We start from the raw sequence: 59,501 nt of genomic DNA on the forward strand, positions 1-59,501 counted from the left end.
GTGTAATGAAAAAAATGATAAATTTATGGATGTATGGACATTACAATGTAAGGTTGAGTGCTACAAAAATAAATGAGTTATCGCGTGACTTAATTGCATTAAGAGAATGGATTCCAGCAGAATTTCAAAGAAAAGAAGTGTAGATGAGGTGGATCGATGGAAAGTGACAGAATTCCTCTTATTTTTATTGTATTTAGGCATAACCTTAGTTGATAAATATTTACCACAATCATATGCGGTTCATTTTATGCTTTGAATTGTGCGCTTCGTATTTTAAGTCATCCTGAAGATTATATTTGCAATAATGTATTTGCTAAGAAGTTATTGATTTATTTCGTAAATAGATGCAAAGATTTATATGGGGAAGAAACTGTAATTTTTAATATTCATAATTTAATACATCTGCCTTCTGATGTGCTTCAATTTGGACCTATTGATTCGTTTAGCGCATTTTCTTTCGAAAATTTTTTAAAAAAGTAAAAAAGCAGATAAGAAAAGATGATAAACCATTACCTCAACTCCTTCGAAGAATTGTGGAGGAAAATTCTAGTAAATTATCAGTAATAAACACCACATTAATAAAAAAGCCTACTTTATTACGAAAAAGTAATAAACAATTAATAATGGAATGCTCTTCTTCTTAGGATAAATTAATCTAAAAACTCACCTTTAAAAAAAGGTAAAAAAAGGCGACCAGTTAAGGGCACGCCATTAACAAAAATTATTTATTGCAAACCCATGTAGAATCCTATCCTATTGCAAACCCATGTAGAATCCTATGAAAAATTAATCATTGCAAACCCATGTAGAATCCTAGGCAAAATTAACCATTGCAAACCCATGTAGAATCGTACCCAATGCAAACCTATGTGGAATCCTATGAAAAATTAACCATTGCAAACCCATGTAGAATCCTATGAAAAATTAATCATTGCAAACCCATGTAGAATTGTATTAAAAATTATCCATTGCAAACTTATGTAGAATCCTACATTGCAAACCCATGTACAATAGAATTGTATGAAAAATTATCGATTATAAACCCATGTACAATCGTAACAAAAGTAATGAAATAAAAAAAAAATTGCGACAAGTGAAAGTAGAAACTTGTACCAGTGGAAAATTAAAGTTGCAGACATATATATAGTCGTATAATGAATCAGTAAAAATTTAAATTTGCAAATGTAGAATCGTACCATAAAAAAACTTATCTTTTAAAAAAAAAAGATAAACAAGATGCCAAGTCCATTAATATAAAATAAAAAGAAATAAAAAAATTGTAGTTAAAAAAACTGGGCGCGCTGCTAAATAATATTCTAATAATATTAAAATTAAATTGTTATTTTTAAACTCATTGCAGTTAAAATATGTTTTGTGTTTAAATTAATTAATGTTACTTTAAGGTGCTAAATAATATTCTAATGATATTAAAATTAAATTGTTATTTTTAAACTCATTGCAGTTAAAATATGTTTTGTGTTTAAATTAATTAATGTTACTTTAAGGTGCATTGTAATTTTGAAACTTAGCAGCGCGCCCAGTTTTTTTAACTACAATTTTTTAATTTCTTTTTATTTTATATTAATGGACTTGGCATCTTGTTTATCTTTTTTTTTTAAAAGATAAGTTTTTTTATGGTACGATTCTACATTTGCAAATTTAAATTTTTACTGATTCATTATACGACTATATATATGTCTGCAACTTTAATTTTCCACTGGTACAAGTTTCTACTTTCACTTGTCGCAATTTTTTTTTATTTCATTACTTTTGTTACGATTGTACATGGGTTTATAATCGATAATTTTTCATACAATTCTATTGTACATGGGTTTGCAATGTAGGATTCTACATAAGTTTGCAATGGATAATTTTTAATACAATTCTACATGGGTTTGCAATGGTTAATTTTTCATAGGATTCTACATAGGTTTGCAATGGTTAATTTTTCATAGGATTCCACATAGGTTTGCAATGGGTATGATTCTACATGGGTTTGCAATGGTTAATTTTGCCTAGGATTCTACATGGGTTTGCAATGATTAATTTTTTATAGGATTCTACATGGGTTTGCAATAGGATAGGATTCTACATGGGTTTGCAATAAATAATTTTTGTTAATGGCGTGCCCTTAACTGGTCGCCTTTTTTTACCTTTTTTTAAAGGTGAGTTTTTAGAGATTATATCATTCATTTTTGTATATGATATAACATTACCGCAATGCCATGACTCTGTGTATGTTTTACTGTTTAGACGTTTTGATGCTTTAATCAAAGATACTTGATTCTATATATATGTTTATACATAATTTAAGAAATATTTTCAATATCTTAAATCATTTCTTTCCTTATTTGCAAACATGTTTTAAATAATATTTGATATCATAGCTTTAAAAGATATGTATTAGAACACGTATTATCATATTAGCATAAATGCGTAATATCATATACGATAAATATAAAATATATTTTATTACTGCATATATTACTTTAATGCAGTTTACTTTATAAAGTATCTCGTTCGAGTACTCGTTATTTGGGATCATATTATTGCTTTATATGATAATATAATTGTGTAAATGATATTTTATTGTACCGTATGATCATATAGTTTTAATTGATCAAGTAAAATATAAAAAATATTTTTCTTATTAAATATATATATATATATATTATTACCGTATCGCGCGGAAGTCGCAGCGAATATCCATTCGTCGCGGAAGGAGAAGTCTCCTGCGGAATATCGGTTACCTTCGGCGCGATCTCTCCGTTCGATCACAAAAAAAATTTGCAACAAAAAAAAAATAATAAAGAGAAAACTAAAATCTCAATTTAGTTGGGCGCCAGGTGCGGCAGCCGCACCGTCTCTCAATTAATAAATTCGCGGGACGCTAAGTCTTAATTTCCTCGGACTTCTTGTCCAAGCCCTTTCGCGGGCGTCAATCACGGGAGAGAGAGAGATCGCGACGGCAACTTTCCCGCTCGGCTAGCCTCTGTGCGGGTAAGGGTTCGGGTGCGTGGCGGCGAGAAATCACCCTAGGAATTAAAGTTAATAAAACATATATTTAAATCTTGTTTATAAGACACCTGAGTATATAATATACAGAAATAAGCGACGTGCACAGACGCACGATTGAGAGTTCGGTGAGGCACTACGCCCGGTGGTTCACCGTGCCGAGTTATGAATAATCTTTAACAAATTCGCGGCAACGGGGTAGTGTCCCCAATAACAAAAAAAAAGGATTAATTAAATCGGCGACGCGCCACCGGGTATATTGCTCCACGCCGCGGGCGCGTGATCCGCGCGGTATGCGCGACAACAAAGGGGCCGGCGTAAGGGCGCACCGCGTGCGCCGTACATAAATTCCACACACAAAATCAAACGTAATCACGCCTTTTCGTTTAAGCCTTTACAACCTCAATACTTTACAACATTAATACTTTACATTATCAATACTTTAAGGAGCCCGAAAGCGTTTATGAGCTCTTTGATTTTTCGCTTCGAACAATAATCGGCAACGCGTAAATCGCGGTAATTTTCGCGCGACAATGTTACGCGCGAAGACTGTCCACGCGGGAGAGAGAATATGCGGAAACGCGAGAGAGTGGATGGGTCGTAATTTCTCCCAATAGGGTCTCGTTACGTTACTAACGCGACTCGACAATAAACGAATCTCTCGCAAATTTTAAAACGGCCGGCAACTAAGTCCAGCGTAATCTATTAACGATAAATGATTCGGAACCCATCCACCCTGCTACCTTAATTCGGCGACAGCAGGATGACCACGTCGTCTCACCAGTCCTATGACGCTCCTTAGCGTCCTCTCCTCTCTCGCTCTCTCTGAGTTGCGCTCCCGTTCGGGACTTCTGCTCTCCTCGGGCGCTCGCTAGACAGTGCCGAACCGGGGGCCCTCAGGAGACACGTCGGTGACCCAATTACTTAGATAGGCCACTCGCGGCGCTATCAGGTCGGCCACGCGCGCGGCCTCGGTGATCCTTGCGGCCGCGCGCGTAATTATCCTTACCCGCGGAGTCCTGATCCGCGGGTTGCCCCTCGTAGGCGGTCGTCGCGGCAGCGCACGGCAGGGCCGCTCCTTGCTCTCCTTCGGGATTCCGGATGTCCCGGGGGCGGCAGCTCTCCTGCCGGCGCTCCGTATGCGGGGACTCGGGTGCTTGTTGCACCCGAGTGGCCATCCCCTGCTCGCTCCTGGAAGGTACAAATTTTGAGGCAGTGGCACCTACTCCGTTGTCGGATATTCGGTGAAGAAATTTTTGATCTTGGGCTTACCGAGCGTGTCCCTGACGAAGGGGGTCCCCGTCGTCCTGCTTCCCATGCTTTCCTATCTTTCCTCCAGGGTTTCTCTCTCGGCTGAGACTCGTCGCACATCCTGTCTGCCGCCGAAATAATCCTAACTCTCAAAACAAACTCCTAACAACAAAAAAATATACGAAAACGCGTAGCAGCGGGATTGCGTCCGGTCCCGCGCTTTTCGCACGCACGCTCTCTCTCTCTCTCGCTATCTCGGGAGAGCAGAGGTCCCGTGCCCTCCCCCGATCGGGCCATTCAGCCCTTGTGACGGACAATTTCAATTTGTCACGTCACAATATATATATATATATATATATAATTAGACTTAAAAGCTTGATTTGATTTACTAATATTTATCACGAACATCTGTTTAAAAGAGTTATGCCGGAATATAATTCTGTGATATGATCTATATTAATTTGATCAATTTATTTAAAATAATATAGTAATAAATATTAATAAATATAATAAATATTAATTAATAAATATTAATAGATATTAATAAATTTATAATTTTATAGTATATAAAACTGAAGATATAAAGAAAATGGAATACAAATAAATATTTTTTTCCGTCAAGCTATCACTACATTTTGCACATGTCTAGTGGATTTTAGTAATTATCTTAATTATTTTATATCATATTAATATAATCATTTTTGTTATTATATTGACTTTTAATTTAATCATTCCTTTTATGAATCAAAATTTTGCAATGTAAAAAGACGAACATAACGTTGAATAGTAAATCGTAAAAAAATTAAATGTGAACTTGTGTGCATGTATGTGTATTGCTATTTTTCATAAATATTAAAGTGATCACAAATTTTGTTTGCAACAGCTCTTTTCTCAAAACTCGACACATAAGCCTGAATAATACCTTTTTTCAACAATAGAAACTATAGTGAATAAAGGAATACGCAAAAATTTTGTATAATGATATGTATTATGTATTATACATAATTATTCAAAAACGTTTGTTACAACATTTTATACTTTTCCGTCTTAAGAGAATATATATATTGATTAAACAAAGTTGTATATTGTACGTCCTGTTTCCCTTAAAATATCATAGAGATTAATTTAATAATCTTGTCACATTCTGTTGTAATTAAATATTCGTTATTATTAAGTCAATTACAATCGTGGTCATTTTAATATAATTAATTTTCAATTCTCACTCCTTTACAATTGATGCTGATTTTCGTTGGCCTACTGAAATTCTTCATTTCTAAGTGCAGCCAAAAATTTGCCACATATATGCTAGCATGGTTCGGTGATAGCAGAGTGTATACATATTTACTAGTAAAACCTGTAAGTTTTCCCGCGTATTTATATTTTGTAGCAATCAAGCAAATATGATCAAATTTCTCAGCAGACAAATTATATTCCTTCAACAATCGTTGATTATTTGCAATGCATGACGTGACCTGATCACGCTGAAAAATATTAGTTATAAAACAGATGTAGTTCCTATTAGTTAATTATGTATTGCAGAATCATGCAAACGCAGCAAGACTAAAGAATATAATATAATAAATTGAATAATATAATTGTTCAATAAAAAAAAGATACCACTGAATTAATGTCAGCAGAAGGCTCTTGATGTAATTGGACTTGTCTGATGATATTACTTAGTGAATAAAGTTTATTATACATGTCTACTGTCGCGAGTTCTAATCTATTTAATATAGAATTAAAATCGAGAGCATTATCGTTTAGCTTTTGCATTTGCTTTATTTGCTTATATACATCTTGGCAAAAATTTGAGTCGATTAGTAGAATATCCATTTCTTCCATACGCGTGGATTCTATATAATTACAACTAATATGTAACATGACATTGTAAGGAATGTAACCTACATACATGTTACATGCAAAGAGGTTACATGTCATCAAATCTGACATCTGATCTGACACATATACCTAACATCATGGATCATGGAGCGACATACTATCGCCGTCTGTTGTAAAACGTGCGAGATGGACATTTCCAATACATGCATCTATTCATGTGTTGTGTACGTGTGATATATGTGTGCGCATGTGTTGTATACGTGTGAATACGTGTAGCACGATACTACTATGTTTGCGTGGTCGATGATGACGGGGACGTTTCTTAAAAGAAATTTTTCATATTTCGACTTTGCAATTATATATCTCTGCTTACAAATCACGTAGAGCAGAAATAAAGACACTTTTATTATATAATTCAAACTCAATCTATCGATTAAGTCTAGTATAAACTCGATTGCTTCAGCCGTTATTGAGAATTCGAAATATTATAAAGACTCAAATGTCCGACTCGCGTTAAGATACACAGTGTCTCGGCTACGCCCTTAACTGGTCGCGAGACACTACCGTGTCTCTTAATACTTCAAAATTTTATTATATCAATTTTAAAAAAGGCTGATTCATATTGTTATTTTAAAAATAATAACGTAATGTGGGTTAATTTTATAGGAGAAAAAAATAATAAACCAATTCTAGTTGGTAAAATATTGCTTAATCCAACAAACTTTCCGAATTATCTTTGCCAGTCCAGTAATATACAAATTGTAATAGGCAACGAATGCACAATCTAATCCACAATCAGTCGAACTAGAAAACGTTGTAGGAAAAGCAATAAGTCTTCCATTTCATGGATCCATGTGCTTTATCTTACTACTTCATTCAATGTAATGTTTTTGTAAGTTGATGATTATACGTATAAATACAGTTTGAAAAACTGGAATAATTGAATGGAATCGTCGATTCCTGTATAATTACGTCAATATTTTTCTTTTACAGATGTATCGTGTTGTCTTAATCGACGATTGGACGTCAGTTGTACCTAGTAGTTGGATAGAGCCTGATAACATGTGTCGATGGCCACCAAAATATATTAAAACGGCAACTGCTATTATGAAACGTATTCAACCTAGTGATGATTGATTGGCCTTACGTTTCAAACAAGCACTTGGACCATTTGGTAAGTGAGAAAACGTAAGCCTATATGTATATTTACAAAAAATGTGCTATGATATATTTTTAATTAAACTTTATTAACAGATTCTTATGCAACAGCCAAGGCAGCTGAAATTACTTCAGTGAATATTTCTTCAAACGATGACGATGGTTTTCAACAAATCTCAATTCCTTCGAATACAACGCAATTACCAAAGAAAAGACCAATCAAACGACATATATTTTACGATGAATTATTATCTGATATCAACAGATGTTGAAGAACCAAAACCAAAACGTTAATTAAATATATATCTCGTTATACATATGTCTGATATATTCCCTAAAATGATTTTAGTTTTGTTATAATTTAAAATTGTAATTATTTTTTAGAAATTCCTGTAAAGACAAAAAGAGCCATGCCCAGTTCCACCCTGTATCAAACGAGTAACAAGAATTTATCGACAGTATCAAACTCTGATAAAAGTAAAAATTTTTTTATTTTTTAAATATCCAAACAATTTTTGTTGCATTATAATTAGGTATTTGTTATTTGTAATCTGTAACTATACATGCAATTGTATTTGTTATTTGAAAAATTTTCAATAATTATATAAATTATTAATAAATTAGTAATAAATAACATGCAGGTATAGTCTACGTAAAAAAAGAAATAACATTGCTGAATCTATTTTATCTACTTTACTTTGAATAATTTTGTACATTTTTTTATTTTTAAAATTAAAAATAACATCAAAATAAATTTACTTTATTGAATAAACATTTTATATTAAGGTATATTTTAATATTCGTGAATAATGAAAAAATTGTGAATAAAATCAATATTTTCTATGATAATAAATAATTGTGCATCTAAATTTAAATGAACAATTGATGTTTTATAGTATTTTATATGAAAGTTTATTTTATATCACAATCTACACTTCATTCCTCTTGACTAAAGAGCCAAACGCGATGTTATTGCGACAATTAAGAAAGAAAGAAAATTTGGAAACTAAGGAATTTGAATCCTATGGTTGGGATCTCAGAAATTCCCCTTGTTCCTTCTCTTAACATCCCCTGTAAAGAAATAAGCGAGAAAAATATTGGTCCGAAAGTCGGCTGAATCGGGAAACGAACCCGAGACTTTCCGCTTGCCGGGCGACTGCTCTTCCAACTGAGCTATTCAGACACTTACAAATCGATATTTTTCTTAATGTTTATACCCCCCACCCCCCACCAAGGCGTCGTAATTTTTGGTCCAAACGCGACGAAACAATAATAAGAATACGACTTTCGGACCAATATTTTTTTCGCTTATTTCTTTACAGTGGAAGTTAAGAGAAGGAACAAGGGGAATTTCTGAGATCCCAACCATAGGATTCAAATTCCTTAGTTTCCAAATTTTCTTTCTTTCTTAATTGTCGCAATAACATCGCGTTTGGCTCTTTAGTCAAGAGGAATGAAGTGTAGATTGTGGTTAAAAATTAAAGAGCTGACTTAAAAATATTCTTATTATTTATTTTATATGTTTGTAACAAGTAAATCTTTATAGTATAATTTTGTTTCTATATTATATAGCAGACAACAATTTTTTCACTAATACTGGATTAACGAATACTGACTGTTCGTCGAGCTGTGCAATCAATCATGCGACTAAACTTTTTAATAGAACAGAGGACAATTTTAATATTCCCAGTGAAAGTAATGACAATAGAAAAAACAAAGAGATACAAGATACAACAAACAATTTTAGAGAAATTACTGGGGTTCAAAGAAAGAATGTCATCAACAATGGTGAGAGTTACAAATAATATTACAATTATAATGCTTTATTTTGAATAAAAATTACCAGCAAGTGGCTAATATAAAAAATAATTTCAAAATAAAATACAAATAATAAATATTTAAACTAATTATGTTATTGATATCTGAGAGAGAAATGTCTTCGATTATTTGCAATTAATCATTGAAATTTATTATAGTTGAACTTAAATTATTTGTAAATTTAACATATATAAGATAGGCAATAAGAGCCAAATCGCGGATGACAGTGCGTTATTCTAAACGAAACTAAATTTTTTTTGTTAGAATTAAATACTTGTGCACAAGGCACCCAATTTTACTTGGACACGGCCAAGATATAAATACATACATTAATATATATAACAGAGAAAAGTATAGAATCGAAAGGATCTGAATAGCTCAGTTGGAAGAGCAGTCGCCCGGCAAGCGAAAGGTCTCGGGTTCGATTCCCGATTCTGCGACTTTCGGATCTATATTTTTCTCTCGCATTTATTTCTTTAGGGGGAATAGGGGATACATGGAATTAAAAATCTCTTGTAGAGATTATTCCAATTTTATATCTTGGCCGTGTCCAAGTAAAATTGGGTGCCTTGTGCACAGGTATTTAATTCTAACGAAAAAAATTTAGTTTCGTTTAGAATAACGCACTGTCATCCGCGATTTGGCTCTTATTGCCTATCTTATATATGTTAAATTTATATTTATATTACAGAGCCTAGTTAAACTCTTAATTTAAATTATTTGTTTTTTAAGATTCAACGAATGAAGAAAGGACTGAGGCTGCACAAATTCCCAAATAATGTGGTTGCCGTAAGTTTTCAAATCTTATTTACAAATAAATAAAGTAATCAAATGAATGAAAAATTTAATCTTTTTATTATACAGTTAGGATCTCGGAATTCCGGTTACTTTTGGACAGTTATTCCGATCACAAGAATGTAATAACAAGTTGCTTATGAAAATGATATTAATTATTAATAAACGTTACTTTTTATTGTTATTTATAAATCATGTTTTAGGAGGATGTCACGAAAAAATAGAACAAATATATAAAATGATATACGAAATGTATGCTCAGAATATGAACTGATGCGGGATATCAAAGCAGAAAAATTACTGAAAACGACGATACCTCATTGCTGCCACCAATGCCATTGCAAACTATAAAAGATTTTGATGAATTGGAGGCGTTGCTAAGCAAAGAGCTGCAAGCTCGACGTCAATTGGTATATGATCTTTTCGTATTTATTTATAATTATTATAGGTATTATGTGGTATACTTCCGGTGCGATAGCAAATTTGAAATTGTATAGTATTATTTTATAATAAACAATTTCCATTTGAAATTACCGTAAACGTAAGAAAAATACTAACATTTCGAACTTGGTACCAGAAAGTGTACTATTTTGATATCACATCAGAAGTATATACTATTTTGACATCCCTGATAAAAATTTCTGAAATTTCTCTTATTTTTATAGTTGTACAAAATTCTACATATATAATTCTATAATCTATAGAAATTTTATTATATAAAACTTTTCTCTGACATTTCTCTAAAAGGTTCTAACAAATAAAAAATTTTTGCCGGGATACTCTTACAATTTATACCATACAAATTAATTTTGTTTAATGTTGTGTTTCAATTTCTCAGCGCATAAAATTTCTTTGAATTGGAGGGAATACGTCAGCAAAATATATGCGAAACATTTTATATGGTTCGCTTAGCAATCAGCTGGCCTATCAATTATCTTGGTAAGGACAAAAAAGAACAAAAAGAATAAGCAGCATCAAATTTGCTGATACTATTATAGGTAATGTAGATATTATATACTCTCTTGTAAACACTTTCATACATTATTTTAATTGATTATATTGTAAATTATATAAACATTTGTTTCATTGAAATTAGTAATAATATTTTTATTATATTTACGGATAGCGTAACCCAGCTGATTCCAACAGCAACCATAAATGAGGTCTAAAGTGTAATTAAATTCTGGCTTCAGCATGCGGGTAATCGCATTAAATATAACGAAAAAGATAAATTTACGTTAACGTGCAATTGTTATTACTTTCATTTTTATGTTTTTGTTTCTTAAGTTTCCTTTTATATAGTATATACGTTCTATAGTATATTATATATTCTTTTAATATATATTATACATTTAATAATATATATATTATTCTAAAAAACCTATTATATATGTCAAAACCTATTTGTCAAAATATATTTTATTAAATATTTGAATATATAACAATTTTCAGTGTTTTAAATTTTATAATTTATCATGAGAATAAAAAAAATGAAGGTATTGCAAATTGTAAATATTTCGGTAATTACAGAAATATTTACAATATGCAATAATGTGCACATTTTTTTTACGATTATGTCCTCAAAAAAAGCTTGTAATATTATTCTTAAAGAACTCATTATGACCAGCTCACAAAGTACTCATTTAGGTGGCGCATAAGATCACAATACGAGCACCTTAACACCTCTTTTTGAGGAACATTGACGAACTTATAAAAATTTATGTAATTCATAAAGAGCTATTATAAGATGTCTCCTTGCTGTCTGGGTATATATATATATATGTACTGTAACCGTTGATTTATATTGTCCGTCGGATCGAAAAGGATCCGGGAAATAGGGCCGATGTAAGTGGCCGACGGCACACCTTCGGCGCGGAAAGCGGGAAATTCGCGTAAACACAAAAAAGAGGTTTGTTTGGGCGCCAGGCGCGAGATTCGCGCCACTCTGAAATTTCCAAATCGACAAATGACCTTTATAATCAGTAAAGTATCCCGAAAATTTCCGCGACGGCGATAATCGACTCGCTCAGATCGTCAGGGAGTAGAGGGGGGAGTTCGGACGGGAGAGAGGACGGAATTCGAGAGAGGCTATTTGAAATCGCTCAAATATAACAAACATTAAATATATTTAGACAATGATGAACGAAGATAGACAGAAAAATAATTGTATGAGATCTTGAGTACAATGTTAGGTCAAGAAAGAAAAGTAATATTCGTTCGATAGATTACGGAGAGATCTCCGCTTTAATAACGCCGAAATACAGATAAACGAGGCCGAAATGTGATTAAAAAAAAATACAATACGGCGTATGTACGGCCGAGACGCGGCGCGTTGTTATTGTTCCACGCCTTTGAGACGACCCGACGCGGTGATATCGGCCGACACGCGGCACCCGGAAGTAAATTCGCACGCCTACGTGTCGAATAATTATTAACGCACGAGACTTAATAAGGTCCGTGCGGCGTAATTAATTCCGATGGGTTTAGGCAATGCAAAATTTCCGTAAACTCGAGTAGGTCCCGCGCGACTTCCTTTGAGATCGCTTACGCCGGTCGTTCCTCGCAATATTTCACAAAGGATCCGAAGACGGCACGGATAAGGATATGCGCGAGAGAGAATACGCTATTTCGGATGCGTGACTCTAAATAATCTTCTATTCTCCGATCTAGAAACTCTAACAGACGAGAACGGTACAGTAATTACAAGACCTTAATTTTTACATTAACGTGATAAAAATCGCGGCGACTGTCGGCGTATCTGCGGGAGAGAGAGCCTCTCTTAATATACGCGCGGGAGAGAGCACGCGGTCGGCCGGGCGCCGGGATAAACTCTACGCGGAACGAAACTCTAAATCAAACTCTCAAAATCACGAAATTACCGGTGAATCCATTAACCGGCCGCGGCCGTGACACGCTTCTCTCCCGAATACGGTACTCACAAAAAGAAGAAGTTAGCGGCTTTACAAAGTACATAGGGCCGTTCGTCTCACCGGTATCGGTGGGTCCTTCGAGGCTTCGGCATCCAAACGCAGGAATCTCCGCTCTCGTCGACGCTCCGCCAGACAGTGACGAGCAAGAGGCCTGCCGGGATCACGCCGATACTAAATTTGGCATTTTCCACCCGTGGCGCTCCTTATCCTGGCAGGGCCGCCGGGTACCCCGCGGGGCCCTGCGAATTTTCTTGATGTAAATTTTTCCTCGCCGTTCCTCTGTGTTTCCGCTTCGGGTTCCGTTATTCCTCTTTATGGGCCGTCGGGAAGACAACCTAGGAGTGCACCTCTTTGCGATTCCTCCCAAAAATCCGCCAGATCGATTGTTTGATCGATGACGGGATTTCGGTGTATCCGGATCTGCGGGGCTCGAGGTAGGGTATCTCCCGCGCCTTTCGTTTGCGGGGCTCTCTCGCCTCTCGCGAGAGAGTGGCCATCCCCGTCTCTGGCCGGAATCTCTGCGGAAGAAGGAACATTTTACGGCGGTACCCAGGTTCTTAACGGGAGGAGCAAGCCAGAACTTGGATGTGAAAATAATATTTACCGGGCGTGATCCGGACTTGGTGGGCCCTGCTCGGTCCTCAATCGTTCTATTCGTCCTCTCCGTCCTCTCGCTCTTTCTCTCTATTGGTTTCCTCGGTTGAGACACGTACCCTATGCAAAATTGCTCGCCGAAAACGCCAAAAATCGCTCAAACAAAAATCATACAAAAAGTAATTCGCGAAACGGATGCGCGAAGCGCATCCTCCGACGCGGTAGTAAACGCAAAAATGGTTTTTCGGGTGCTCTCTTTCTCTCAAAGATTGGCGAGAGAGCAAAGGTTCCCGAATTTCCCGCCTTCCCGGCCGGGCCTTCGGCCCTTGTGACGGACAGTACAAAATGTCACGTCACAGTACATAACCATATATATATATATATATATATATATATATATATGTACATAACCATATATATATATACATATATATATATATATATCTATGTATATAGTTGCGTTCCGATATTTATTACTCGCAGTTCTAAAAGTCTATATGATATATAGTATATATATATATATATATATATATATATATATATACTATATATAATATAGACTTTTAGAACTGCGAGTAATAAATATCGGAACGCAACTTTAGAGTAAAAAAACTAAAAGCACTTTAAGCCACATAGAGAAAAGTATAAATACTGTAAGACTTAGATAGTAAGTGAATTGATCAATCATAATATTTTTGAAATAATTCTCGCGAGTCTTCTCGTTTTTCATGATTGATTTGCTCTTACTGTCGAAGTCTTATAATAACTTAATATTAATAAATTTTACGTATATTTCAGATGGACAATCCATACATTTACATTAATTAATAGTAATAAGTTATGTAGTTTTCAGAGTTCAACGTATTTTATTTTAAATATATAATTGCAAGTTCAATAAAAATTTCTTATTAAGTTTTTATTAATATATTCGTGCGTTATTGCAAAATATTTTTATTTATGTATTGATTTGTATATTTTTTATTTGTATATGTGATTTTTATTATTAATTTTACAATAAAAACAGAACAAGATTTTTTACAATTTCTGCATTTTTGTGTGTATTTCCAATCGCTTTCTTTAGTAATTAAGCTAGAAATATTTTAGAAACATCCATAAATCATCTATATAATCTCTAGTGGAGGTTAGGTTTTGATGGACGTCTACTGAACATCTATTAAAGGTTTTTGTTCTTTGCTAATTAAATTTCGGCAAATTCATGTATCGCGTAAACTTGGAATCCCCGTCGAACTTCCGAAAATTTTCGAGACTTTTGTGAAATATATAAGCGATCTTAAATATAAGAAAAATACCGGCCTGTGTAGCAACATCTTCACGGTAACAATTTTTTTTTACAGATCTAATATCTCGGCCGAACAGAGACGGGGAATCCAAAATGACAATGAAAAGGAGTGAAGGGAAAAGGGAAGGAGAGAGAAAGAAAGAGAGGCTTCGCGTAAATGATCACTCTAAAAACTCACCTTTAAAAAAAGGTAAAAAAAGGCGACCAGTTAAGGGCACGCCATTAACAAAAATTATCCATTGCAAACCCATGTAGAATCCTATCCTATTGCAAACCCATGTAGAATCCTATGAAAAATTAATCATTGCAAACCCATGTAGAATCCTAGGCAAAATTAACCATTGCAAACCCATGTAGAATCGTACCCATTGCAAACCTATGTAGAATCCTATGAAAAATTAACCATTGCAAACTCATGTAGAATCCTATGAAAAATTAACCATTGCAAACCCATGTAGAATTGTATTAAAAATTATCCATTGCAAACTTATGTAGAATCCTACATTGCAAACCCATGTACAATAGAATTGTATGAAAAATTATCGATTATAAACTTATGTACAATCGTAACAAAAATAATGAAATAAAAAAAAAATTGCGCCAAGTGAAAGTAGAAACTTGTACCAGTGGAAAATTAAAGTTGCAGACATATATAGAGTCGTATAATGAATCAGTAAAAATTTAAATTTGCAAATGTAGAATCGTACCACAAAAAAACTTATCTTTTAAAAAAAAAAGATAAACAAGATGCCAAGTCCATGCGCCATGTGAAAAAGAAATAAAAAAATTTTAGTTAAAAAAACTGGGCGCGCTGCTAAATTTCAAAATTACAATGCACCTTAAAGTAACATTAATTAATTTAAACACAAAACATATTTTAACTGTAATGAGTTTAAAAGTAACAATTTAATTTTAATATTGTTAGAATATTATTTAGCAGCGCTCCCAGTTTTTTTAACTAAAATTTTTTTATTTCTTTTTCACATGGCGCATGGACTTGGCATCTTGTTTATCTTTTTTTTTAAAAGATAAGTTTTTTTATGGTACGATTCTACATTTGCAAATTTAAATTTTTACTGATTCATTATACGACTCTATATATGTCTGCAACTTTAATTTTCCACTGGTACAAGTTTCTACTTTCACTTGGCGCAATTTTTTTTTTATTTTATTACTTTTGTTACGATTGTACATAAGTTTATAATCGATAATTTTTCATACAATTCTATTGTACATGGGTTTGCAATGTAGGATTCTACATAAGTTTGCAATGGATAATTTTTAATACAATTCTACATGGGTTTGCAATGGTTAATTTTTCATAGGATTCTACATGAGTTTGCAATGGTTAATTTTTCATAGGATTCTACATAGGTTTGCAATGGGTACGATTCTACATGGGTTTGCAATGGTTAATTTTGCCTAGGATTCTACATGGGTTTGCAATGATTAATTTTTCATAGGATTCTACATGGGTTTGCAATAGGATAGGATTCTACATGGGTTTGCAATGGATAATTTTAGTTAATGGCGTGCCCTTAACTGGTCGCCTTTTTTTACCTTTTTTTAAAGGTGAGTTTTTAGAGATTATATCATTCATTTTTGTATATTTTTATGACCGGAATAGAACAATTATTAAACATGTTTATCTAAACTTCTTTGCTTAAAATGATGTGTACAATCATATCCTAGAATCCTGATCATTCCTCCTAAAGCACCCTATTTATATAAATTTACCCATATGTGTGTGTGTGTGTGTGTGTGTACTAATGTCGAGCATTTTTTATACATTTTCTATTAAATTTAGATAAAAGTTGCAGGATTTCGAAAAAGAAAAAGTTGACACAGACTTTTTCCTAAACGGCGATTTTCAAGGTTATTTAAAGGTCACTTATATTTTCAAAATAGAATTACCTTAATTTTTCTCATATAAATCGATTCCTCGCAATATTTACTATAAAAAGTTGTAAAGGTATAATTTTTACATAATCTTACATAAACTTCGAAATATTACAAATATTTTATTTTATGAAATATTTCAGTTTATGTAAAATTATGTTAACTATCTTTTAAATTATTCACTTTTAGCCATCTTACCCTTACAACCTTTTATAGTGAATATTGCAACAAATTGGTTTATATATATAATATATATATAACATCAGTTATTATTAATTGATGTTTACATTTATTTTTAGACTTACTAGAGCTCAAATGCTCCACATTTTTTGCAAAAACTGTTTATTCTACAGATTTCAAATATGCTTTTAAATGATGATTGAATATTTCCTTTTTTTAATTATTTTTATTATTATTTTTCAATCTCAATCAACTTTTATAACTTTATGCCAGCACGATACAAATACATGTGTCTTTATTTTTTTTATTATTTTCATTATTATTTTTCAATCTCAATCAACTTCTATAACCTTATGCCAGCAGGATACAAATACATGTATGTCTTTATTATTGTATCAACTCTTGTCTTTTCCATGTAACCATGTCTTCATAGTTTGAATTATCCCTTCATCTTCTCAATCTTTCGCAGAGATTTAATTAATTAAATACACTTCACACGAAATAAAGTTTGCTGGAAGATATACAGCAAACGATAACTGTAAAAACATGATTACGTGGAAAGAACAAGAGTTGGTACAGTAAAGGCAAGTAAGTAAGTACATGTAATGTATCGTATTGGCATAACGCTATATCCGCGGAGCAGATAATGTGGCTGTAGAGGTAGTCTGCAGTGCAGCTAATGTGGACGTAGATGTTGATTGAGATAATTGTCTAATGTAAAATAGAATTTCAAAATTTAGTTTAAAAAGCTGTTGCATATATAAATAAAGTTTATTTTTTCTAAATTTGGAATATTTTTAATTAATTAATTTTTTAAGTCTATGTTTAATAAATTTTTAAGTCTGTATTCAATAATTTTATTCATTTGATAAATACATGTATGTCTTTATTTTGATATGTTTAATATAATTAGAAATTCATTATTAATTAGATATGTAAACTATAAATTCATATATAATATTTGAAAATATATGTGAATATTTAAATTTTTATCTTCTCCTTCCTCTCCTTCAATCTCTTTAATATCAATAGGTGTATGTGTGTACACGCGCGCACATTTGTACGTATTTATTTAATTATTGGATAGTTGAGAGTACTTAATTGATAAAAAATTATGACAATAATAATCCTTGTTTTTTTTTCTTATTATTTACTCAGATTTTTTTGTCTATCTTATAAGATAAACACTTTAGAGATTGAATATTTCAAGTAAACTAATTGTAAGTAAATTTCACATTAATGCATATAGATGTTTAATCATGAATGTACTAAATAAGTACACAAGACGAACAGTGAGTGAGTGAGTGAGAATGAGAGAGAGTGTGTGTGTGTGCGTGTGTGTGTGAGAAAGAGAGAGAGAGAGAGAGAGAGAGAGAGAGAGAGAGAGAGAGAGAGAGAGAGAGAGAGAGAGAGAGAGAGAGTTAGCCAACATAACCCCGCACGCTGCCGATCATGAATGTACTAAATAAGTACACAAGACGAACAGTGAGTGAGTGAGTGAGAATGAGAGAGTGTGTGTGTGTGTGCGTGTGTGTGTGAGAAAGAAAGAGAGAGAGAGAGAGAGAGAGTTAGCCAACATAACCCCGCACGCTGCCGATATGGCGGAGCGCCACTATCGCCATCTGTTGTAAAACGTGCGAGATGGACAAAATTACCACTACATGCATCTATTCATGTGTTGTGTACGTGTGATATATGTGTGCGCATGTGTTGTATACGTGTGAATACGTGTAGCACGATACTACTATGTATGCGTGGTCGATGATGATAATGATGATGATAATGATGATAATGATGATAATGATGACGGGGACGTTTCTTAATAGAAATTTTTCATATTTCGACTTTGCATTTATATATCTCTGCTTACAAATCACGTAGAGCAGAAATAAAGACACTTTTATTATATAATTCGAACTCAATCTATCGATTAAGTCTAGTATAAACTCGATTGCTTCAGCCATTATTGAGGATTCGAAATATTATAAAGACTCAAATGTCCGACTCGCGTTAAGATACACGGTGTCTCCGCTACGCCCTTAACTGGTCGCGAGACACTACCGTGTCTCTTGATAAGGGGTGCCATAGACGATGATATATGTCGGTTCGCTGAGAAATTCAATACAAGAAAAAATAATGAATTTTTATGGTGTTTGTAGGCATTTTCTTATAAACTCTCATAAGAGAGAGAGAGAGAGAGAGAGAGAGAGAGAGAGAGAGAGAGAGAGAGAGAGAGAGAGAGAGAGACTTTAACTGAGATTATCTAATCTCCGTGTTTTGTTTGTTGACCTCTTACCGGGTAGTATTTATTTTCGAGCGCGTTCTGAGCGATATTTATTTTATTTTTTGCGTAATGTTATAATATAAAATTACTTTTGCACCAATCATTTATTATAACAAAATAAATAAATAATAATTACATTATATATAATTATCTCAAGTTCTTCCTTATTACCAGAGTTGAGAAAGTTATTTTGTAAAAGTATCTAATTAGTTAGCAGTTATAGACTCTGAAAAATAACAAATTATAATAACTCGTAACGAATCGTTATTTTTCAGTTACTTTTTTTGCAATAAGAGTCTCTGTTATATCTACTCCATATATATAAAAAGATTATGTCACGATTTTATGTCATGGTTTTCTGTAACGCTTCCTCTCTCGCTTTCTCTCGTCCTCTCTCGCTCTCTTTTGTTTTGTAGTAAAACAAACAATAAACAAATAAACCTAGTAAACCAGTGATTCCAGTTACTCGGGGGGTTACCGCCATAGGCAGCAGGGAGCGAAGCCTTCCTAGTTTTAAATATAATAATCTTATATGTTTCAAGCTGTACTAAATTATATATTACACACTTTGATTATGTGCTAATAAAGATAAGTTATAGTTACCAAAAAATTGTACTGTACCTAACTTATAAATAACGAGTTACTTCTCAACCCTGCGATTACTATATTTATTAAATTATCGTACCTATTACAAACTATGTATATGATATTCTTCTAACATAGAAAATGCAGAGAAAGAAATGCAAACAAATACATCCCAACCAAAAATAATATCAAATCGATGTCGATTTGACGACGAATTAACGTCGATTCATCGTTGAATCAACGTTATTGGATAAATTGATGTTGAATTGGCATCAATTTGACGTCAACTTTATTATTCATTTTTGGCTGGAATAATTTTAAAAGATTTTTTTTCAAATACAAAAGGATATATAAAATTTGTTCTTTTTCATTTTGGAAAAATTGTGGATTGTGAGTTAGATTGAGAGAGAGAGAGAGAGAGAGAGTCTCATTCAAGTAGTTCTCATCTCGGACACCGAGGAGGTACCCTCGTCAATGTCTCGGATCTTATCCCACGTGGCAAAAGTTAAGTTGTATTGAATTATAATGACAATTAAGCGTTACAACAGTATTTCCTTGTAACTAATTTCTGTTGACTGGTTTATCGGTTACCTTCATCTCGACTCCGCTCACCGGTTTATTTTGTGGCGAGATTAGCTAGCGTGTGGTTCAATTAATGTTAGAGAACACTGATAATAGAACATAGTTTGTTCATGGATATCCCAAGTCATGGTCCCAGATGAATACGAAATTTACTTGTCAATGAAAAGTCGTTGTATTTCAAGTATACGAATATCTTAAGTATCTGAAACTTATCTTTCCGAAATAAAATCCGTTGGAAACTGTTTAGAACTTTTAGTTCATGAATACACACACACATACACTCTATACATACTCAATTTCAACTGACTTACAATAACATGTAAGACGATTTTAAATATAAAATGAATATTTACCTATGTAGAAATATTTTCGTGGTAACAATTTTTTTTATTAATTTAATGGAATTTTATATTGACCTAAGACCGCTCTTAAAACGATCTTAAATATAAAAAAATACCTGTGTAGCAACATCTTCATGATAACGATTTTTACGTTATATAGATTGACAATTAATTAAATTATTCAATTCAAAAAGAATAATCTACTTTGAAACATAAAAAACAATTTTTTTAAATTTTAATTTTAACAATTTTAATTTTAATTTTTAATTTTAACAAAGAGTCGCGATTTCCTTTTTTTTTTTTACTTTTTCTGCGGATTATTGTTGATTTTCAACAGTATACATTACACATATATTTGATTAGCAATGTAACGCTCGTTTATATCGAAATATCATATTTCACGTGTAAAATATCCATATTGTTTGACTTTTTCAATTTCCATGATATTCCATAGTGACCAAATCCTATTATATTCAGGTATCACGCGGGAATGAATTTTTACATATTTTAGCATAAGTTCGATCGGAAATTATACCCGCCTGTTAATATTTCTGTTCTTTGCCAGCTGGCATGAAACTTATTTTATGCCAACAGACTGAAACTCATTATACAGAGCGCTTTTGTTTGATACCGTCGCTTATGGGATCGAAAATAAAATCATATTGATGAGATTTTTATTGGAGAGCTATCAGGCGACAAACTGTGCTTTTAAACAATGTTTATCCGACATCCTTTCTCGCTATTAAGAATGCCAGTAAAGTGTTCGATCAGACTCTTCGAGGTTCTCGCTTAGACTCTAATATCTCGTTTCAAAAGATTAAATGGAGGCAGAGAATCAGAAATGACAATGAAAAGGAAAGAGGGGGGAAGGGAAGAAGAGAGGAAGAAAGAGAGGCCTCACGAAAATGATCGAAGAGATGAGAAGGCGGTATAGCAAAAGCGAAACATAATGCTAAAATATTTGTCGCAGAAATTCAATACAAGGAAGAATAGATAAACGATTTTTATGGCGTACAATCCTCATCGACATATAATTTTATATGTTGATGTCAACCCTCCCTTTTCCTCTCTCACTTTGTTATAATAAATTTCGCGATATCGCAAATTATCCATACGTTATTTGATTTTTCAGTCTTCATTATTTGCGATGAACAATACTTTTTTCGTTCAATATTAAAAATTGTCAAACTTTTGATATTAAATTGTCATTGCCGGTGATGTGTTGTCTACTAATTTTACTGTCCGTCCTACTTTTCGAGAAAGTACTCGGAATTTTTCTAAACACACGCCGACTCTCAAATTTGAGGACCAGTTGAGGATAAATAGGTATGTTACGTTCACATTTTTTTCATAACATGAATCTTATTGCTTAGACTTCCTACTATCAAAGAAGAATATATATACTATTCATCGATAAAATGCGCGAGATATCTGGACTTATCCTCCTTATTTCCTGTAACAATCATATATGTATGACTCCGTTTTGCGCGTATTTGTGATTTTCAAAAATACGGCCTCCTAATAATCCCTAATTCCCTAATTCCCCCTAATAATATATGAGTTTATTATTCCGACACTAAAACCCGTTTCTGCCAACCGTTTTTAAGAACTTATTTGAAAAGTAGCAAAGATATAGTTTAATCGGAGGTTTAATTTATCGACGTTGGTAGAAACAGGCCTAAGGGCTAATTTCAAAAACCTCTGTTAACTTTAAACTCCAGTTAAAATATATTTTTATCTCTTTTCAGATACATTCTTTAAAAAGAGACAATGATATAGTTTAATCGGAGATTAAAGTTAACCGACGTTGATGAAATTTGCTCTAAATTTTCTCTGCGTTTTGAAAAATGTCGTATATCTACTGTCGTAGAAAACTGGTTAGTACTTTGCTCGATCTCGAGGGATATTAATTACACGCCATCAAAAACAGAGATTGCTAGCCGAAATAATCGTGTCATGCTCGACAAAAGAAATGGTTCATATACACACACATATGGTTTGTATACACACGTCCTTTTTATCAGGGGTGGCATCGCGAGAGTGAGGCAGAAATGCCAAAAATGAGGACGGCGTGAAAAGCGGGTCGCGATATCAATAGTCGGCGGTTCGTAAAGTAGGGTGGGATCACAAGAGTTTTGACGGCACGTGGCAAATATGGTGCATGGCGCGGGGCGCAAAGGGATTGGCGGAAACGCGAGAGCCGATTCCCGCATTTTTCTCTCTTTCTCTCTCTCTCGCGGGAACTTATGACGATTTTAATAATAATAATACTGTGTGTGCGTGTGCGTGTGCGCGCGTGCGTGTGCGTGTGTATTATTATATCTAATCCCACCCTACTCTACGCACCATCACCGACTATTGATTTTGCGATTCCCTCGCACCCCGCTTCTCATGCCGTCTTCACTCTCGCGATCTCACCCCTAGGATTCAGAACATCAGGATTTTAAAGGTCCTATCCTTTAATTTTATTATATATATAATTAATTTTAATATATATTTTATATATTAATTTTTATTAATATATAAAGGGGTGGAATCGCGAGAGTGAGGACGGCGTTAATATATATATATATATATATATGTATATATTACATATAATGTATTTAATTTATATGCAATATTAGAATGATTTATAATTACGTTTTATAGGAGGATATGGAGCAGATTTTAAAGCTGCACTTGTGCATAACTATTCTTCGCTTTCAGATGAAGATATATGTTTCCTCGCTCTATATTTTCTATAATTTTTCGTTTTTTTTTAAATATTCATATCTGATGTATATAAGGCTTTTTCTGCTTTCGCATCAGCTTTCTGTAAGGACGCTGAAAATGTTAAAAACATTAAAATTTGTATTATAATTTATGGCTCGTATAGATCACTTAGATGGATATAAACGAAAGAAAGGCATTTTACATTTAATTTATTAAAAATAAGATATTTTATTCTCCTGTTTATTTCCATGAAAATGAGATCGAGAGGATATCCGTTGTTCATTAATATATTTATGACAATTTCTAAATACTGTGAAATATAGGATGTGATAACATGAATGTGCGAGACAATATATAAATTTAGACATAGACATTCTAATCTTTAGTTTTTTACAATCTTTCGTTTTCAAATGTTTTATTGTTTATCATATTAATTAATTGTGTATCATATTGGAAGAGTGAATGTATTGAAAAAGACTGCTGTGCAGTCGAAACATATACGATTGGAATAATAATTTGTTTTTTTATGTAATTATTTTTGCAATAATAAAATTTTTGTCTAACATCCTGATTTAATATTAGCTCGTCTAAATTGGCCTTTTTTGTTTATATCCATAAAAACATTAATATAAGTATAATAAAAAAGTAAAACTCAAGCATCACAAAAATTTTTAAATTTAAATACAATATTCGCAAAAAATCCGTTCAATTTTAAAGGAAGATCAGGAGAAACTCGGTATTTCCTCTTAATCAACCGCCTTACGAATTTGTAGATCTGTTTTAAAATGTGAAGATTATTTGCATAATTCCTTACTTTGTAACCAAATTTTAGGTACTATTTAAATACTGTCGAAAAATTCAACCACGATGAATTCTGGATTCGACATCTTCCTGTGAAATTAAAAAAAGCATTTACGAGTAATCATGTTAACATAAATATCAATTTGTATAAACTATATATATATATATACAGGGGGTAGACAAAATAATGTGACTTTTGAAAGAGGGATATTTATACCTGTTCATTAATTAAATGTTGGGTCACCACTTGTCCCCTTTCCTGTATATTCCTCTATCTATCAATTGCTTTGGAGATGTTGAAGGAGGAAATCTGCTTCTCATTCTTTTTCAAAATTGTCTACAGATGTTTAAATATTTTCCCTGGCCAGCACAATTACGAAATTTGAATATCATTGAGCCACTATGGGCGATTTTGGAGAAGAGAGTAAAAAGTTTTGTCTGATAATATTCAAATTTGATAATTGTGCTGGCCAGAGAGAATGTTTGGGCATCTTAATGGCTTAATATTATCGGACTGTGGACAGTTTTGAGGAAGAGTGAGAAGCGGATTTCTTCCTTCAACATCTCTAGGATAATTAACGGATGGAAGAATGAGACAGCATTGCACTGGAAAGGGGACAAGTGGTGACCCAACATTTAATTAATGAACAGGTATAAATATCCCTTTTTCAAAAGTGTTCACATTATTTTGTCTACCCCCTGTATATATATATATATATATATATATATATATATATATATAATAACGCAGCCAGACGGGGCCAACGTAATTGGCCGAAGACAAACCAATAGTTTTTAAACCACGGTCAGGCGGGCCGATGAGGCGTCATTAGAATAAGCAAGAGAAGGGATAGTGGACCCTAGAAGAAAGAGAACGATTGTCAGTTCGACACAGTTCTGCTCAGTTCTGTTCTGATTTTAGCGTACTAAGCTACAAATAGCTAACGATTAGAGTTATATCGAAACACTAAAGACGCAGTATACACGGACTTATAGTTCGTGAATTAAGTAATAATAAAGACAATACAAAACATATACGAAATCACGGTGTAATTGAATCGGATTACATCAACCCACATAACAACGGTTTCGACAAACATTTTGCCGATACATAAGCTAAAATATATAAGAACTCATAGCGACACAAAAGAAACAATATAAGAAATAGGAGAAAACAAAAGAAATGATATCCAGATAGAAAGAATAACATAGAGCAAACACAAGTGAAATTTCACATAACGCTTTTAATAACTTTGACACTATATGAATATGTTTACACAGCATCGTTAATCAAGTTTAATAATATCCGTAGTTGTAAGACTGGCCAATCACAGCCGTCCTATTCTTTAGGGGAATGGCTATACTATATCTAGAAACTTTCCGTAATAGGCTTATTTTTCTATATATTAATGTGCAAGTACGCATTTATTAATACATTTCAATGTATACGTTTTTAATGATATTATAAAATTAGTTCTATTTAATCTTTTAGAAAAACTTAAAGAGAAATTATAAATGATTATAAACTTTTTTCACATACACATTAGTGGAATCCTATTTTACAATTGAATAAATTCTTTAAATTCAGTTAACAAATATCAAATAATTTGGAGAGGATGAACATAATCATTGCCAGATCGAGGGACTTTCGTCAAATAACGATAAGTGGTTCATTTGGAGTAATGTATAAGTGTCACTCCAAGTTTTTATTAATAATTCTAATATATTTTATGAATAACCGGACGAATCATTCTGCTTCTAATTGGGTTCTTACTTTGTTGAACTATTTTAATGGTCTCAATTCATTGTAAATATATTTTGCGTTTTAACTATGACTCAACTATATAACTTATATTGACTATGTATTGCGGATTTTTTATTAGAATTTTATGTATTTATTTATTATCGTTATTTATTATCACTATTTTTTTGCGCACTGAAGAGGAGCAAGTAGAGCTCGAAACGTTTGTATAATTATTATTTCAAATTAAGAATTTTCTTCTCAATAATAAAATAATATCGTATTGCTCGTTACACATGGCCTTAATTTAATAATTTATCATTGATTATAAACTTGTTTTCTAAAAGTTATAAATGTCAATTAGGCTATAGCAGGATCTCATATAATATTTCTGGATACTGTAGCAAGATATGCAGGAAGTACATATGATTCAACTATATTAAAAGCATCTAGAGTATACACAAAATTTGTAGATTGAGAAATTCATGGTTCTTTACTAGGTGATGCTGCATGCGCTTGTACGAATTTTTTTTTACACCTATAATAATTAATTCACAAAATGCAGCAGAAGAATGATATAACAGAGCACATGTAAATGAGCTAGAAATATAATTGAAAGAGCGTTTAGAATTTAGAAAAGACGATTTCCATGTTTAAAAAGAGGTCTAGGAAATAATCTCACAACCGTCTCCAATATTATTATTTCTTGCGCGATACTCCACAATATAGGTATCGGAGTAAATGAAATTCCTGAAAATGAAGAAGTGAACTTCCGTTGGATAAACCTATTCCATACTAACCTGTATATGTACAGTTTCTTTAAGGCATAGCTGCACGTCAAGCATTAATTCGTACCCACTTTGTATAATAAAAATTCCCGTTAAATATAATAAATATAATAAATATAATAAATAAATATATATAGTTTTTAAAATAAAGACGCAATAAAAGTAAAGAATAAAATTTTATTTGAAACAATTATTTAAAATTATGAATTGATAAAAGTGTGAAATATAAAGTAAAACAAAAAAAATTGTGAATGGATAAAAGTGTGTAACATATATATATATATATATACATATATATATATATATATATATGTAATTTTAAATTATGTTTTCAATATTTTCTATATTAAAAATCGGATCGCAATATTGTTTTTCAAGAATCTTTAATTTTAATTTGGCAGTTTTGTTATATAGATAAATCGGTTATTTCGAGTTGTTTTCGTATATTTTCTGCACAATATTGTTCTGCCATTATTTTATGTCATGCAGCTTCCATATATTTAAAGCGTGGATTTTACGTTCATTTTGAATCAACTCCGCCTATTGAACCTTCCTTGCATTGGTCTCACTTTCGAAAATATGTATCCTTATATCATGCGATGATTGGGAAGATGACTTTCGCACAAATTTTTTACGCGTTTCACATGATGATAGAGGAATCAATATACAGGGTGCCCGGTCGTTTGCGTTTCACCACTCGTGGGCAAGTCTCTTGAGTCAATACACGCCTATATCGTTGCGAGGCGAGAATACGTGCGTAAATAATGTTGATTGAAAATAGAAGTTAGATATTTTCAAAAAAGACTGAATTCTAAGAAAAGAATACAATATATATGTAAAAAAACTGTTAATCTCGGCTCGAATTATTGTGTTACAATAAAAATAAAATCTCGACGGCAATCGGAGCCTGTGCGGATGGCATGCACAAAATTAATAAATTAAAATGAGATCTCAAATCAAACTCATTTATTAAATTCTAAACGTTTCGACCCACTTCGGGTCTTCTTCCGCAAATAAATTAAATATCATTCTCCTCCCTATTCAAACCGTCCGGCCGTCGGAGTGTCTCCCTAACGGTGACCATCGTCAGGAAGGAAGCAAAGCAGTGACTCCCTTACCAACACCCGACAGCAAAAACAGAGAGAAGACGATGCTACACGTGACACATCACTCTAACGACTGATATATATGTACGGTGTCTGACATAAAGTGTCAGACCGAAAATGTATAAGATATGCATGTAAATCTCGTTATTTTGAGGCAATTTTTCCTCAGCAAAAATGTCGAGGAAAGCTATCAATTTTTGCATATTTCCAATTTTTGCCATCGCATGTAACTTTATAACTAAACTTTAAATTAAAATTTTATTGAAATAAACTCTACTTGAAATTAATTGGAGAATATGGTTTTGTTAATATTTCATTTTCACAAGACTTAGTTTGCGAAAAGCCCTTTATTTTCAATTGCCTATAACTCGAAAATTATAGATGCCTCAATATTTTTGCTTAGGATAAATTGTCTCCAAATAACAAGATCTATTTGTATATTTTTTTTTATATATTATCTTATATATCAGACACTCTGTATATACACATAAAAACTTTAATCACTATGCTTTGATTATTTTGACTGTATAGATTGTTAATCGACAAACACTCACAATTATAGTTTAACATTTTTTAAAAGTGCTTATAAAGTGCTATTAAAAATATGTTTATAAAAATAATATATATATACATATATTATATATATATATATATATATATATATATATATGTATATGTGTAGTAATCAGAGACGCGGACCGTACCAGAACCGAAACCGCTAACCGTTCCATATATACCGTTTTTTTAGTAGGACCGAAACCGTAAATCGTATTGAAATTCTATTAAATTTATAACACCGAAACCATAACCGGATTGTATTCGGTATTTCTTTTCGGTTTTTGCGCAAAAGACAAAAATGTCTATATTTCTCAGAAATGTATATATTTTATATTTTTATAAAAAGACATATGAATTGAATCTCGAAATTATTATAATTATAATTATTGTCTGCCTCTTTTTATAACAGAAAGAACCATTCTAGTAATGGCAATAAAAAAAACGAAGAGAATTCCGATAAAAATGAATCGCCTGTAAAACGTTCCAAAATCACTAAGGATTAGGATTAGGCAACTTGATGTTGATTTTTGCATTCATTATTTGATATCTCGAAGTGCAATTTTTCTTATAACGTATAAGTTTCCTTATACTTGTAACAAAATTTATTTATGATATGAAGTAACTATAGATACATGATACATAAATATATTTTCATATATGGTATAGTGTTGTTTATTTATACCATTAGATTCAAACTTTTTAAAATAACAATTAAAAACTTAATATATTTAGAAAATAACTTGAATAAAAATTAATTTAATTTAAAAAAGGTAATAATTTTAAAAAACCGGAACCGTAACCGTAAATATACCGTAATTTAAACGGTTTCGGTTTCCTTTATTTATCAAGAAACCGAAACTGGAACCGAAACAGTTATTGAATATTTTATTAAACCGTAACTGAAACCGAACCCTAATTCTGTTTCGGTCCGGAAGTAATTATTAATACCATTTGATATTTTATATTTATTGTATGATTTCTCTGTAGTTTTCCACTAAAACACAATAATAAATACAAATAGGCACTATTTGATTAAAAAATTATTTAAATAAAATTTAAATACATTTTGAAATAAAAATTTAATCAAATACCTTTTGCAAATAACTTTTTAAAATAATTTTTATCTAATTTTTAAATAATTTTTTATTTATTAGAATACATTATTTGCAAATAATAGTTTCATATAGAATTGTCATTGTGTACGTACTATATATATATACAGGGTAGGCCATTTTAAAAAAATACGATCATGTCCGGATCTTGTCTTAACTAGATATAACTAGATCATGCTTGGACTTTGCCCTGATTGGTCGGAGCATGTAAAATAAGACTATCGGAAAGTGAATATTTTAAGAAATATTTTGTATTTTTATCAAAATGTAGTAACTTTTGAGCTTTATAACTCGAAAAGTACGCAATGGAAAAACATTTGACTGTAGTGTTTTGGAAAGCTCTCGAGATCAGCTACAAGAATATGTAATAAAAAATAAGGGGTGCCATTTAAAAAAATTGAGGTGACCTTTGCGTGACCTTCAACTGAATATCCAAGGTCAAACTAATGGCACCATCTTATAGCCCCTTCGAAACCATACAACACATGTTTGAACCATTTTTCGATATTTCGTTTAGTTTACGAGAAAATTGATCGTATTTTTTAAAATGACCCACCCTGTATATATATATATATATATATATATATACAATAATATACATGTACATATACATATATATACGCAGGGTGCCCGGTGACTCGCGTATCACCTCTCGTAGGCAGGTAGAGTAGGTTAAACTGAGTAGAAAAGTCCTGTACCATTTTGCGAAATTCTTAATATTAATGAGAAATTAAGATTGATTTAATAAAGATCGACCACTAAATACGCTTACAAGTATGTGGCGAAAAGAGACAGTCCATATAATTACACCATTGCTAAGCGCGCCGTGAAGCGGGAAGAGGGGCGCTTATGCAGTGACACATACATTCGACTGTCATATTAGCAACGGTGTAATTATATGGGCTGTCTCTTCTCACCGCATGCTTGTAAGCGTATTTAGTGGTCGATCTTTATTAAATCAATCTTAATTTCTCATTAATTATTCAGAATTTCGCAAAATGGTACAGGACTTTTCTACTCGGTTTGACCTGCTCTACCTGCCTACGAGAGATGATACACCAGTCACCGGACACCCTGTATACATATATACATATATAATTATTATATAATATATATATATATATATATATATATATATACACATGTATATTAAAATATTAACTCACAATCAATGCCTAGGTTGCATAATCCTGTTAAAGAATTCTAATAACTTATTCAATATTATATACATATTTAATGTGACGTTTTTCTTATTATTTGTTATTATAGAAGAATATATGAATTGCTATTAAAATAACTTAAAATGTTTTCCTGAAATTAATTGAAAATTATTTGTTTTTTGTTAGTCAAATAAAAGTTTATTTGAAAATAATTATTTGAATTTTTTTTCTAAATAATTTATTTTCAAATAAATTATTTGAATTTGTTCCTATTATAACAACTAATTTTTTAATATTATTTGCAAATAACAAATAAAAAAGTATTTGAATTATATTTCATTTTCAAATATTATATTTTATTTGTTATTCAAATAAAAAGTGCTCATCTCTGCAATGGTTGCAAGCAATACCAAAGGATTTAATAGAACTGCCGCTATAACATATATTTGCAGCAAACATTGTGGTGATTATATCGAGACGACATATTCAATCGTAATAACCGAATCACATACAGACATACAGAGGCGAAAACAAAGATCGATACGCGAGGTAAAGTAAATACGAAATAAACACAACGGACGAGACAGGAAAATAAAAATACGAAAACGAGATATACGATAGGATTGAAGGAATAATCTTCTTAATAGCGCGTGCTTGTGTTATCTAATATAAGTAAAAAATAAACTTTTTCTCCGCGAGGGTACATAATTTTAATTTGCTGAGTTTCAATTATATACATGACTTTAATTCTCGAATTTCTATTATATACATAATAATAGAAATTTGGGAATTCAAATTATGTACATAATAGAACACATTATTGTTACATTACGAGGTGCTCAAACGCTACGCACCTACTCTAACCACGAATATATCGCAACGCGTTAGCATCCAATCATCCAGCATCGCAGAAAACAACGCTTCGAAATATTCAAGTAATCGACTAACATACACTTTTTAAGGAAACAAAGGAAAATGTAAAGTCTTTCAAATTATTTTATGATCTCACGCACCAACGAGAACTAAAGTGATGATTTTGACGTGATCTGTGCATAATAGAAAAGACCTTTTCTGACAATCGAGTGTGAAAATCAGTTCGCGATCGGTTGTCAAGTACGAGAAGAAAAATATTATTTCGGGACGACGAAGCGATTGGTCCGCAGATTGTATATATAAAATTCTGCGCGACTTCGAATTTTGTTACGCGTACATCAGTGATATCTTCGTTGCATCGTCGTCGCAAGAGGAACATTATAAGCATCTACGAGCGTTATTTGAGCGTCTGCGAGAATACGGAATAATGATCAACCCCGCGAAATGCGTGTTCGGCTGTCGGAAGGTAGAATTCATCGGATACGAGATTTTCGATGAGGGGATTCGACCGCTGTCACTCGCCTGCGAGTGGATACGATCTTTGTGTGTCAGATAGATCCGAATAATCCGAAGAGAGATCTCTGGAGATATTTAAGCATGGTAAATTTTTACTAAAGATTCCTGCCAAAAGCCGCCGAGATTTTGGCACCACTCAACGACCTCCTCCATAGCAATGTGAAGGGCAAGACGTCGATATCGTGGACGCCGCGGATTCAACGAGCATTCGAGACATCGAGGGAAAGCTTGGTCGAAGCCGCACTTTTGAGGCACCTCAGGATGAACGCGGAGCTCGCTTTGTTTACCGACGCGTCCGAATAAAGCATCGGCGCGATCTTACAACAGCGAGGCAGCGACGGCTGGGAGCCGTTAGTTTTCTTCTCGAAGAAGCTAAGTCCAGTCGAATTAAAATATAGCGTTTTCGATAGAGAGCTGTTGGTGATATACCTGGTGGTCAAGCATTTTCAACATTTGTTGGATGCACGCATATTCGCGATACATAAGCCGATAATTTTACTTTTCGACAGAAACTCTTCGAGAAGAGCTTGCCGCGCCAGTTCCGTCATTTGGACTATAACGGACAATTTACTACTGACATTCGGCACGTGACGGGCGAGAAGAATGTCGTGGTGGACTGTCGAGGACGCACTGTCGAGGATCGAGGAGTTGCGTTCTTTTGCTGCACTGGCGGAGTCGCAGGAAGATGACGAGAAGCTCAAGAGGTATTTGCAGTGAGAGTCTGAACTTTGGTCTCGACAAGGTGAAGATTCCCGGAACCGGAATAGCAATATACTGCGACACAGCAACGCTAACGCCATGACCGTTTTTTAATAAGGCCTTTTTGCCGAACCGCATTCGACCTGGTGCATAACCTGGCGCATCCAGGAATAAAATCGACGAGTAAGCAGCGCTACGTTTGGCCGTCAATGAATATGGACCGTTGCGTAATTAAGTTTATTCTTGTGTGCCCTACTAGCAATCCAAGGTGTCGCGGTATGTCTCGGCACCGCTAGATTTGCTGCTCCATCCAGCAGATTCGAGCACATCCACCTGAACATCATCATAATGGCAGTCTCACAGGGTGATATTGTTTCACGTGTGTGGAGTGTTTCACACGATGGCCTGAAGCGGTTGCGAGAGTGTTCTACGAGGGATGGATCTGCCGATTCGGGTCGCCTCTCTAATTTACGATGGCCAGTTCGAGTCCAATCTTTTCCGACGGCTGAGCGAGATCACGAGAGCACGATACTTGAGGACGACGGCATACCACCCACAGGCGAACGGAATGGTCGAACGGTTCTATCGCCAGCTCAAGGCGGCGATCAAGTGCCAGCAAAACAGCCGCTAGACCGAGGTGCTGCCGACTGTTCTACTCGGGATCCGAGCAACATGGAAGGACGACATATGGGCGACTATAGTCGAGCTGGTGTATGGCCAGACATTGAGAATCCCGGGACAGTTCCTGAGTCGGCGACTGACGAATGACGAGGACGACGCCGCCGATTTTGCTGGAGCGCTAAGCAAATAGCTTCAGAGACTGCGACCGATGGACGGGATTCGACACGGCGAGCGACGGCCGTTCGTTTGCAGGGATTTGGCGACGGCCGAGCAGATTTTCATGCGACAGGGCGGACCAAAGACAATGTTGCAGGCGCCATGTGAAGGACTATACGCGGTAGTCAGCCGCAGCGACAAGGTCATTGTCGTGCGTGTGCACGGCAAGGGCAAAACGATTATAATAAACCGTCTAAAGCCCGTGTATATTCTTTAAGAGCACGAGTTAGGAGGCAGCGGGGAGGAGTCGGCAACGCATGGCCATGATGACGAGATCGATCGATGGAGTGCGCGCCGGCTTGGGGAGAGATGCCAATTCACCCATAGCAACGGGCAACGGGCAACCGTGTGTGGTGGAGGTGAGCCGTAACGCAAAACGGCCTTTAGGTTCGGCTGGTCTCGGCTAGCTTCGGGCTTTGGATAATAGAAAAAGACAGATATATTTTCTGTTCTTCTCACTCACCGATAATAAGATGACGAATTGTTCCTTCTTGCTTCTCGCTTTTTATATGCGTGACAGTGTTAAATGTTTTTTTTCACAGCTCTTTACTTATTGTAATATTATATTATAAATTTATATTCATATTATAATATTTAAATAAAATTCATATTTATATTATATAATATAATTATATGAATATAATTATGGAAAATATAATATAGAAAGAGATAGTATTAAAAATATAATATTAAAAAATAATAAAATATTTAAAATCAATAATAATCCTTAAGGTTGCCAGTAATAATTAATAAAAAACCACTCCTCAACGTTTAAAGTCGACCAGACTGGCGATAATTTATTATAAATAATTATTTGAAATACAACGTTTCGGCTGTCATTGCAGCCCTTTTCAAGTACATCAAATTTCAAACAGTAAATCAACTTAATCAAAACAAGCGTTAACATTGTCGGTCGTTTGCATAGAAGTTGATTTACTGTTTGAAATTTGATGTACTTGAAAAGGGCTGCAATGACAGCCGAAACGTTGTATTTCAAATAATTATTTATAATAAATTATCGCCAGTCTGGTCGACTTTAAACGTTGAGGAGTGGTTTTTTATAAAATATTTAAAAATTGTAAAAAATTTCAATCTTTTTTGCACAATAACAATTATACAACAATAACAAATATCAACAATAACAATAACAACAACAATAATAACAATAACAAAGATCAAACAATGCTCACGTAATTGATTCAGCTTCCTGTGTGTATCAAGATTTTATAAGATGTATAAAATAATACGTTAAATCGCAAGTATATAAGATATCACAGAAATGCCACGAAAAAATTTCACAGAAAAATCGCAAAAGTGACTTACGTAAAATAGTACAGAATAATAAATAAATCACCCAAATATACTTCGATTTTAAGTGCTTGATGATTTCAAGAAAAGAGGCTTTGATTATATAAAATCATGCATTATATATTCTAAGAGTTAAGTGCTCTTTTCATGAAGATAAAAATTTCAATATTTTTCAAATTAAATTGTTTTTATATCATGTGTATGTGTTTCATACTTGATAATGCAGAAAACTTTATATATATATATGATATAACGCCCAAGTATGAAACACATACACATGATATAAAAACAATTTAGATGGAAAAATATTTATATTATACATGATATAACGCTTTTTACATTATGAAGTATAAAACACATACACATGATATAAAAATAATTTAAATTGAAAAATATTTATATTATATATGATAAAACGCTTTCTACATTATCAAGTATATGAAACACATACACAACGAATACATGTCAAAACAAAACAAAATACGGAGAAAAGAAAAACAGGCAATCGGTTATCGATTCAGTTTGCTGTTTAAAGTGCGAAACGTGAAACACTATAGCATAAAGTGTCCCGTAAAATATGTAATTATTACTTTTGTAAAAAAAAATATTTTTGAGAAAGTGCATATTTAGTTTTTATCTTCTTTAATTTGTATAATGTTTATTTTATTTTTATTTCAGAAAGAGATAATTTGGAGCAGTTGATACAACAATTGTTGCAGCAACAAAATATAATAATAGGACAAGTACAATCATTGTTACGGCAGCAGCAGCAAGAACAACATGCAGCAGCAGCAGCTGCAGCCGCCGGAATGCAAGCCGCCGGCCAAAAAAAGGTACATTATTTTATTTATTCATTTTAGTTTATATATATACTATATATACCCTATACATTATTATATCATTTACTTATTACTTATTTATATTTTCAGAAACACAATAAATCGTGCCAGGTTTTTTAAATGGCGGGATAGCAGAGCACGAAGTTCGACACCGACACCGACGACATCGACCGCTAATGTCTCCAGCGACCGAGAAGAAAGAGGTACCCGAGGAAGAGGCGGCCGCAGTGGCCGCCCTATTATTATAAATTATTATTTTTAAACTTAAATATATAGATAAAATTTAAAAAAATGTATCATTTTTTGTACAGGGTGTTTCCGATACATACACATTATGTCGGGTTGCCTATCTGCTTACCAACAGGGGCATGTTTTATGAGAAAAGGAAGAAGTCGACATTATCACTCTGTACACACATACACATATCACACATACAGTGAACACTTGTGAAATTGGATAATATAGATAAAATATATATTTAATAATATATATAAAATAACATCAGTAAAAAATAATAACCAATTTTACTAAATTTTTACTAAAAAATATTTTTTAATTTATCTTTAATATAATTTTTATTTATAAATATAATAAGTTATATAATAAATTTTATCTATAAATATAATATTTATAAATTATATAATACATTTTTGGTACATATAATAAGTCATAAAATAAATTTATTATATGACTTATATTTTTATTATAATAATATAAATTTATTATGACTTATTGTATTTAATATACATTTATTATATGACTTATTATATTTATAGATAAAAATTATAAGATAAATCAAAAAATATTTTTTAGTAAAATTTTAGTAAAATTGGTTATTATTTTTTACTGATGTTATTTTAAATATATTATTAAATATATATTTTATCTATATTATCTAATTTCATAAGTGTTCATTGTATATGTATATAGAGTGATAAAGTCGACTTCTTTTTCTAAAGCATGCCCCTGTCTGTAAGCAGATAGCCAACCCGACATAATGATGTGTATGTATCGGAAATTCCCTGTACAAATTTATTTTTCGGCGTCCGACAAGCGGTACGAAGTCTGCGCATGTCAGGCTCGCGTTAATACAATATCATTGCATATCGTACTATCGGTATAGCACTGGCGGAGGCGTACTGTGGCGATTATATCGACACATTCAACCTTAATAATCGAATCACATACGAAGGTGGATCAATAAGTGTTTGCAGACAAGTGACATTGCTGAAGAAAGTTGACATTATCATCGTGTATTAGGTCCTACGCACAATAGGAAAAATATTAAATATTAAATATTAAACAGGAGAGAGCGAGAGAGGGGGGGGGGGGGGGAGAAAGAGGGAAGAGAGAGAGAGAGGATTTTTTCTCTCTCTCACTCGATCTGTTTAATATGTAGTATTTAATATTTAATAAGCTTAGAAAACTTGACTTCGACGTAACTAGCAAATTTTATTTAATTCTTTCACGACGTTTCGACCATTTGGTTGTGGTTCTTTTCAAGTGAAATTTCCATCAATTAAACTGAGATTAACGTAACATCACACTGGTGTTATTTAAAATCGAAAGTTAAAAGTCAAAAGAGGAACACGTCCCATCGTTATAATGTCGAGTCGTTGACGAAACATAACGATGGGACGTGTTCCTCTTTTAACTTTTAACTTTCGATTTTAAATAACACCAGTGTGATGTTACGTTAATCTCAGTTTAATTGATGGAAATTTCAGTTGAAAAAAACCACAACCAAATGGTCGAAACGTCGTAAAAGAATTAAATAAAATTTGCTAGTTACGTCGAAGTCAAGTTTTCTAAGCTTATTTTCACCACTAGCGAATATTAATTTTAATTAATATTAATTTTAATTGATTAATATTTAATATTTAATATTTAATATTTTTCCTATTGTGCGCAGGGCTTTATCATCTTTCAAACGACGATATTATAGTTTTGATTTGACAACCATTTGTATTAAACGTGTTACGTGTTTAGTATTTTTTGATACAATGAAAAAATAGCAATATCGATCCGCTTTTTACTTTTAGATGGGAAAACGTATAAAAAAATAAAGGCGAAGTTAGACGCTGTCTATGGGAATTCTTCAATCTATGACAAACCGTCATAAATTTTTTTCGGGCTCGCGGGGGATGCCGGAGCGATGGCCGAACTCCGATAGGTTAGCATCACACATATCTAAACATATGCACGTATACACATATACACATGATAGGTTAGCACCACACATATCTAAACATATGCACGTATACAACACATACGCGTAAAAATGTTTTTAATATATAACTTTTTTATTAGACTTGCAATCTCACTTTTAATCGTTTACTAATAATTCTTCATATTATCCTTACCGCGTATACTATATTTTATGCACAGACAAACTGCAGAACTTTTTTATTAAATAAGTATTATTACGAACTGACACAAAAAAAGCTGATAACAAAACTGTAATTTTTGATTTTTATATAATTTATATATGCAAACATAGCTAGAGCGGTCCGTTTTTATAAGTATTTTAATCGTGGAAAAGGATTTATTGATCAGTATAGTCAATAAAAAGTTATATAAAAAAAACTAAATATTCTCGCATTCGGTCGGTAAAAACATCATCCGGCATCCCGCGAAATGTAATCTACTTGCTCTTGCAAAATTAAACAGTCTGATTTTTACATATTATATAAAGTCTCTTAAGTTATTTCACGATCCTACGCACCAATGAGAACTAAAACATTTTACCAAAAATGCATATTAACTAGAAACGCCAACATCAAAGGCAATATAATGCGTACAAATGCTATTCCATCTACTTGTATTTTTTATACATCTAATAAAAATAAAACAGAAGAGAAACTGCTCAGGTTAATTTAACTACCGTGAGGAATTATTAGGCGGTACGAGGCAAGAATTAAAATAAAGAGAGGCGTTAATTACACACACATATATATATATATATACGGTATATTCTCCGGTAACGAAAAGTCTTTATAAGAGTTTGTACATGATTTCGAAGATAGAAGTGAAATATAAATCGTTCGTATATATACGTTCGTACGCGGTTACAGTCGACAACCGAATCTCCCGAACGCAAAATCGTTCTTCCTATCTTTCGTCTCCTTCGAGAGGCTTCGAGAATTTTATATCCTTTTTATTTCCTTTGTCTCTTAACGTTTCGATATTTGTCTCTGTGCTTCTCGTCTTTCGTCTCTCTGTCTCGTCTGTTATGTTTTGATTTGTATTTGCCTGTGTCTCGATACTTTTTCGCATGTGTGTGTCTGTATTCGTATGAATGTTTTCGATCGCTAATTTTCGGGATGTATGTGACGATGTAATCGTCATATTAGTATAAATAAACAAAACATTTTAGATAAAGACATAATAATAAAAATATTTGCATTTCTTATTTATTGCAATTAGAGTGAAAAGAACATTAAGTGAGAATAGTTTTCCAGTCTTAACTACTCTACGTTTTTCTCGTTCAAATTGCTTATATATTTTAAAAGAATTTGTAAGGAGAATTTTAAATTAAAAAACTGGATTAGAATTAGATGCTTTCACTTAGAATCAATTAAACAAAAAATTATAATTTATAAATTAATTATATTTATAAGCTGTACAGTTTTAAAAAAAATGCTTATTCCTAAATTAAGTTTTATAAACTTTATTTACTTGGAAACTGAACTAATAACTATCTTATTGAGTATATAAAATTAATTATTTTATTTCAGAAAAGAAAATCGGTTGATATTTGTACGCAAGTTTCGCCAAAGAGAATTAAAAAAAAAAAAACAATAACAGAGAAAGAAATAAACTTGAAAAGAGAAGTGTATATTTTACGAAAACGCCTACATTGTCGGGACAAAAGCATTAAAACAGTGAATAATATTATTGATATTCCAAAAACACATAATGTATGTAATTTAAATCTTGAACAATTATTACGTAATACTTTTAGTGGCTTGAAATTAGAAGTTATTTAAATAAATGTAATAATAATGTGGCGATTACATCGTCACATACTTCCCTGAAATAAACGAGCGATAAACACGTATACAAACACGGTCACCGAGACATAAATAAATAGAAATAAATATAACAGACGAGACGAAAGACGAGTAGTACAGAAACAAAGCAAGTAAAACATATAGAAAATTCGCGAAGCCTCTCGAAGTCTAGCGAAGGGCGTTTTGAGGCAAGAGATAGGTAAAACATTGTTACATGCGAAAGATTCCGTTCTTGACAGTCGCCGCGTACGGACGCACATTATAAATCCGAACGATCGTATATGCATGTATCGACATTTAAAGTTGTGTTCAAGAATATACTTTGAATTATATGCAATTACTGTCTCATCATTCTTTAATTCCCGACTCGTATCGAAGCGAATAAGTAATCGCGCCGCGCGAGACGAAAGTAACGCGCGAAAACACTAAAGTGGTGACGTCCCGACGTGATCGCGAACGAGCGGGAATTCGTGATTTTTTGTGATCACACGGATTATCAGTGCAGTGGTGTGCAATGGTGGTGACACGAGACGAAGAAACGAGCGCTCCGCTGACGGAGCCGGAAGCACGAGTGCTGGAGCAGCCGCGACTCCACGGAATGCCGATGAATCTGCTCGGGATGCAACCGGCGAGATACGAACAGCCGCTAGAGTATTTTTTACCCGCCCCTGAGGTGAGCAGCGTGGGCATGCGGATGCCAGAGTTCACGCCGTCAGACTCTGAACTCTGGTTCAGTATCGTCGACCGGAGTTTCCAAGCCGCCGGAATCACGGTTGACGCGACGAAATTCGGTTACGCGCTGACGGCATCGGACCGCGCTATACGGTCGAAGTGCGCGACGTGATCATGAATCCGCCCGCGGAACGCGCATATGAGACTCTAAAATCGGAGCTGATTAAACGGCTCAGCTTGTCGCAGGAGCACAAAACCCGAAGACTCCTCGAGCACGAAGAAATCGGGGATCGTAAGCCGTCGTAGTTCTTGCGGCACCTGCGCGGTCTCGCCGGAAGTGTCGTGGGCGACCAGGTCTTACGAACGATCTGGCTGAGTCGGCTGCCGGCGTACATTCAGCCGCATTTAGTGACGCGAACGGAGGACACGCCAGAACAGTTGACGGATATCGCAGACGCGATAATCGAGGCGACCCGGGCGCCGGTGTTCCAAGTAGCGGAGGCGGCGAGAGCCGTAGCGCCTCAGAGACAAAGCGCGAGTGATCCCGCGTCTCTAGAAGCGGAATTCGAGGTGCGGCTGGCGCAGATGCGGCTGACGATGCAGCAGGAGATCGCGGAGCAGATGGCGGCAATTCGAAAATCAATTGAGGCGATCGGCAGTGAGCGCTATCGAGGAGGTCGAGATGACGATCGACGTCGTCCGCGTTCGCGTTCGCGCCCGTGCACGCGATCGGGAGGTCGCGATCCGCCGGCCAGTGGTATGTGCTGGTATCACTGGCAATTCGGGGCGGATGCTAGACAATGCAGAGCACCCTGCTCGATGTAGCAGGGAAACGCAGGGGCCGGTCGCTAGTGGCGGCGAGCGACTCAGGCCACGGTACGCGACGCCTATTTGTGACCGACGCAAGCTCTAAAGTGACTTTTTTAATCGACACAGGTGAAGATCTCTGCGTGTATCCTCGGAAGATGGTTCGAGGCCCACGACAGAGATCCACCTACGAACTTTCGGCCGCCAATGGTACACCAATTTTTACGTATGAAACGGAGACTTTACAATTAAATTTCGGATTACGACGGGCGTTTTCGTGGCAGTTCATGGTCGCGGACGTCTCGAGACCGATAATCGGCGCCGATTTTCTCTCGCATTACGGGCTGCTGGTGGACTTACGCGGATCGCGTCTGATTGATCAACTGACGAGTCTAACCGCGCGTGGACGTTGCATCCAGTGTGATGCACCCAGCGTCAAGACAATTACGGGAGAGACTCAGTACCACCGATTGCTGGAGCAGTACGCAGACATCGCGAGGCCGGACGGGCGTCCGGGAGGCGCGATCCATGCCACGCGGCATTATATAGAAACGACACCGGGACCACCCGTCGCGTGCAGACCGCGGAGACTCGCTCCGGACCGATTGGCGGCGGCAAAACAAGAATTTCGGAAAATGGTGGAAGCCGGGGTCGCACGACCTTCGAATAGTTGCTGGTCGGCTCCCCTGCACATGGTGCCAAAGAAAGGCGAGGAATGGCGGCCCTGCGGAGACTACAGGGCATTAAACGCGCGAATGATCCCTGATTGCTACCCGGTGCGACACATACAGAATTTCGCGCAGGCTCACGCCGGAAAGACAGTCTTTACAACGTTGGATTTGGTGCGCGCGTATCACCAGATTCCGGTTGCGGAAAGAGACGTGCCGAAAACGGCGATCACCACGCCGTTCGGCATGTACGAATTTCCGTACATGTCGTTCGAATTATGCAACGCGGCGCAGACATTCCAGCGCTTCATAGATGAGGTTCTGCGCGATTTCGATTTTTGTTACGCATACATCGATGACATCCTCGTCGCGTCATCATCGGAGGAAGAACATCGCGAACACCTGCGAATGTTGTTCGAGCGCCTACGAGAATACGGGGTCATCAACCACGCGAAGTGTAAATTCGGCCAGAGTAGCGTGAAATTCCTCGGATACGAGGTTTCCGAAGAAGGAACTCGCCCGCTGCCGGCGCGGGTGGAGGCGATACTGGCGATGCAGTCGCCGAGGACGGCGAAGGAACTTCGGTGATATTTGGGCATGGTGAACTTCTATAGGAGGTTCATGCCCAAGGCCGCCGAAATATTGACGCCCCTGAACGACCTTCTACAGGGAAATATTAAAGGAAAGGCGACGATATCGTGGACGGCGCGGGCTCAACAGGCATTCGAGGCATCGAAGACAAATCTAGCCCAAGCTGCACTGTTGAGACACCCCAGGGTAAACACGGAGCTCGCTTTGTTTACCGACGCGTTCGAACAAAGCATCGGCGCGTTGTTACAACAACGAGGCAATGATGGCTGGGAACCATTGGCGTTTTTCTCGAAAAGGCTAAGCCCAACCGAAACGAAATACAGCGCGTTCGATCGAGAGCTGTTGGCAGTTTACCTGGCGGTGAAGAACTTTCGGCACATGGTGGAAGCCCGCACGTTCACGATATACACGGACCACAAACCAATAATCTACGCATTCCGCCAGAAGCCCGAAAAGAGCACGCCGCGACAGTTCCGCTACCTGGACTACATCGGGCAATTCACCACCGACATTCGACATGTGGCGGGCGTGGAAAACGTCGTGGCCGACGCGCTGTCGAGGATCGAGGAGCTCAATTCTCCCCTGGATTACACCGCGTTGGCGGAATCGCAGGAGAAGGACGAGGAGATTGAAAAATACCTGCGGCGAGAGTCCGGGCTGAAACTCAGCAGGGTAGAGATTCCCGGAAGCGGAAGAGAAATTTATTGCGACACGGCAACAACAACACCACGACCATTTTTGACAAGGCCTTTTCGCCGGGCCGCATTTGACCTAGTACACAATTTGGCGCACCCAGGGATAAAAGCGACGGGCAAGCTCGTGGCACAACGCTACGTTTGGCCGTCTATGAACGCCGACTGCCGTGTCTGGGCTCGAGCATGTGTGCCTGGCCAACAATCAAAGGTATCACGACACGTGTCAGCACCGCTCGGAACAATTGCTGCGCCATCCAGCAGGTTCGAGCATATTCACCTGGACATCATCTTGATGCCGGTCTCGGAGGGCAAACGATATTGCCTGACGTGCGTGAATCGTTTCGCACGATGGCCGGAGGCGTTCCCGTTACGAGACCAGGAAGCAGAGACGGTCGCGAGAGCCTTCTACGAAGGGTGGATCTGCCGGTTTGGAGCGCCTCTATGGATCACGACGGACCAGGACCGTCAATTCGAGTCCAGGCTTTTCCGGCGGTTGAGCGAGCTCACGGGAGCACGCCACCTAAGGACGACGGCATACCAGGCGAACGCAGGCGAACGGGATGGTCGAGCGATTTCACCGACAGCTCAAAGCAGCGATCAGATGTTAGCAGAACGACCGCTGGACCGAGGTGCTGCCGACGGTGTTGCTCGGGATCCGGGCAGCCTGGAAGGACGACATGCAAACGACCGCGGCCGAGATGATATATGGCCAAACATTGAGGATTCCGGGGCAGTTCCTGAATCGGCAACCGACGGAGGACGAGGACGACGCCGCCGACTTTGTTGGAAAGCTGCGGGAGCAGTTCGAGAAGCTGCGACCCGTGGATGGGACCCGGCACGGAGAACGACGACCATTTATCTATAAAGACCTGGCGACGGTCGAGCACGTGTTCGTGCGACACGACGGGCCGAGGACGATGCTACAGGCGCCGTACGAGGGACCATACGCGGTCATCAGCCGCAGCGAAAAAATCTTTGTCGTGCGCATGCACGGCAAGGAGAAAACGGTCTCGATAGACCGTCTTAAACCTGCTTATATTTTGCAGCCCGAAGCAGGAGACAGCAGCTCGGCAGAGGCGGCGACACGGAGCCGAGAGGGTGCGGTCGACGGACGGACGGCACGAGACCAGGACACCGAGGTCGAGCGGCGAGGCGCGCGAGAGGACGCGAGGCCGCTGCTCCGAGAGAGCGAGAGAACGACGAGAGCGGGGAGAAAGGTCCGATTCCCGAGTCGATTTCAGGCGGGCCTGTAACACCGGGGAACCAAGATGTGCAGTGCGAAGCCGTGAGAAATCGCCGCGAAAAATAAAAAAAAATTAAAAAAAAGGACATATATTTCTCGCGATTTCAATTTTTGTCTGATTTCGTTCTCGCGAAAAGTTTTTAGTACGATCGACATGAACCGCGGAACGCGAAAAGAAAAATTCGACGCGCATCAGAAGCTTATATTTATATTCAGCGTTTTATTTTTTAAATATAAATTGACGAGTCTCAGACCGAGAGCGACGTGCGTAGAATAGCGATAAATACATCGAAATTTGTTTATGTATAGGTACTAGGTTGTCGATATTATTTATTATTACATTATTGTTATTTATTATTATTTATTATTACATTATTGTTATTTATTATTATTTATTATTATTTTATTGTCACGTCACATTTATTCTCGACTTTGCGCTTCGAATTCATAACGGCGAGCAAAATTTTAGAATTCGTCTCGGTCTGCCATCGGGAAAAAAACTATCGCGGAAACAGTGCAATATTCGGGCGATATCGTGCTATCGGTATAGCACTGGCGGGGGAGTACTGTGGCGATTACATCGTCACATACTTCCCTGAAATAAACGAGCGATAAACACGTATACGAATACGGTCACCGAGACATAAATAAATAGAAATAAATATAACAGACGAGACGAAAGACGAGTAGTACAGAAACAAAGCAAGTAAAATATATAGAAAATTCGCGAAGCCTCTCGAAGCCTAGCGAAGGGCGTTTTGAGGCAAGAGATAGATAAAACATTGTTACATGCAAAAGATTCCGTTCTTGACAGTCGCCGCGTACGGACGCACATTGTAAATCCGAACGATTATATATGCATGTATCGACATTTAAAGTTGTGTTCAAGAATATACTTTGAATTATATGCAATTACTGTCTCATCATTCTTTAATTCCCGACTCGTATCGAAGCGAATAAGTAATTGCGCCGCGCGAGACGAAAGTAACGCGCGAAAACACTAAAATAATAATAATATTGCTCTAATACAGAGACATCAGAAATGAAGCAATTTGCATTAAGTAGTTGTTTTCCAACTATATTAGTCAAAATTAGACTTCGAAAAATAAAGTGCAATAAACGATGAATTCTTTTATATTAAATTTAAAAACAGATTTTTAAACATTATTGCTTCTTTTATAATATTAAAAACTAGTAAAATAAAAAGTTACATAAAATAAAATAGTATGTTGAATTGCGTAGTGTTTTCGGAACGAAGATCGTGGCATCGTCGCGTTTGATCGCGGAAACGTCATAAATATTGTCATAACGATTCTTATTATAAAATTGTAATTTGTGAATTGTAATTGTGAAAAAATATTTGAATTCTTATAATGTGGAAAGTCAATTACGGCATAAAAGGCGTTTTATTAAAAAGAAGTATTAGAACAAAAGCAAAAACGCAAAGAAATGTTAACTAAAAAACAAATAGAATGGCATAACTATACTTCAAATAAAAAACGGTATCCATGTAAAGAAAATCGTATTGTCAATTTGCGATTGCTTCGTAAAAATCTGAAATGTCGGAATTGTGAAAGTGTTATCTTTGGAAGATGTTGAAGAAGAAAAAAGGACAGGGCTGCATTCTATATTCCTTGTCAAGTATAATATTTGCTCAATATTTACGAACGTAGCTACAGGAAATCAACATGTGGGAAACGATAATACAAAACGTTTTGTCAAAGTTAATATATATACAACGATGTAACGACGAATGCTGTATTAGGTAAATATTAAAAATATTTATATATTTTAATATATATATATATATATATATATATATATTTAATTTATATGAAATATTTTAAAGTTATTTCTGATATAATATTTTTTTATATAATATAATTGCATTATGTTTTATATTAGTAGACAACACAAGCGCGCACTTCGCGCGCGCTATTGATTTTGTATATGTGCTTTGATTTGATATATATATATATATATATATATATATATATTTATATCACGCGTGCGCGTAAATGCCTATTTTGCGCACTGTTTTCCGTTCGCAAAGTAGCCATTTTCACACGCAACACACTACAGACGCTTCAAAACCCATTATTTCACGCTTCAAACTTATTATTTCACGCTTCAAACCCATTATTTCATGCTACAAGCTCATTATTTCACGCTGCAAATGCTACATTCGCTACAAACACTTTCTTCCTAACGCCATCTCGCAGCGCGCAACCGCCACTACGTCCCCATTCCAGTCTTTTGCATTGCATCAATCTAATTGAAACGAGTCAATATAAAAAAACCAATATGACATCGAACATCACATTTGACAACAGTGAAAATGAATCACCTCCAGAAATTACAGAAATGGCAAGAAACACCATAGAAAATCTCTTGCCTGAAAAATCAAAAGAAAAATATACAGCTGCATACAACAAATTTATAACCTGGATAACTGTCAAAAATATAAGATCATTTTCTCTTTATATTTCATATAGCTTTCTCTTTTGCGGGGGGCTCCGCCCCCCGCAGGCCCCCCGCCAGGGGGCTTCGCCCCCTGGACCCCCCCCATTGCGTTTTATTCCCTCGCCTACTTCCACCCTCTCATTCCACATAGTTCGCACTCATGATATAAAGTAGTATGTGATACACGTACGAGTTGGCAATTGTCGCACTTGTATCACAATATACTAATATATATATATACATATAAGTAGAACCCAAGAGCTCCGAGGGGGGAGCGGGGCAAGGAGGACCTGTGGTGCAGGGGAATGACGTCATGCGGACAGGGGCATTCGCGAGTTTAGGGTCCGCGAGCATAGACATAGTGGGTGCGTTTGAAAATACATTTTATTGGGATTGAGAAAAAAAATAAAATTGGCAGTATTGAAAAAAAATTTGGTTGGCAGTAATTCCCAGTGCTGCGTTTCGTTTCTCCCACTGGGACCGTTGAAATTGATTGTGAAGAACAAAAAGTGCTACTTGTACGAAAGATAAAAATTGCTACTATAAGGTATGAAAGAGATAAATAATTAGTTAGTAAAATATATATGTATAGTTATATGTAATAATTAAATGTAATTATCGTAATTGAATACATAAAATAAAATAAATCTAAGAGTTTTAACAAGGCTCTGTAATATAAATATAAATTTAACGTATAAGACGGGCAACAAGAGCCAAATCGCGGATGACAATGCGTTATCCTAACGAAACTAAATAATTTTTCCATTAGAATTAAATACCGGTGCACAAGGCACCAAATTTTACTTGGACACGGCCAAGATTTTAAATATGAAATAATCTCATATTTTGAGATTTAATTTCAATACCCCTTTTAACCCCCCTACGGAAAATTATTTAGTTTCGTTAGGATAACGCATTGTCATCCGCGATTTGGCTCTTGTTGCCCGTCTTATACGTTAAAATAAATCTATTCTAACCTTTTTTTAATATACATTCCTCTTTCTCTTCTTTTCATAAATTATTCTTTTTAATATTTAAGCATAATTCTATAATATTTACAGATTATCTCTCTTGTTATACTATAAAACAAATATAAAAAAATGAAATCTGTGCAATCCACAAAGAAAAACAACCTTCGTAAATCAAGAGACACGGTAGTGTCTCGCGACCAGTTAAGGGCGTAGCGGAGACACCGTGTATCTTAACGCGAGTCGGACATTTGAGTCTTTATAATATTTCGAATCCTCAATAATGGCTGAAGCAATCGAGTTTATACTAGACTTAATCGATAGATTGAATTCGAATTATATAATAAAAGTGTCTTTATTTCTGCTCTACGTGATTTGTAAGCAGAGATATATAAATGCAAAGTCGAAATATGAAAAATTTCTATTAAGAAACGTCCCCGTCATCATTATCATCATCGACCACGCATACATAGTAGTATCGTGTTACACGTATTCACACGTATACAACACATGCGCACACATATATCACACGTACACAACACATGCAAGATGCATGTAGTGGTAATTTTGTCCATCTCGCACGTTTTACAACAGATGGCGATAGTGGCGCTCCGCCATATCGGCAGCGTGCGGGGTTATGTTGGTTAACTCTCTCTCTCTCTCTCTCTCTCTCTCTCTCTCTCTCTCTCTCTCTCTCTCTCTCTCTCTTTCTCACACACACACACACACACTCTCTCTCATTCTCACTCACTCACTCACTGTTCGTCTTGTGTACTTATTTAGTACATTCATGATTAAACATCTATATGCATTAATGTGAAATTTACTTACAATTAGTTTACTTGAAATATTCAATCTCTAAAGTGTTTATCTTATAAGATAGACAAAAAAAACTGAGTAAATAATAAGAAAAAAAAACAAAAGGATTATTATTATCATAATTTTTTATCAATTAAGTACTCTCAACTATCCAATAATTAAATAAATACGTACAAATGTGCGCGCGTGTACACACATACACATATTGATATTAAAGAGATTGAAGGAGAGGAAGGAGAAGATAAAAATTTAAATATTCACATATATTTTCAAATATTATATATAAATTTATAGTTTACATATCTAATTAATAATGAATTTCTAATTATATTAAACATATCAAAATAAAGACATACATGTATTTATCAAATGAATAAAATTATTGAATACAGACTTAAAAAATTTATTAAACATAGACTTAAAAAATTAATTAATTAAACATATTCCAAATTTAGAAAAAATAAACTTTATTTATATATGCAACAGCTTTTTAAACTAAATTTTTAAATTCCATTTTACATTAGACAATTATCTCAATCAACATCTACGTCCACATTAGCTGCACTGCAGACTACCTCTACAGCCACATTATCTGCTCCGCGGATATAGCGTTATGCCAATACGATACATTACATGTACTTACTTACTTGCCTTTACTGTACCAACTCTTGTTCTTTCCACGTAATCATGTTTTTACAGTTATCGTTTGCTGTATATCTTCCAGCAAACTTTATTTCGTGTGAAGTGTATTTAATTAATTAAATCTCTGCGAAAGATTGAGAAGATGAAGGGATAATTCAAACTATGAAGACATGGTTACATGGAAAAGACAAGAGTTGATACAATAATAAAGACATACATGTATTTGTATCCTGCTGGCATAAGGTTATAGAAGTTGATTGAGATTGAAAAATAATAATGAAAATAATAAAAAAAATAAAGACACATGTATTTGTATCGTGCTGGCATAAAGTTATAAAAGTTGATTGAGATTGAAAAATAATAATAAAAATAATTAAAAAAAGGAAATATTCAATCATCATTTAAAAGCATATTTGAAATCTGTAGAATAAACAGTTTTTGCAAAAAATGTGGAGCATTTGAGCTCTAGTAAGTCTAAAAATAAATGTAAACATCAATTAATAATAACTGATGTTATATATATATTATATATATAAACCAATTTGTTGCAATATTTACTATAAAAGGTTGTAAGGGTAAGATGGCTAAAAGTGAATAATTTAAAAGATAGTTAACATAATTTTACATAAACTGAAATATTTCATAAAATAAAATATTTGTAATATTTCGAATTTTATGTAAGAGTATGTAAAAGTTATACCTTTACAACTTTTTATAGTAAATATTGCGAGGAATCGATTTATATGAGAAAAATTAAGGTAATTCTATTTTGAAAATATAAGTGACCTTTAAATAACCTTGAAAATCGCCGTTTAGGAAAAAGTCTGTGTCAACTTTTTCTTTTTCGAAATCCTGCAACTTTTATCTAAATTTAATAGAAAATGTATAAAAAATTCTCGACATTAGTACACACACACACACACACACACACATATGGGTAAATTTATATAAATAGGGTGCTTTAGGAGGAATGATCAGGATTCTAGGATCTGATTGTACACATCATTTTAAGCAAAAAAGTTTAGATAAACATGTTTAATAATTGTTCTATTCCGGTCATAAAAATATACAAAAATGAATGATATAATCTCTAAAAACTCACCTTTAAAAAAAGGTAAAAAAAGGCGACCAGTTAAGAGCACGCCATTAACAAAAATTATCCATTGCAAACCCATGTAGAATCCTATCCTATTGCAAACCCATGTAGAATCCTATGAAAAATTAATCATTGCAAACCCATGTAGAATCCTAGGCAAAATTAACCATTGCAAACCCATGTAGAATCGTACCCATTGCAAACCTATGTAGAATCCTATGAAAAATTAACCATTGCAAACTCATGTAGAATCCTATGAAAAATTAACCATTGCAAACCCATGTAGAATTGTATTAAAAATTATCCATTGCAAACTTATGTAGAATCCTACATTGCAAACCCATGTACAATAGAATTGTATAAAAAATTATCGATTATAAACCCATGTACAATCGTAACAAAAGTAATGAAATAAAAAAAAATTGCGCCAAGTGAAAGTAGAAACTTGTACCAGTGGAAAATTAAAGTTGCAGACATATATAGAGTCGTATAATAAATCAGTCAAAATTTAAATTTGCAAATGTAGAATCGTACCATAAAAAAACTTATCTTTTAAAAAAAAAGATAAACAAGATGCCAAGTCCATGCGCCATGTGAAAAAGAAATAAAAAAATTTTAGTTAAAAAAACTGGGAGCGCTGCTAAATAATATTCTAACAATATTAAAATTAAATTGTTACTTTTAAACTCATTACAGTTAAAATATGTTTTGTGTTTAAATTAATTAATGTTACTTTAAGGTGCATTGTAATTTTGAAACTTAGCAGCGCGCCCAGTTTTTTTAATTAAAATTTTTTTATTTCTTTTTCACGTGGCGCATGGACTTGGCATCTTGTTTATCTTTTTTTTTAAAAGATAAGTTTTTTTATGGTACGATTCTACATTTGCAAATTTAAATTTTGACTGATTCATTATACGACTCTATATATGTCTGCAACTTTAATTTTCCACTGGTACAAGTTTCTACTTTCACTTGGCGCAATTTTTTTTTTATTTCATTACTTTTGTTACGATTGTACATGGGTTTATAATCGATAATTTTTTATACAATTCTATTGTACATGGGTTTGCAATGTAGGATTCTACATAAGTTTGCAATGGATAATTTTTAATACAATTCTACATGGGTTTGCAATGGTTAATTTTTCATAGGATTCTACATGAGTTTGCAATGGTTAATTTTTCATAGGATTCTACATAGGTTTGCAATGGGTACGATTCTACATGGATTTGCAATGGTTAATTTTGCCTAGGATTCTACATGGGTTTGCAATGATTAATTTTTCATAGGATTCTACATGGGTTTGCAATAGGATAAAATTCTACATGGGTTTGCAATGGATAATTTTTGTTAATGGCGTGCCCTTAACTGGTCGCCTTTTTTTACCTTTTTTTAAAGGTGAGTTTTTAGAGATTATTGAAATTACTAGACGCAGAAACCAATATAGAATATGAAATAGAAATAAATGAAGAAGATTATAAATGCGCTTATAAAGGTATTATTTCAATTTAACTATAATATGTGTAGGAATTAAGAAGTTTTACCGTTAAAATAAAATAAGTATATCCTACCGACATGTTTATGTCTCGTCATGCGTGTTGTCGAAACAGGTTATTTGTCTAAATTTTATTATATCCCCTGTTATTTGAGCGTGTTGCGTTGTTCGTTGTCGAGACAATAGCCTTGTTATTGCGAGCGAAAATCAGCAGGTAACTGCTACGGCGACCTTCTCGAATAATCCGCGTATGTTAACCGAAAAAAAGACTGTTGACGATTTCGGAGAGAAGGAAGGCAGAAGACCGTTTCCAGCGAAAGAGAAAAGACGTGTTCTTGCGTAGACAAGCCGCTCGAAAATCTCCTGGCGAATCACGCGAAATAAAGGAAACTGTATACGCGCATCTATACTTATATAATTAAACTGCATTTGATTGAAGTTGAATATTCATATCCTTTATTTTTTATTTAAAATAAAATCCAAATCCGCGTTTAAACCTACAAATTTTTGGGGGCTCGTCCGGGATAATACTAAGACGTTAGGTGCGGTAGTGCTGAGTGCGGCTGCATCGGCTCTGAGTGAGCGAATGACGCTGAGTGTGGTGGACTTAGATGCGGATTTGACATTTCGGCGAGTCAACGAGGAGATAGGATGAGTACCGCAAAGAATCCGTCCGATTTTACAGTGGCGACGCTTAAGGACAAACTCAGAGTTCGTGGATTGAGTGTGGCCGGCTCAAAGAACGAACTCATAAATCGACTGATGGAGGAGGATCCTGAGGGCGGATGGCTTGCTGACGAGTTGGATGTGGGACCCGAGAGTCGGGATGCGTTCGAGATGCCCGTAGAGGAGGCGAGAGTATCGCTGCGAGAGATGGAGGTGATGAGGAGAGAGAGAGAGCTTTTGGAGAGAGAGTTGGCGTTGGCACGGCGAGAGACGGAGTTTCTTCGAGCGAGAGAAAGAGAGAGAGAGAGAGAGAGCGGGGAGAGGCGGCCGAGCGGGGAATGGATCGGGCGGGAGGACGACAGGCGGCGGACCCGACGGAGACGACCGGGACAACGGCGCGGCCGAGCATAACTGCAATTGCCGAATTATTGGCGCACTTTGATGGAGTGAGTGGCTCATGGGAGGTCTGGGAGAAACAAGTGCGACTCCTTACGACGACCTACAGACTGCGTGACGAGATGGCAAAAATTCTGATAGGCTCGAGACTGAAGGGCAAGGCGGCTGAGTGGTTCCGCTCAAAGCCCGAGCACATTGAAATATCGACGGACGGCCTTCTCGTTGCTATGAAAACTATGTTTGATCATCGCCCGAATAAGCTGGCCCGAAAGAGAGAATTCGAGGGACGGACCTGGAAGAGAGGCGAAACCTTTGGTGCATACATGCACGATAAAATCATTTTGGCAAACCAGGTGCCGATTGAGAATGACGACCTTATAGATTACATTGTGGACGGCATATCAGACTTGAATTTGCAAGACCAAGCACGAATTCAGGGGTTCACGACGACGGCATCCCTGTTGAAGGCTTTTGAGAAGGTGACTTTGCGGCCGAGAGGACATCGAGAGAGCGGTGTCGTGCTGACGGGACGATCGGACGCTGCAGTGACGGAGCGTGGAGCGCAGAGACCCCATGGAGGAGCAAGACAGTGGAGAGGCGACGGAGGAGAGAGGAATCGTCGAGATCAGAGACGCTGTTATAATTGTGGAGGACAGAATCATTTGAGTGCGAATTGTCCGACTAAGGAGAACGGCGTGAAATGCTATAGTTGCGGCGAGCGCGGGCACATAGCGGCGAGGTGCACCGGGAGGGCGAGCGTTGGAAAAATTAGCTGCGTGGTAAGCGGATATTATGACGGTAAATATTATAAGAATGTATGTATAAATAATTGTAAAATTTTAGCAATGATCGATACTGGTAGCGACATGTGTTTAATGCGCGCGGAGTGTCATAATAGATTGGGCGTCCCGTTGCAGGGAAATAAGATTCATTTCCGCGGTGTCGGTTCAGATAACAATGAGACGCTAGGCGAATTTGATGCGGAAGTTAATATTGACGAAGACATTTGTCCCATGAGAATACGAGTAATTTCTGATGAGCTTATGAGATACGATCTTATTATCGGAGCTGACTTTTTAAGAACGGTAGATATTACAATAAAGAAAGGCGAAATATTAATCGTGAAACAGAGAACGGATCCCGAATTGCCGGAAATATTTCAAATCAATTGTATACGCGAAACAGACAAATTAGACGGCGCACATCTGAATAATGATTATCGGAGCACGTTAGAAAATATCATTTGTAATTATGTACCGAATAAAACGCGTGACGTAAACATCAAAATGAAATTAATCCTTAAAGACGATGAACCCGTATATCAGAGAGTGCGACGATGCTCCGAACAAGAAAAAAAGCTAATTAAGCAGCAGGTATGAATGGGTGCGCGACGGTATCGTGCAACCGTCTTTGTCGGAATATGCAAGTCCGGTAGTCTTGGTGAAAAAAAAAACGGCGCGTATCGGCTATGCGTGGATTATCGGCGTTTGAATCAAAAGATTATAAAGGATAGATATCCGTTGCCATTAATCGACGACCAACTAGCTCGATTGCAAGGTGCGAAGGTTTTTACCACCTTAGATTTAAAGAACGGGTTTTTTCACGTCGAAGTGGATGAAGATAGTCGGAAATTCACGGCCTTTATTATACCCGACGGGCAGTACGAATTTTTGAGAATGCCGTTCGGGTTGTGCAATTCGCCGGCCGTGTTTCAGAGATTTGTTAACGCCACCTTTAGAGATTTTATTAGCGACGGAACCGTTTTAACCTATATGGATGATTTAATAGTACCGTCAGAAAATTATGAAAACGCTTTGGAAAATCTCCGGCGAGTATTTGGTAGAGCGAGCCAGTCCGGATTAGAGATTAATTGGGATAAATGTCAATTTTTAAAAACAAAGGTAGAATTTTTGGGACACATAATCGAGTCAGGTAACGTGCGGCCGTCGGAAGCAAAAACAGACGCAGTTATGAGATTTCGCGAACCGAGGAATGTCAAACAGGTGCAGAGTTTTTTAGGCTTGTCTGGCTACTTCCGAAAATTCATTTACAATTATTCTTTAATTGCGCGACCCTTGACAAATTTGTTGAGAAAGAATGTCGTATTTCGTTTTGAGGAAAATGAGAAAAATGCGTTCAACAAGTTGAAGGTAGCATTGGTCGACAAGCCTGTTCTGAAACTATATAAAATAAATGCGACCACCGAACTCCATACTGACGCATCAAAATATGGATATGGTGCTATTTTATTGCAGCGCGACGATAATAATTTATTGCGTCCTATTTATTATGCGAGTGGTCGAACCACACCGGCAGAAGAAAAATATGCTAGTTACGAACTTGAGGTACTCGCGATTATAAAGTCTTTAAAAAGATTCCGCGTTTATTTGATAGGAATACCTTTTAAGATCGTGACTGATTGTAAGGCGTTTAGCTTAACGATGAACAAAAAAGATTTGTGCGTGCGAGTGGCGAGATGGGCTCTGCAATTAGAAGAGTTCAATTACACTATCGAGCATCGTCCGGGAAAATCTATGGCGCATGTCGACGCGCTAAGTCGGAATCCGTTACCGATGTGCATGTCGTGTGAGAGCGAGAATAATGTGACGTCACGAATCCGGAGAGTGCAACGTGAGGATGCGCATTTGCGGGAAATAATAGAAATGATCGAAGCGAAAAAGGCTGTCGGTTTTATAATACGAGCGGGTATTTTATTTAAAATAGACGACGACGGGGAGCGTATGGTAGTTCCGCGAGCCCTGCAATCACAAATTATTAGAAGAGCGCACGACCGAGGACATCTATCGGCGTTAAAAACCGAGCGAGTAGTGGCGAGGGAATATTGGATGCAAGGCCTGAAAGCGAAGGTCGAGAAAGTAGTTCATAATTGCGTGCCGTGCATTTTGGCTGAGAGGAAGCATGGAAAGAAGGAAGGACTGTTGCATCCGATCGAAAAGGGCGAGGCTCCCTTGGATACACTACACGTCGATCATCAGGGACCTCTCCCCTCAACGCGCAAACGATACCGACATATATTGGTGGTGGTGGATGCGTTCACCAAGTTTGTGTGGTTTTACGCGGTTAGGACCACTAATGCGGCGGAGGTTTTAGCGTGTTTAGCGAAGCAGGCGCGTATTTTTGGAAATCCGAGGAGGATCGTGTCCGATCGAGGTTCGGCTTTCACCTCTAGCGATTTTCGAGAATATTGTGAGGCGGAAGGAATGCAACACGTCCTCACAATAACGGGTATGCCGAGAGCAAACGGACAGGTGGAGAGAGTCAACCGGACGTTGATTCCAGTACTGACAAAGCTGTCTGACCCTCGGCCGGAAGAATGGCACAAATATTTGGGCACTGTGCAGCAATATTTAAACGCCACGTCGCATAGAGGTATTGGGACAACGCCCTTCAACTTACTCTTTGGAATACATATTAGATTGAAAGACGATATCCCTATTCGTGAAATAATAGAGAAGGAATTGATTACTATTTTTGAGGAAAATCGAAATGAGACGAGAAGACAAGCCAAAGAGAGCATAAAGCGAATTCAGCAAGAGAATCGTCACGGATTCAATAAACGGAGAAAACCAGCGACAATTTATCATATCGGCGATCTCGTCGCCATTAAGAGAACGCAGGCAAAGCCAGGACTGAAACTCGCGGCGAAATACCTTGGTCCATACCGAATTAAGAAGATCATGAGAAATGATCGATATATTGTCGAGAAAATGGGTGAGCACGAAGGGCCTTATGAAACTTCCACCGCGGCAGAGTACATTAAGCGCTGGGTAGACGAAAATGACGAAGTGACAACGGAAGAAGAAACCGAAGATATCTGAGGACAGATATTGGCGCAGAATGGCCGATTGTAGGAATTAAGAAGTTTTACCGTTAAAATAAAATAAGTATATCCTACCGACATGTTTATGTCTCGTCATGCGTGTTGTCGAAACAGGTTATTTGTCTAAATTTTATTATATCCCCTGTTATTTGAGCGTGTTGTGTTGTTCGTTGTCGAGACAATAGCCTTGTTATTGCGAGCGAAAATCAGCAGGTAACTGCTACGGCGACCTTCTCGAATAATCCGCGTATGTTAACCGAAAAAAAGACTGTTGACGATTTCGGAGAGAAGGAAGGCAGAAGACCGTTTCCAGCGAAAGAGAAAAGACGTGTTTTTGCGTAGACAAGCCGCTCGAAAATCTCCTGGCGAATCACGCGAAATAAAGGAAACTGTATACGCGCATCTATACTTATATAATTAAACTGCATTTGATTGAAGTTGAATATTCATATCCTTTATTTTTTATTTAAAATAAAATCCAAATCCGCGTTTAAACCTACATATGTAACATAACTATATTTTAATAACATTTTAATATAATTTCTTTTCTTAATTATATAATGTAATTATATTTGTTAGAAAGAATAATCTCAATTCAAATTAAGCGGTATGAGATGTTAATATTTTCATGTAGAGCGCGCAGGTATAAGGTCGAACGTGTGTGTTATGATACCTTATACTATATATATATCTTTTTTGGGTTCAGAATGATTTAGCCGTTTTTCTCACTGGATCGATCGCCTTTTCGTGCGCAGCAGTCTTATAGAAAGCAGTCTTATAGAAAGCAGTCTTATACATATAGAAAGTATTATACATTTAATGTTTATCTTGTTAAAGCATTCACATATGTAAAACTAATTAGATGTATTATTTCTCTTCTATAACAAAATATAAGTGTGTGCTTCACATGCTCTGTCTCTCTCTCTGAGTAAAATTTCAACAGGTTATGGGCCCAGAGCCACGTGTTGAGCACACAGTAAAGTTCTTTATAAGATAAAGTGTAAATAAGAAACATTAAAATTGACTGCCTGGTGAACATTTAAAATGAGTGCCATATCAAATACTGTGGGAGCGTTGGAAAGTATCGATAAGTTGAAGGATGCCAACGGATATCCCCTCTGGAAATTCCAGATAGAAATACTCATAGAAGCGGCAGAACTTCTGGAGGTCACTCAGGGTGCGTTCCGTTATGCACTGCAAGTACTGGCACTATGACGTCATGCAAGTGTACTGTTGACAGCGTTTCTTTTTAATTTTGTGCACTTTGAAGCTACTGCAAAATAGTAAAACGGAACGCACTACAGTACGCTTTCAGCAGACTTTTAACTAACCTTTTTCGCTAATAATCATCAAGTGAAAAATTGGTGAAATGGATAATACCATTATTGCATTAATTACATATAATTTAATCGAGAATATATATGATTCGAGTGAGTCATCAAGTGAAAGCGATTTGGAAATGGAATTAATAAATGAAATGAGACGACAAATTAAAATACCTAGAATAAAATGTAAAAATTACGTTAAAAATATTATTGTATCATTATATTCAGATATGGAATTTAAAAGTTAGTTCCATCGTACACATGGAGGTAGCCATCTTGATTACTGCGAGTGCTTTACCTCGCCGGTTGCAGTAATCGCAACAGGAAATAACGTCAAAATTAATGACGTCATATACTCATGATAGTACTTTCGCAGTGCACTGCTATCTATATCGGAACGCTATTGGTAGTACTGTCAGTACTTGCAGTGCATAACGGAACGCACCCTCAACAACAACCAACACCAGCACAGCGACAATTAACGGAATGGAAGAAAAAAGATGCCAAAGCAAAGCGGATAATTGTAAGCACTTTAGACAAGCATTCATTGATACACATAGTAACATGTACGACAAGTCATGAAATGTGGCAAAAATTAAAAGATATTTATGAAAGAGATTCACAGCACCAGAAATGCGCTCTGATGCAGGAATTTTTTGAATATAAAAAAGGAAGTGATTCGGACATGGCCACGTACATAACCGAGTTGAAAAATCTAGCTTTTAAACTTAAGAGCTTAGGAGAAGAAATAAACGATACAATGATTATTTCCAAAATATTAACAGCCCTGCCGGAGAATTACAGATTTTTTGTCAGCGCATGGGAGTCAACACCATCAACAGAGCGAACAATAGTGAACTTAACAGCGAGACTTTTAGCGGAAGAAGCAAGGAATCGATCGGATCAAGAGGGAGCCGTGGCATTCAAGACTAAAGAAAGAAAATGTTACAAATGTAATACGAGAGGTCACTTGGCGCACGCATGTAAAAAGGTAGATGCTACTAAAAGAGGTAATGACATAAAATGTTTTAATTGTCATAAAACTGGACATGTAGCGAAAGACTGCAAAAAAGGTTTCTCAAAATCTTGTAAAATATGTAAAAAGTCAAATCACTCAGAAAAGGACTGTTTTTTTAGAAGAAAAAAAGGTGACTCAGCAACAGAAGAAAGTAATAAAGTAGCTTTCTTGACAAGCCATGGAGAAATTGACGATTGGATTGTCGACTCAGGATGAACATCTCACATGACGAATGACCTAGCCCGACTGAAAGAAGGACGATCAACAAAAACAAAAGTTGGGGTGGCGAGCAAGGAAGGAACCATGATAGCAAAGAAAACTGGAAAGGTTGACCTTGGAAACTGTGAGTTAAACAATGTATTATACATTCCAAATTTAGAAAAAATCTTTTGTCCGTAAATGCAATAACGCAAAAAGGAGGAAAAGTAGAATTCTATAAGGACGCAGTAATAATCAGTAAAA

At 35.5% G+C, this 59,501-nt stretch overlaps 1 long non-coding RNA gene and 1 pseudogene across 1 annotated transcript; both read left to right on the forward strand.

The window, feature by feature from the left end:
- Positions 1-32,165: 32,165 nt before the first annotated feature.
- On the forward strand, positions 32,166-36,061 carry LOC114938100 (uncharacterized). Its single transcript, XR_003821009.2, has 4 exons — positions 32,166-32,820; positions 32,897-33,833; positions 35,461-35,615; positions 35,712-36,061. It is a non-coding gene; the product is annotated as an uncharacterized LOC114938100 (long non-coding RNA).
- A 4,087-nt stretch (positions 36,062-40,148) lies between these two features.
- On the forward strand, positions 40,149-41,158 carry LOC146722522 (uncharacterized; annotated as a pseudogene).
- Positions 41,159-59,501: the final 18,343 nt, after the last annotated feature.

This window comes from Nylanderia fulva, unplaced genomic scaffold, assembly GCF_048542155.1.
Source record: "Nylanderia fulva isolate GAGA-0341 unplaced genomic scaffold, ASM4854215v1 Scaffold301, whole genome shotgun sequence".
Lineage (NCBI taxonomy): Eukaryota > Metazoa > Arthropoda > Insecta > Hymenoptera > Formicidae > Nylanderia > Nylanderia fulva.